The sequence below is a fragment of the Natrix helvetica genome, assembly GCF_964273705.1.
Source record: "Natrix helvetica genome assembly, chromosome: 3".
Taxonomy (NCBI): Eukaryota; Metazoa; Chordata; class Lepidosauria; order Squamata; family Natricidae; genus Natrix; species Natrix helvetica.
This window is the reverse complement of record NC_138549.1, coordinates 127,103,091-127,175,179: the sequence shown is the minus strand read 5'-3', so window position 1 is coordinate 127,175,179 and position 72,089 is coordinate 127,103,091. Positions and strand designations below refer to the sequence as shown.

Below are 72,089 nucleotides of genomic sequence, written 5' to 3'. Positions count from 1 at the left end.
AATAATGGGAGCTCACTCCATTATGCAGTGCTAGGGATTCAATCTGTGAACTGCCAACCTTTCTGGTTTTATGTAGACAATTATAAAACAAAAACAAAATAATACAATTCTACAGTTAAATGAGACATGTTTCCATGTCTGTAGCCTTCATTGCATTGTGAACCATCAAGACTAATGCTTGCTATTAGGGTCAATTTTATAGCTCAATATTATTATCATCACCTGTAAATCAGAAGCTTTTAATGGTTAGGCATGTCCAGCATTAGATGCTTCCTACACAACATTAGAGAAGAAACAATACTGACAAAACACAGATATTTTTGTTGCCTTTTTAAAAAAAAATCATTGAATGTTCTCAATGGCTCAAGTCAACCTCATCTCTTGATGAGATCTCAGACCTGTCATTATAAAACTGAGATCCTAGTTTTCCCAGCTTCTAATTGACATGTGAGGAGACAGTGTTAATTAGCTTAGGCTCCACAGTCCACAATCAGAGCTATAATTAGGATGGGAAATCTCAGAGTAATTTCCCTGCATTTTGAAAGTTAGTAGCTGGTGAACACAAGGGTAGGGAGGTTGTTTCTTTCCCCAAAGGAAGTTTTCAATTCAACATGCTTGCGCATGGCCCCTCTGACTCCACAATCCCTATGGTTGCAACCTGCCACAATCTATTACTTTTACTGAAAAATTTCTACACTGAAATTTCTCTCAGGGGGAAGCAAGTAGAGCCTCTTCTCATTCAGTTTCATGTCTTTCTATAGCTAAACAGGGTGTGTGGGAGTCAGAATTCTCTGACAGAATGAGACTTCTGATTTCAGAAGAATGTAACAGAATAACAGATTTGAAAGAGACCTTGGAGGTATTCAAGTCAAACCCCCTGCTCAGGCAGGAAAGCCTATACAATTTCAGATAAACGGTTATCCAATCTCTTCTTAAAAACCTCCAATATTGGACCAGCCACAACTTCTGGAGGCAAGGCTGATTAATTGTTCTAAAATTTCTCCTTAGTTGTAGGTTAGTTCTCTCCTTCATTAGTTTCAATCCATTGCTTCTTGCCCTGCCTTCAGGTGCCTCTTCTTTGCGGCAGCGCCTTAGATAGTAGAACACTGCTATCTTGTCACCCCTAGCACTTATTTTCATTAAAGTAGACATACCCAGTCCCTGCAATCCTGTGGTGGGATTCACTTACTTTCACTACCGGTTCGCAAATGTGAGAGCGCTCGCATGTTAATTTAGGACTGCATTGGCTTTTTGACAGCTACAGCCGACTGCTGGCTCATATTCAAGTGATTGTCTACTAGGACTCCAAGATCCCTCTCACAGTCACTACTGTTGAATCAGGCACCACCTATTCTATACGTGCATTTAGTTTTTCTTGCCTAAATGTAAAACCGTACTTTTCTCTACGTTGAATTTCATTTTGTTAGATAAGGCTCAGTGTTCAAGTCTGTCAAGATCCTTCTGTCAGCCTGTTACAAATTCATCTTTTGGTGATGCTATCTAACCCATATTTTTCTACCTTAACAAATAGTAGGTTGTGGTCAACTTTATCAAATGCCTTATGAAGTCCAAGTAAATTAGATCCACGGCATTTTGCTGGTCTGCTAATTTTGTCACTTTGTCAAAGAATGCAATAAGATGGCATGATCTGTTTTTGACAAATCCATGTTGGCTTCTGCTTATGATTTTGTTTGCCTCTAGGTGTTTGCAGATTTGTTGCTTGATTATATTTTCTAGGCTCTTTCCAGGTATTGATGTCAGTTGATAGGTCTATAGTTTCCTGGATCCATTTTTCCCCTTGTTTGTACATCAGCCCTTTTCCAGTCATCTGGTAGTTTCCTAGTGCTCAAGGATCTTTGAAATATAGGGTTCAGTGGTTCTGAGATCTCATCTGCCAACTCCATCAGAACCTTAGGGTGTAATCCATCTGGTCCTGGTGATTTGAATTTGTCTAGGGTGGATAGATGTTCTTTCAAGGTGTCACCTATATTTTGTTCACTGTCATATCACCCATCAGTAAATTGCTTGCAAATTGAGGCAGAATATGTTAGCTCAGTATGAACCAAGACAGGAACCAAAAAACAGTCAAAGGGAGCCCCTCCCTTCCCCTGTTAAAAGCTCAACTGAGCAAGTTATCTTCCTGCTCTCAATTAAGAGGTTAGAGTTTGAGTTCTCAGGGCTCTGCTAGCCTCTGGCCTTGATCTAGATTGATGCAACTAGTTTTGATTCATTAACTCTTACCTTAGAATGTTTCCTCCCCCTCCATCAAGTACTCCAAAATGTGTGTGTATAGGAGAGAACAAAGCACAAATGTATAGTTTCTAAAAAGATTTTTAAAATATCTGAAACTAATATGAAAATTAGACAAATTAAACTTTAAGTCTAGAAAAAATGAGTAACTAAGAGAAGGAAAAAAATAAGATTTGCTAACTTTGTATTGCTTGTATAGTACTGGAGTAATAGATAAGCAAGCATTCAGGAATGTAGTGAAAAGATTTAGGGTAGTTTGCTTGCTTGCTTGATTAATTGATTGATTTACTAGATTTAAAAGCCATGTAACTCTAGAATGACTCTAGGCAGTGCATATTTAAAATAAGTGTTTTTTTACTGTTATTTGGTCCAGGCAGGCCAAATATCAACCTGTCACTCAGGACCTTACAAACACCTTATCCCAAGAGCTGGGAGAGCAGCCATGTTTTTAATGACTTGTGGAACCAAATTGAAATAGGTATTAAATTAACCTCTGGAGATATTTTTTTTAATAGCATATATGAATTAATTTTTTAGCAATTCCATATGTGGACCAGAATTATTATTATTTCCATACTTGGAAACGGTTAGACTGGGAGGGGGTAAATTGCTCAAACACATTCAATGAATATATAATTGAGCTGCAATCTGAACCAAGGATTGTTCAGTTTTTAATTCTTTTTAATCACAACATCTGTTTTACCCAAAATTACAAATAGAGTTAAAACGCCAACTATTGAAATCTTCTTAGTTGTAAGACAAATAAGTAGAAGTTTTTATATACACTGTTCTCCTAAGAATAAAGACAAGCAGATCAACAGAAAGGAGGCAAGGAACTAGTGGATGTTTTAAGGATGCAAATCTAACAGTTCTAGAAGGCACAAAAATGGGGAAAAAACAGTAGATGACACTGAATTCATGGAAGTCATACAATGATGGAAAACAACAAAGGTCCTTTGTAATTTACTGGATTGAAGATAAACTGCTAAATAATCTGGGAACAAATCTGTGGTAATATTCCACAGGGATCCCCAACTCCCGGGCCACAGCCCACTACTGGACCTTGATCTCTTCAGAACCAGGCCATGAAAATGTTGGGTGTGCATGCACGTGTGCAACCCCACCTATGTGAGCAGTGGGAAAGCACGGTCATGTGTGCTCCATCTGCGTGAGCATCAGGAATTGTGCACATGTATATGCTTCCCCTCTGCTCACGCAGAATCATCCCCTCTCCTCCCCCCAGCCAGCCACAAAGCCAGAAAGGTTGGGAAATTCTGATATGACAAGTATAATACTGTGTATGCTTATTACAACAATTGTGGAGATACTCTTCTCTCTTACTCCTCCATTAACATTTCCGTCATGCATTCCATTCCTTGGCATGCTTTTGTTCTTCAGTATTCATTCAAACTGTGTTTCCTGGAGCCCCAGGGTTGCATCAGAATCAGCCAGGGATTCTACATGACCATTTACTTTCATGATTTGGTGAAATGATAAGATATTTGTCCCTTTGGCTTGGTTTTAAAAGAAGGGGTTTGTGACAAGATATTACATGAAACATATATTAATGGGTTCCGCTGTCATTTTTCTCATTGAAAAAGGTTTCTTGGCGTTCTCAAGGTTTGAAACCATTGCCCTAGATTCGTGAGGGTGAACCAGTGGTGGGTTTCTGCCGGTTCGCACCGGCTCGGGAGAACTGGTTGGTGAAATTTACCAATCCGGTGAGAGGAGGTTTGACCGGAAGTAACTTCCAGAACGCCTGCCCCGGACCTGTCGCTCGCTCACTCACTCACCCCCACCTGTCCGGAAGCCGCTCCATCGCTCGGTCTCCCCACCCATCCGCACTATCCTAGGCTCGCCCACCGCTCACTGATTGGCTGGTTCACCAATCACCCCGCCCACCTCTAAGAACCCTGTCTAAACCCACTTACCTTTTTTTCCTGCTTGGCTCTCTATTGTTGCCTGCCGACTCCGAGGAGGTAAGTAAGCTGCAACTAAGCACGGGGCAGGGGGGGGAGGCGGCAGGCCATCTGGAGCAGCCTGCCATGGCCCTGCCATATAAGCGAGTCCGGTGGCCTTTTGCGGCCTTGCAAGGATCCCGGGCTTGCTTATAGCACAGGGCCGCCGGGCCACCAGAAAGCATGGGTGCGGGGGTAGGGACAGCAGCAGGAGCTTACATGGCATGGCCAGAATCTTTGAAAAGGTCAGGGACCTCTCAAGGCCTTTCCAAGGTCCCCGGACTTGTCTAAGACGCCTGGCTGCCAGAAAGCATGGGCGCAGGGGTGGGGATGGCGGCGGGAGCTTATGCAGCGCGGGTGGCATCTTTGACAAATTTGAGGACCTCTCAAGGCCTTTGCAAGGTCCCCAGACTTGCCTAAGATGCCTGGCCGCCAGAAAGCATGGGTGCGGGGGTGGGGACGGTGGCGGGAGCTTACACGGTGCAACTGGTCTCCTAGGACCTCCTAGGCACCGGCCGCACCACACAAACTACCTTCCGTCTCCCCATGCTCAGAAAATCAACTCCGGGAAGGTGCTTTGGTGGCGGCAGGCATCCTAAAACCTGCCTGCTAGCTAAGGACTTACCCAGTCTTTCTTTTCTGAGCATGGCTAGACGGGCTGTATTTTGCGCAGTCCATCTCCCCGTGCTCAGAAAAGCAACTCCGGGAAGGTGCTTTGGTGGCAGCAGGCATCCTAAAACCTGCCTGCTAGCAAAGGACTTGCATGGGCTTCCTTTTCTGAGCACAGGGGACATGGATGACAGTTTGTAATGACGTTGTAATGAGAGGTCCTGGGTGCTCTCTGAGCTTGGTGCAGATGTTTCATTACCAAAGTAGATAACATCATCAGTGCTAGAAGGGAGTGGGGTTGGGTGGAAAGGAGGAAAAAGATAGGACAAAAAGGAGAAAGAGAAAGAGAAAGAGGAGGTGGAGGATAGTGGGATCCTTGCTGCTTTCTGAGCTTGGTGGTTTTCTTACAGGCATTTCATTACCAAACTAGGTAACATCATCAGTGCTAGAAGGGAATGGAGTTGTGAGGAAAGGAGGAGGAGGAGACGTAGAAGAACAAAAAGGAAAAAGATAAGGAAGGAGAGGACTGTGGGGTCCTTTAGTGTTCTCTGAACTTGGTGGTTTTCTTGCAGGCATCTCATTACCCAACCAGGTGTCATCATCAGTGCTAGAAAAAATGGGGTATACAGAGAGGAGGAGAAGGAGGGCGACAACTGTGTGGTCCTTGATGCTCTTTGAGTTTGCTTGTTTTCTTGCAGATGTTTCATTATCCAAACCAGGTATTATCATCATCATCAGTGCTAGAAAGAGTGGGATATATTGAGAAGAGGAAGAGGAATGGGGGGAGGGAGACGACAGTGGGGTCCTTGGTGTTCCCTGAGCTTGGTGGTTTTCTTGCAGACATTTCATGACCCAGCTAGGTATCTCACACCAATGACAATAAAACATTTGCAAGCAAACCATCGAGACCACAGGGCATTTATTTCTTCATTTATTAAATTTATATGCCTCCTGCCTCGTGGTCATCACACACGAACTCCTCATCAGGACCTTCCACAATGACCGGCCTCAGAATTACATCTCCACAATCTCAAATTTTATTTATTGTGTATAGAATATTTTTAATGGTTTTATTTTAATTTATTGTGTATAGAATATTTTAATGATTTTATTTTAATTTATTATGTATAGAATATTTTAATGGTTTTATTTTAATTTATTGTGTGTAGAATATCTTTTTTTTAATTATTTTAGGGAATTTTTATTTATTTATTGTTTATAGAATGTTTATTACAAGAAATGTTATTCCTTTTTGCAAATATTTTTTTTTTGTGATGCAATATGTTGCTTTTAAGTGTGCAGGTTGGTGCATGGTTTATGTGTCTCAAGGTGGCTGCTTTTCTATGGGCAGGTCAGTTTGGTGCAAGGCAGCTTTGCCAGATTTTGTGTGTTTCTGTGTGATACCTGGTTGTTTAGGTAATTGTGAGCTGGTTGCTGGTTCTGTGAGCTTCCTGGCACTGTCCTTTATAATTTCCCACAATGCCTTCATGGTTTTTATTCCAGTGGCTTTGTCTTTCCTGTCCTTAGGGGAAAAACCTGGTTTCATCTGCAGTCTTTTGGGGAGAAATTGTTATTTTTTGGTGTTTTCCTGGCACTGTCATAGTTTGTGTGTGGGGGGGTGTAATGTCCCGCAGTTATTTACACATTAATAATGATCAAGTACTAATAATATTTCCTTATACATTTTAGTGACCTTTCCTTACATAATTGGTGTTTTCTTTCATACTTTTAGATTTCTAATTGCTGTTTCTGTTAGTTAGCAATTGATAAAACAAATCCCACGTGAAAAAGTATTCGAAGCCTTCTTGATTTTAATTGTCAATGTATTCATTCCTGCACATTCTAATATTTATTCATTTTCATATCTTTGTTTTTTCCACTGTTGTGCAAACACAATTCCAGCAGCTGTTAACATGTGTAAAATTAAATATGTATTGTATTCCCTTTGAAATACAAGTAGTAAGTAGTAAGCTACTTACCTTCTGTTAGTAGCTCTTTGATTGTTTTGTGTACTTATTTTAATCTTATTTAAGTAGTAAGTGCACAAAATAATAAATTTCCTTTTTTATATCTTCTTTTTGTAGATCATCCATTGGGGCAAAGAATTCAGTGACATCGTCTTGGCCACTCCCATCCGGTCACATGACTGCCAAGCCACTCCCACCCAGTCATATGACTGGCAAGCCACTCCCACTCAGTCACATGGCTGGCAAGCCACTCCCACAAAGCAGACCACACCCACAGAGTAGGTTCCCAAAAAAATTCTGTGCCATTTTCAAGCTAGTTTGTGGGCTGTTTTTGGCCTAAAAATGGCCTGAAAAATGGCCAAAAATGACCAAAAAACAGACATGCGGGCTCTGGCCAACTGGTCTTCAGGTTTCCAGTGCTCTGGCACATGCGAAGACCAACTAGCCAGTGCACATGTGAGTGCCGGAACTCCAGCATACATGCACGCACGTTCCATGGACTTAGAAAACTATGTCTCTGCCTCTTCAAAGTCTGAAGTCAGTCTCCAAGAAATTGTGGGTTTCTTATGAAAGTTCTAGAATACTGAAAACATAGGGGCACTTCCACACCATAACCAAAACAGTTTGAAGGTGATCTGTAAATTGTCTTCATCTCTGACAATTTCAAATTGCTCAAGGAACAAAAACCGCTCTCTTGTCTTGAGCACCTATAAATCCTATAGTAACAGGAATGTCTTCATCCTCATCCCATTAAAGGAAAAGAAAAGAAAAGAATGAAATACTTCATCCCTGCTTATTTTTCTCAATGCTGTTAAGGAGAAATTGCTAACAAAGCAGCTTTTGCAGCTAACAAAGAGCCGCGGTGAGGCGGTGGTTAGAGTGCAGTACTGCAGGCTACTTCTACTGACTGCCGACTGCCAGCAGTTTGGCAGTTCAAATCTCACCAGTCTCAAGGTTGACTCAGCCTTCCATCCTTCCGAGGTTGGTAAAATAAGGACCCAGATTGTTGGGGGCAATAGGCTGACTCTGTAAACTGCTTAGAAAGGGCTGCAAAGCACTGTGAAGTGGTATATAAGTCTAAGTGCTATTGCTATTTCCTTTAGAAAACCCACAGTTCAGAGCAAAAACCTAGTTTCACAACAATGTCAGTTACGCTGAAGCTGAGCTGCTAATAAATTACCACAACTCTCTAACCCCACTGACATTGTGGGAATCAAGAGGTTCAGAGCTGCTTTCAGACGGGCACATAATTATTGCTGGAGGAACCTTTAAACAAATAAATGAGAGCTTATTGAAAAGGGAAATAGATACAAATTTAGGATTTTAAGCCTGATGGTGGAGCTGACTCCTCTAGCCACTTCATCTCTCCAAATAGTTGTTGATTTCATGAAAATAAATCTCATTCCAAGAATGTTGCTTGGCTTGAATAAAATAAACTGTTATTGAGGATATTGAGGTCATAGATGAATAAAATCCAGAAGGAAGCTATCCAGCTGCAGTCCTGACCTTTGAAGTTACTTAGAAATAGACAATTAGCCACTGTTTGCAACTACCAAACTCAGGAAAGTCTCTACTGGATGTCTAGAAATGAATTAAATACAGGATATTAGTCAAACGTGCAGCAAATGTATGCTAACTAGTGAGTTTTCCAATCGTTCACAGAGCAGGGCTGTGCACAGCTCCTTGGGTATAAGCACCCCTGCATTTAGCAGTCCTTATACAACTGTATCCTTGCACTTCATACCGATATTCTGAACTGGGTCCAGAAATGAGCTGAAAGCAAAGTATAGTACTGAAACAATCTAATTAGTTCATTTCTATGAACAAAACTTTTGATCCATTTAGGTTTAACTAAAATTCAAATCCATTTTCAAAAGTAGCCTCATATATAGTGGTTTGCAATCCCAGTACATATGTAATCCATAATATATTAACTTTGGATGGGTTTATAGTCAGGACATAACCTATACTGATAAAAAGCACTCTGAATCACCATGACTACAGTACTTGCTCTTCTAATGCTGGATCCAAGAGTACCATAAATTGCCTGCAATTTTTTCTTTGGCTCATTCATTCAAAAGTACTTGTAAATGAATTCACTAGAATTCATTCCCATACCTGTGAGCTTAAAATGACATCCTTACTATTGGATGTGTTTGCGATGTTCCTTGTACTTTTACAAGTTCACTTTGGTAATATCCTATCTGTCAGGTAAATCCAATTTTCATCATATATTCACTGAGTTAGACAGATTCATTTGAAAAATGACACCGTGCCAGCAGATTGTGGTAGAATCGGCAGAAAGAAATTGGTATGTATACAAGCACAACCCAGTCAGAAAACATGGTACCCTTCATCCATAGTCTGGAAGAATTTAAAGTTAATTAACATTGTTTCTTTTATTTTCTGCTGAAATCTTCCAGATCTGTTTATTCCGGCCATTTCTTTTTTTCATCCAGCTTGTCTGTTTTGGCATATTTGCAATGTTTTGTTTATAAATCATACTTCAAACAGGAACTTAAGTGTAGAAATGATGACATTGTTATTTGCTCTTAATAAGAAAAAGATCACTCTGGACATCTGCAAATGTTCTCCACTTTCTTTGACGGTAACCCTAGGAGAAGAGCAATTATACAACTAAGGTGCAATCTGTCATGAGATGTGGTAGAACAATACTAAGGCCCCCAAATAATGTACATTTTAAAACCCTCATATTTTTTGAAAGGAACTAAGAGAAATAATAATTTTAAAATATATAACACTCATATTTAACAAGGAGAAAATGACAGCAATTCTCATTGCATATTTTAAAGACAGACTCAGTAATAAGGGATATAGTCTAACCACTCAGTTAGCTCCGGTTAGTGTTGCCCAATCTGTACTAGAAGCCCCATGCTGCCAGTCTGCAAAACATATATCTAACACACCATATAGTATATCATTAGGCCTGTAATCATGTTCTTTGTTCTCTTTGCCATTTTCAATTATGATTTATTTTTATTTATTTATTTTTATTTATTTATTTTATTTCATCACGCATGAATTAGATAACAGATATAAGTATAAACATGATTATGAATACATGAAATGAATGCAAATACAAGGGAATATTAGGGCAGAGACGGTAGGCACACCCCTTAAAGACTTATGCACACCCCTTTTCTAGTGAAAAAGAAAACACCAGTCACAGGACATCCTGCTCCACCATCTGACAGCTCATATAGTCTTAAATCTTCTTTGATTTATCCTTAGGTTATGGTTCTGAGGTACTACAGAATAGGGGTTAAGATAATGTCCTGGACATAAATTATGCTGGCTAGCTATTATAATAGAGCACTAGAGTTGATCCATGCATGTTGATCCACTGCTATCTAGCAGTAGGAGAAAGGAAAGGAATCAAGCAGGTAAGTATACCTTCACACAGAAGCGCATCCACATCCTCATTTGTTGTCAACAGCTTGGCATTAGGTTTGGCACCCAGAAAGACATCTCACAGTATATAGAGTTTGGAAGTAGATTTGATGATGCACCAAACCATTTGATGTAACCAATAAAGTTGGGGCCAATATTCTCATTGATGTGTTTTTGTGTCTAAGTGATATTCCTCATGCTATATTTTACATTTCAGGTCAAACTTGATAGATTCTTTCCATTACTGAAAAGAAGGTATGATGCACATGAAAATAGTTGTTGCACTGAGAGTCTTTTACATTGTTCCTCATGATGGATACTCTTATACAAAAGTTTTCTCCAGATCACTCATATGGGACACCAATAAGACAATCTAAGCAACTAGCCTAAGTAGCAATTTAAAAAAAACTTTTAAAATTTACTACTGAATAGAGGTGGGGGGCTTAAAATTAGCTCTCAAAGTTGCAGCCAGTCTGTGATCTCACATTCACATGATCCCAATTCAGGCACTTGGCAATTGTCTTGCAATTACTACAATTATACTGCTGCACAGTCATTTGATTGCTATTTGTGACCTTCCCTCTTGGCTTGCCAGAAGCAAAGTCAATATGGAAGCCCACAGGAGGTTGCCAGTCACTCCTGGTCCTGCCATTTTTTTTCTCCTAGTGAATCCCTGTGTGGCATGGGGATCTTGTACTCCATAGTGCCTACCTGTCCACATTACATAGTATCTGTCAATGGCAATTGCCTGCTCATACATTTAGTGCCTACCCATTCATATTTCACGGTGCCCACTCATGATACCTGCCCACCAGCCTAGTTCCTAGTTCTCACTTGTTGGTCTGCTTGCCTGGGATGAAGTTTCAGTGGCATAAGGAAGGACACCTGTATTTCCACCACTTCCTGCAACAGTGTCATGTGAGGTTCTTATTTAATATGCCATGGGATCCTGGCTTAATGATAGCAACAGATGGAAAGTGCAGCTCCTTCTAAGATCCCTTTGATAAATTAAAAGAACTCAGAAAGCACCAACTCTGCAGGCTCCTATTAGTTGTGCAAATAATAAGAAAGAAAATGGTTGGGAAAGGCAATGTATCTATTGAAGCATCCATTCATCTGTGTGTGTGTGTACCTCAGATCTTTTGAAGTCTACATGACTCCTTTGTTAGACGGGGAAGCTTCATTTATTACTATCTTTGATGAGTACCACTTGATAGCAGAACCTATTTGGAAAGCTAAATAAATGTGCCATCTATGCAATCTATAGCAGAGGATTCATTTCCAAGAAATCTTCAAAACAGTTGGAACCAAAATGGTCTATGCCAGTTTTTACACTTTTGAAACATTTAACTATTACTTTTATAGTAGCTGTGAGGTTCAACAGTTCCTAATTCTCACAGCATTTCTAAAGGAGTTAGTTGACCTGGCTCTCCGAATACAGCCTTTAAAAAAGAGTGTCATTATCTCTGTGATTTATTGCCATTTTATTTTTTTCGATGTTAAATAACTTGAAAGTACATTTGTTTCTATGCTGCCAAAAAACAATGGCCTTGGACTGTGCTGCTGAAATATATTACTTATCCCCAGCTGAATGGAATTTTAAAGAGGTTTTGGAGCAATAGATAAATTTTAATACCACAGAAGGACGAGAGTCCTTGATATTCGAAAGAATTCACTGTAATTATAATGAAATCCCCCACATTTATCTGTGTAACACGGTTCTATTCTGTCACTTTTTTTCCTTCAGTCTTTGTCAAATCCTTGCTTATAACAAAAGAATATTTTCCTTTGATTTACGGTGAACACAGGTTGCTAATTGAAGAGGACACACTGAGTTAATAGCTTGCTTAGAACTGAGAAAGTATATGTTGAACCTGTTAGCCAGTGTTTCTCAATCCTCGCAACTTTAATTAAGATACATGGACTTCAACTCATGCTGGCTGGGGACTTCTGAGAATTGAAGCCCACACATCTTAAAGCTGTCCAGAATGACAACACTTGCTACCTTTTAAACTTTGTCTATTTATTTCCTGATTTTTGAAACTTCCTATTTGTTTTATATTTATGATCTGGCCTTTATTACTTCATAAATAACCCAAGATGGAGAACAGACATAATACTTAGTACTGTTCAAAAGTACATCTGACACAAAATTTAATTCAACTTGGAAACCATGAATTATAACGCTACATTGATATAATTCTTAATTTCTCTTTATGATTGTTATTGTGGACTATTATTGATGTTCATATATTATTTGGATTTTAACAATGGATTTTTAGCTTATACTGTACATTTAGTTACTTAAAACATATCAGTGAAATAATCAAAATTTCTATCTAATTCTATGATGTTTCTAAACTCTGTTTATCAATTTCCTGCTATACGTGAATCCTTTGGCTTCCCCCCTCCCTCTTTTTGTTTTTGTGTCTGTTTTCCTTGCCTTAAAATGCTTAATAAAGAATATCATAGTTAAATAAAGAGGCTGAAGCTGAAGAGAAAACCAAAGCAGGAAGCCTTCCTCTTTCAGCGACCCAAACATATACAGAAAGAGATTAAAACTCCCTTCCAGCTCTGTTCTATTCTATTCTATTCTTTCTACTCCACTCTACTCTACTCCTGCAGATTTCGTTGCCAGTTTATCCAAGTATTTGAAAACAGATGAGTTAAATGTGACAAGGGATAACTCAACAGCCGAGATTTCTGCCCCCAGGAGTACACCTTCATCTAAAGCAGAGCTTTGACATTCCAAAGAGAAGAGATGTCTTCAGGGATTAACATTGCTGGCTATACCTACATTAAATAGTGGAAACTAGTTAGCAATTTTTTTCCTCACTTCATTTTCCTTTCCTCCGGATGGTCCTCCAAAATAAATTTGCATGCTTTAAAAACTGAGGAAGAATCCCCTTCTGAGGCAACCAACAATATTAGAGTTGTTAAATTTTTTATTTCTTTGTTCGTTTTAGATCATTTGAATACTTGCTCACAGCGACTCTAGGCGGCTTTCAGATTTGTAGGTCTGCTTATGCTAAATGGTTGCAAACAGTTATTTCTATTAACAACGAGAGGTACTTTTGCAAAATATTCCTGTCAGTTGAGCTTCTGCTGACAGAAAAATAAGATAATATTTTGAGAATGAAAGAAATTGAGAATTCAAGTCATGTGCACTAGAAGTTTCAAACAGAACGGAGTACAGGAACTGAAACATGAAAGCAGTTCATTGAAATCATGAGCTAAAATAAGTAAGCCCCAGAGAGATAATTATTGTAAATTGGAAAGAATTATTTGAGCTTTCTCAACAAAATAAATATGGCTCAGCTAATGTTCATAAGTCTCCTCTCAGGTACAATTGGATCAAAGAAAACATATTTTGTTTATGTAAATATATGTACAGATCTTTGCATTTTTAGTTTTCTGCTTTGGGGGCAGGCTTGGAAATACGTTTCTAGCCGTGCCAGTCACCATCAATGAGTACAGCCACCAAGTGTGAAGTAACATAGGAAAAATTGATCTTCTGTCTCCTTTGGGTAGGGTTTATATGCATGGTTGGAGAAATTAAATTGCACTTTCTATGGAAGGTCAGCACGATAGTCCAAACCCTGGCTTTTAAAAGTTTCATCATAATTATCACGAAGAGATATCCCTGAGCATACATAATTAAAATGCCTACACTTTATTTTTATTGATACACTCTTGCTTTTCTTTTTCTTTTAAAGTACTACTACTGCTTTTTTTAAAACAAAAAGTGCTAATCCTACCATCATTAAGATTTTTTTATAAGTCATAAGAAGTTCACTCTTCAGTTCTCAAACATCCACTACTATGAATAATAATTGCCAAATACATTTAATTGAGCAGATGTATCTTAGAAAATATTGATGTACTGTATACGTTTTCAACTGGGTTTTGTGATTTAATCTCTTATTGGTTGCAATGTTGTGTTATGTTTCAAGTGAAACACGACAAGTTGTCTAAGCATTTGAATAGATAGTTACCAAATGGGCAGTAAAGTCCATTTGGTATTTTTGTAGTTCGAAAAACAGATCATATTTCTATAACCAGAGAGTATTGGTTTTGTAGCTTGGAATGTGACTAGCAAAAGAGATTAAGACATTGTTTTTATAGTTGCTGGCAACTAGCCTCAGGTAGTTACAAAAATAGAATGTTGCTTTGGGGGAAATAATTCCAGTACTGTATCTTAAGTTTCTACATTCAAACGCTTTCCTGTATTGCCCTACTTAACTAATATTATAAATAAAAGGCAATTCCTCACAAGGCAATAACAGTGTAAAAAAGTTATGCTAATTACCGCTAGCTGATAAAATTCATCTTTCACCAGCTCCATTCCATGTGTGCCAAATTTAGCACTGTCCATGTTTGTATGTAAATTAGCAGATTAATCAAAAAGAAAAGCTCTTTCCAACTTAATGGACATTGACCTTTTTCCTTAGGAATTTCACCACGGTGGAATCAATTTTAATTAAATTGGAAAGATTATGGATATCCATAATGGGAGGTTTAAATCTATTGGCATTGACTCTTCATCACTTAATAATCTACTGGCCCTAAAGGAACAGTGGGAAGCAGACAGTTAAGACTTTACTCAGTGTCTATCTCTCTCTGCTCTTTGTCTATGACACAGCTAATCTAAGGTCACTTCCTTCTGCCTTTCTTCCCTGACATATACACATAGACACATTCTCATTTATTCTTCTCCTAGTGTGATGTCATATTTTGTAGTTATAAAACCTGTTTCACTAATCCTTGTTAAAGTTATATTATTAATCTCAGAAATAGTCACATGCACATACAGAATCCTTCAACCTCCTACAATCGCAAGAATGTCTTTGTGTTTTGGCATAGACCACAGACTTGCCGTGTTCAAGAGTAGTACTGTACCCCATCTCATTCTGTAATCTCAGTACTCTATCTATTAAATTGTTGTATTTAATGTGTTGTGCCCACCAATGGCCTCTGTTTTATCAGTGCCACTCATAAAAGTCAGTGTTTCCTCTGACATTCCCTTAAAATTGCTATTGTGTCCACTAATCTAAAAAGTTAGATTAGACTACTATTAGAAGGATGATAAAATGAACCTTTGGCAGCGTGGTTGGTATTACATTCAATAATGCTATTATAAGAATAGATGTAATTCAGTGCTAGCACTGCATTATATTCATAGGTTGTTTCCAAGATATGTGGTTCCATTTAGGGAAATGTCTGTAAGCATGCACAATCTTTTTTTGGTGCTTCATGAAATTATTTTAAAGGATTTAGCATAGAATATTTCAAATAATCATAGACACTGGAGCGGAAATACTATGCAGTGAAATGTCAGAAGGGCAAAAGAATTACAAAGAACCCAAGGTCAAGACTAGTGAACTGGGAGAAATTATTTTAAAATGATGGGTCTTTGGAGAGACAATTCGCTACAAGCTCCACTGGGGAGGGAGGAGGAATTGATGTAAATGGTAAATTCTGCTGCCAATTTTAACAAATCCCTATTATTATGACTATTGTTATTATTAAATATATACTCTGCTTCTCTTCTTATTTGTGTGCTCATGATGGCTTAGAGCAATAAAAAACCATAAAATGCATCAGTAAAATCAATACAAGAAAAACATTAAAAATACAACAATTAAAACAGTACACAGGTGACCTCTCTGACATACCAGATGGTTGAGCTATGTTCATAGCAATAAAGGTGATCCCCCAGTGGTCAGACTGTAACTCTTTTAGGGTTTTAAAGGACAATGCTGAGCATTTTCCATTCAGGAAGGATCAGATTTTGTCATATTATTTATAGATGCATAATATGCTCCTTCCCACAGTTGTCCCCTGCAAATACAGCTGTGAGGATTGGGGAGTGAAGTAGCATGCCAAAACTGAAAACTGTTATTTCTGGAGCAGCTCCATATCAAAGAGATTTCATCTCTGTTCTCAAACCCCATTTTCTCTTTGCCCACTAGTCCATTTTCAAAATTAAGCAATGTTCAAGGACACAGGTTGTTTCCTTGGAGTTAGATGGCAGGAGGAATCTACAGCTAGGTGTTTTCCATACACTGATAGTGCCCCACTCTTCCCTGGGTCCTTGCCCGAAAACTACAATCCAAATTGAGGTGAATATGGTTGAGGTTCTCTACGGAGAATGATATAAAGGGCTGACAGAGAACTTTTGAATTTTCTGGCTCCATTTTCAGTAGAGGTGTTATATAGAAAGTATTATTGGTGTATTCCATCTGGAGTGGAGTGGAGTGGATGGAGTGGAGTGGAATGGAGTGGAATGGAATGGAATGGAGGGGAGGGGAGGGGAGGGGAGGGGAGGGGAGGGGAAGGAGGGGAGCAGAGCAGAGTGGAGCGGAATGGAACAGAACAGAACAGAAAATGCTTTATTTGGAATGCAGATGTAATAGAAGTAGAGGTGAAAACCTTCTTTGCTGAGCCCCCATTGTGAAATAACATTTCATATGAGCCTTGTTCAAACTCCAAAAGTTCCTCCACTTGAGTTGCAGCATTCTATCTAACTCAGGGTTTATCTCTGCATCCTCCATGTTCAAGCTCCAAGACAATCACTTGTTGGAGAGATGACTTCACAACATACCTTTGCTGCCTGCCCATTGATATATCAGAGAATAGGGTCATCTAGTGGGAAAGTAAAAAGCAAAAGGCAAGAAAACCTCCCATGGAAACATAGAATCTGGTACAGAGGAAAGGAGAATCCTACCTAGTATAATTGGGGGGAGAGGGTGTTAGGGGATTGCTGGGAAAATTTATTTTCTGGAATACCTTCCACAGGGTCACTATTCCAATTGGAAAAATGTCTGTGAGCAGATCAGAGCAGCATCCACGACTGGGAGCCGAAAGAAATAAAGCTGATTTAATGAATCATTCACAACTGTCATTGGGAAGCAATACCTAATTATCCCCTATTTGGAATGGCCATAAGAGCCAGTGAATAGTTGAAAGAGAAGAGGGGAAGATAGTTATTCAACCAGGGGCCCACTGGCCAATAGGCAGCAAGCTCTGAAGAACAGAGAGTACTCCTGTGCCTGGCTCCTTCTTCGTTATTTGCTGTATAGCATGTTGCTGTCCCCAGCAGCAGCACAGGCTACTCAATTCAATTCAAACCTTTATTGTCAGAGTACAACATGTGTACAATGAGATTGGCTGAGCCTCCCTTCATGTGCGCACACACCCCAACATAATGCAACCCTCAGTGAAAAACAGAAAATCCCTCGCCTAGTGAATCCTACTCCTATGTTACAGCAACAATCTTACTGGCTTTCCTCTGGCAGCACAATAGAATGTATGTTGTGGGGGCAAGAGATTTTTAAGGATAAAAGAAAAACACATTAAGGGGGCTGTGTGGATGAGCTCATAGTGTTAACTGCCTAGCCATCTTTTGTGTTGTACAGAATGGCTGCTAACATAGAAATTCTCCAGAAAATCATCCAGATTCATTAGACAACTTGGTTAGACCATCTTGATTAATCATCCACTCCTGCTGAGGTTTGTAGCAATTAGCAGCCTAAAACTGACCAGAGTTATTACAAAGAACACCTTCATCACTCTCAAATCATTGGCTCCAGCCAACCAAATGACCAAACCCAGCATGTGGCCTCTGTGGGGCCAGATACCAATTAAGACAAATCAATGGTTGATCATGGCCAGCATGACATTCGAAGTTACATTTGGTTGGTCAAACCACCCTATGGACACTGAAGAATCCTGGCACTTGGAGGGAGGACTGCAATTTCATATCTTTGTTTCCACTTCAATAACTAGGAGAAAATACAAGTTTGAAGCAGCACATTTCAGCCTGATTCCACCCACCCACCCCCAATTACTTCCAGTTTCATTGTTTCTTCTTGATAGGAAATTCAGGCAGCTTTTGAAAAAAAACTCTTTAAAAGCAAGCTTCCACTAACCTATTAAACAGAAAGAGGATGAAAAAAAATTGCCAAACCTTTTGCAAAGAGAGGGAGAAAAAAAATATTCTTGGATTATTTATAACGCCAAACGCTTTAAGGTCTCTTCACTCTGTCTGCAAACTGCCTGCTGCTTAGAGGCCACTCCAATATTTGATCAGGAGTCTGGGCGGGCACCAAGCTTGGCAAATTGCAACTTGCACACACATGGTTTTTAGTACCCAGGAGGATCACACCGTCAAACACTGAAGCTCTGGAAAAAGGAGTCTCTTGGTATAGGTGAGTTGATTTTTGAACCACTTATTTTGTAAATTAATAAGCAATTCTTGGTATGCTGCACCAGAATAGTCCTGGTTTCTTGTCATGGACTGGTAAAATATTAATCTAGGTGGTCAGCACAGAAATAATATATGAATTGCATATTGAAGGGATGCAAATGTTTTAGGTTAAGAGAGACATTTTCACTTTTGCTAATAATGGTGAGGTTTGTGGGGGGAGACATAATTTACAAAATTCTTGGCAATAAGTAATGACATGAAATAAGCTGCCAATATTGTCACACACACACACACACACACCCCTGCATGCTATCCAGTCTCCTTTCACTGGATGCTCAAGTCACTTTGGCTGCATTGTTACTGTAACAATCTGCCCCAGATTATTGATGCAGTTTATCAAACTATCTCAGGCAATTTCAGTTCAGGTCTATTAACTAAAATGTGTTCCTTTAATCAGTATGATATAAACCCGATAGCTAATATAACTGGATTGTAGAAAGACACCTATAAGCAGAAGGCAATGCAACTTCCACAAATGTAGGATTGGAAGGAGAACTTCTGTGCAAGAGAATCCTGTCAGGAGTCATAAAATAAAGACAAACCTTTTCTTAATATTGTTTTGAGGAAGTGCAGAATATTTTTTTTTTTAAGCCAAGTGAAATGTCACAAAACAGTATGAAAATTTTCAAGTACTTTAATGCTCTTCATCAGGCCAGATAATAAAAAAAACCTGGAGGTGAGAGGGAAAAAAAGATTAATGATAAAGCATTTGCAGGGAACTGCACTTTTTAACTGAAACGTTTAAGGCAATGTGACTCGAAGAATATTAAATTCAGCAACAGGCTCCCTATTGTGAAACAAAAATAGTTGAGGTCACTGAAAGAAAGGAGATGATTCCTAAGAATAACTGCCTTCTGATTGCTAGGTACTAATCTCTAAGTAGTAGTTCTCGCTATACTACACACTCACACTGAAGAGATTCAATAAGAATACAGGTTGCACCAAAGATAATTTTAGGTACAGCTAATACAGTCAAATCAGAGCAACTACACATTTAGGTGTAACCTAAAGCCAATGCTGGTTGATTATTTCCACCTCCCGTCTCATGATGAAATGGCTGGAACATCAATTCACTGATCGCCTCATATTTACCATGTAGCTTGACCAAGAGTTATGACGATTCTGAAGCTTGCATATAATTTTAATATTTGAATTGGCATTAAAAAAAGGTTCCATAAAAGGGATTTGAGTGTTTTTCCTTATGACTAACACAGCAACCTTTATACTTTATTTTTTCAATGTGGACAGTAGTGGCACAAGCCCATTTTCCAAGGAAGGAGAGGAATGTCTTGTGTTTTTTGGGCAAAGTGACACTGGAATGGTATGAGAAGTGGCATTTACTGAAAAGCTGTTTGCACATCAAATTTCTCTACAGCATATAGTCTAAACAGCCTATGCAATTCCTCAGATATAGTTGTAAGAACTTGTTGTATGTGCAAGCAGAGTCTATTCAGTATTAGTAGGAATCAGTGTAAAACAGATGCTTAATAGTTACTAAGCCAAATAAAAAGCAGACGTAACGCATCTGAGTAGCATTTTTGTGAAATTATAATTTTTCTCCAAAGCAATAGTACTTATATACTGCTTTACAGTGCTTTACAGTCTTCTCTAAGCAGTTTACAAAGTCTGCTGCAGAGTTTACAGCATATTGCCTCTAACAATCTGGGTCCTCATTTTACCAACCTCAGAAGGATGGAAGGCCAAGTCAACCTTGAGCCGGTGAGATTCAAACTGCCAAACTGCTGGCAGCCAGCAGCCAGCAGAAGTAGCCTACAGTACTTCATTTTAACCACTGTGCCACCACAGCTCAAAGAATATTATTCCTTTGCTTCAAGGCTAGGCATCTATTGTAATTGTGAGTGTATAGTTGTGAACTCTTTGATGGGCAGTGTACAAATACTGACAATAAATACAATAACTAAATTGACTACAGCTGCATATTTTTTGTGATGCTTATTTGGCTAGAGCCTCTAGCATTTTAGAGATAGCATCACAACTTTCTGCTTCCAATTTGTGGGTCTTGTAAAAAGAAGTTGTACGTATTCTTCTAACTACCACTTCCTACTCTAATTTTTTTAAAGATCAAGTGTGGTATGCCCATTCTTTCTACACATCTATTGGATTATATAGTGGAGGGACAGGCACTCTGTTGCCTTTAAATAGTTTGGATGCCACATCAACAATTCCTTGCCTTTGGTCCTAGGTGGCTGGCACTGCTATATACAAAGCATCACAAATCTATTTCCTCCTCTCTATGCACAATAGGCATTCTTTGATCACCCAGATACATGCTTCCCAAATGATTAAAGGTCCAAATGAAAGGTCCAAATTTCTTGAGCAGCAGATGCAATACTGCCTCCTGTAAGACATCCATTAATTGCCCCTTCCACAGACTTATATATTCCACATTCTTGTCTCATCTAATCAATCTCTTTTAACTAAAAAATAATCAGCCATGAGGGGGCAGAGATTGAAAAGACATACACACTCTATCTATCTATCTATCTATCTATCTATCTATCTATCTATCATCTATCTATCTATCTATCTATCTATCTATCTATCATCTATCTATCTATCCATACATATACATATACATATACATATACATATACATATACATATACATATACATATACATATACATATACATATACGTACGTACGTACGTACGTATGTATGTATTTGTGTTACAACCCCTGGTATGCCCAAATATGGGAGGGAACTCACTACTCCCCCTTTCTGTCTATCGGCTCACTACAGGAGACCATCCAGGCAGAAAACCATATTTTAAACCATATTGTAATACAGCCCAGGTTCGAATCCCAGTAAGGGTATGGCTATCTGATGAGAGCTAAATAGCTTGAAATAGATCTATACTAGTCTCCCTTTATTTATTTATCAGCACAAATACAACACAAATATATATATATATATATATATATATATATATATATAGATAGATAGATAGATAGATAGATAGATAGATAGATAGATAGATAGATAGATAGATAGATATATTTGTATAGATAGATAGATAGATAGATAGATAGATAGATGATAGATAGATAGATAGATAGATAGATATATCAGCACAAATACAACACACACACACACATACATATATATGTGTGTGTGTGTATACACACACACATACACACACATACACACACACATATCATCTATCTATCTATCTATCTATCATCTATCTATCTAACATTTTGGCTATATTCTTAGACCTCAAATGCTGGAAATCACTTCATAAAAGTAGATTAGACAGTACATTGGACATCTTCCTTTGAATCTCCATGTTCTGTGACATCCAGGTCACCACTCAGAAGAACAATTTGATCTCTAGAGCACCTTGCAAATTAGCACAGCCAGTGCCTATAGGTTCCAATGTTCATTTGGAGTAATTTATGTTAAATTCTCCTGCATTATATGAGAAAATTTAAAGTTGGATGTCACACAACGAAGTGTTGGCAGTGAAGAAAATCTTTGCTGACTTATTTTACAATATGCTCCCTCATTCATATTCTGTTGTCTTTGAACTGAATTTTTGCCACCTGTGCTCAAAAATATTTGTTTTGGAATATATTAATTATTCCTCTTGGGAGGATTCTTATCCAAGATTTCCATCTAGAAAAGCTTTTCTAGCCTAACATGAGTGGTTAATAGAAGAGGATTCAATCTCCCATTCTTTAAACAGTAGTGGGAAGCTCAAGGGAAATTGCAACATCTACTTTGTCTACTGTGCAGGATTCAAAAGAAAAAAATTAAAAAGCCATAAATTTCTACTCCTGGCAAGCCACAGAATTATATGTCAACATAAGAACATTAGAAAAATATGGAATCCATTCTGGAAGGCTTTATGGATAACTGCAGCATTAGTCAGAGTTAGGAATATTCTATAGCTTTTTCATACATAAGAATGAAAATCGCTCTTCCTGTGATTACTGTAATATGCATGAAAGGAAACCTGTTGGCTGGGATGGTCATTCACATTACACATGCTTTGTCTCTACTTTGTCACAGGAACATTTTTTTTTACATAAATTGCAGGGCCAATGCCCTCATGCCCCAGTTAATGTATTAAATCATAGATATTGTGCATTCAGAAAGTATTCACTTTTGTCAATTTTATTATGCTGCAGCCTGATTCTACAGTTGCTGAAATTCATTTTTTTTCCTCATTAATCTACAACTCAGTGCTCCATAATACCAAAGTGAAAACAGAATTTTAGGAATGTCTTTAGAAAAATCCAACCACACATTTTATTATACATATGTACTTGCAGTACTGTTCAGTTTCTGCTGTTGGTGGCTCTACTGTTACTACAACACAGCTGTGTTGTGAGCCTTTGTTTAGCTTCTAGGACTTCTGAAGGAATCAGGCCCTTATATTTTTTCAGTAGCTGAGCCTTATCCTTAATTTCTACACCCTTCTGTAGTTTCACAACTGCCTAATTTCTCTTTAAGGTGCCTTGATTTTAGCTACCAAACTTATTTTCCAAGGGGATGGAGAGCTGTAGTGCTGTTCTCCAGGATTACATGGCTGTACTATATACCAATTCATTGGTTTACATTATGGTGATAGTAGGGATTGTCATTCTATTGGCATCTTCTAGCATACTATTTGAAAGTACTTCTCCACAGAGTCTTGATAATTCATCTTGAAAGTTGACTGCAGCTAGTTTATCCATGATCTTATGCTTCATATCAACTGCTGTGCTTTGTGGTGGATGGGGTGGCTGTAATGTTCCAATGTCAGGTATTGACTGCATATCCAATTGTTCTTCCTAGTCTTGTTAGTCTTCCTTGTTCTTGTTAGTCTTGTTAGTCTTCCTTATTCTTGTTAGTCTTGAAAGTTGACTGCAGCTAGTTTATCCATGATTTTATGCTTCATATCAACCAATTGTTCTTCCTAGCCTCCTTCAGTACAGGGTGATGTGTAGTTGGTCTACCTCAAATTGTGACAGCAATTTCCTCTTATACTATGTTGATACATTGGGTAACAAGCTGTTTCTCACTGTGGGTATATGTCTTTTATCTATCCATCATTCTCTCATACATTTCATATCTCCCTTCTCATTAAGTCTACTGTTATAATAGCATTTCAAAAATTACAGGATGTCTTGTTTTGTCTATATATGTTTTGTTCCATAGCTCATTTTTCATGAGATTGTCTTCATTTGTCATGGTTTCCAACATCTGATACAGATGTTGTTAATCAGATTATATCTAAATTGGCATAACTCTCTTAGTTCATGTCACGTTCATATCCAAAGTAGGCAGGTATAGTGTTAAAGACCCCTACTGGTAATCTAGTTGGGATTCATCTCAAGGAACAGTATCTAGCTACTATGCTACCCAGCAGCTAGATAGTACACAAACATTGGATGTGCGCACCAGGGGTGGGTTTCTGCCAGTTCTAACCTCTTCTATAGAAGAGGTTCCACAAATCTACCGTGCCGTTTAGAACCTGTTCCAGCTCCCTCCCCCCGCCCGTCCGCACATCATCAAGATGAAGAGCGAGACGAGCAATTCTGGGAGCTGAAGTCCACAAGTCTTAAACCTGTCAAGTTTGAACACCCCTGGTTTTTTTTAAGGGTTAGGGGTGCAAGGGTCTTGTAACTTGACAGCTTTAAGACTTGCACACTTCAATGCCAGAGTTCCTGAGCCAACATTTTGGTTGCTAAGCAAGAGCGTTGTTAAGTGAGTTTCACCACATTTTACATGGCCGGCAAGCCACTTCCACCCAGTCACATGGCTGGCAAGCCACTCCCACCCAGTCACATGGCCAGCAAGCCACTCCCACAAAGCAGGCCACACCTACAGAAGAGGTTCTAAAAAATTTTGAAACCCACTACTGGTGTGCACACACACACACACACACACACACACACACGCACACACACAATATAAGTATATATGTATCTACTGTGTATATGTATATCTGATTGTGTATATATTTACATACATTGTATTAAATATAAGTTGTATGTTATATGTTGCATATTATATATGTGTGCGCAAATTTATATATGTGCTCGATATGCATATGATTTGCTCTCTTTTTCTTTTTATATGGGCAAGACTGCAGAAAGTTTTACCACAAACTCTCTTGCCCACAGATCAATGACATTTCAGAAATCTGATGTCTGCCCAGCCAAATAAAAGTATTACAATAAGGGACTGTGTTCAATTAACCTTTGATGCCTACATCTCCTCTAGACAATGCCTGAGCACTGTGCTAAATATGTCTATCCACTGAAGCAGCTCCCGCCCTATCACAATAACATATTGGTATTTGTTCTCAGTTTCCCAAACACTGAGAAGTTCCAAGGACACTGTGTAACAGGGTCAGACTTCCTTTGCAAGAAGAGATCATTGGAAATTTATGATACTTGTAATAGTTGAATTTGTTTTCCACATGTTGAATATAGTGGAAGCAAGTAGCACAGCACTTTTTGCAATGCAAAACTCCCTATATTTGAGGATATACAGTAGAAGATCCCTCAAAAGTGACCTCAATTCAGCTTATGGGACAACCACAGTGTCTTCTTCATTCTCTGTCTCAAAATTCTCTTTCAACCCTTTTTCCAATTTCTGAGATGAAATGTTCTGCCAACAAGTTTCTTTGTCATAGTGCCCAGTGGTAGAATGGATTTCCCTGGAACTGGCACCTACATTGTTTTCCTCTGATGATAGCAAAATTCTTTCTGTTTTCTTGAGAATTTTATATATAATTTCAATCTTGCTATGTTTTTCTAGGGAATTTATTGTTTTCTAGTCTTTCATTTAATTCAGTTTCAGTGTTCATATTTTCATTCTTTTATTCATCTTATAGATTTCTCTGAAACTACAGTTGAAAAGATGGAATACACACACACACACACATACACGAGATTGGAATGTGTGTGTGTGTGTGTGTGTGTGTGTGTGTGTGTGTGTGTGTATTTGTGTTACAACCCCTGGTATGCCCAAATATGGTATGCTCAAAATTACCAGGGGTTGTAACACAAATACATACCTATTTCCCTGGCTCAGCTGATAAGAAGGAGAGCCTATGGCTTAGTGGCTAATACATCTGCCTAATATGTAATACAGTCCAGGTTCAAATCCCAGTAAGGGTATGGCTAGCTGATGAGAGCTAAATAGCTTGAAATAGATCTATACTAGTCTCCCTTTATTTATTTATCAGTACAAATACAACATATGTATGTATGTATGTATGTATGTATGTATGTATGTATGTATGTATGTATGTTACGGTGAAAGACCGAAATCTGGTGAATGTCGACATTCACCGGTGAAAGACCGAATATTTCATTACATTGTTTTACATTCAGACCTTCACCGGTGAATGTCGACATTCACATAGTCGCTTGGTGTATGTCCGAAAATACCCTTATCCTCTCGACACCCTTACCCTAATCCCCTTACCCTAATACCTTGGCTCCTCGCTTCCTTTTAAGCGTCTTCTTAAGGATCGCAGGTTTTTTTTAAAAAAACTCCGCGAATAGAAGACGCTTAAAAGGAAGCGAGGAGCCGAGGTATTAGGGTAAGGGGATTAGGGTAAGGGTGTCGAGAGGATAAGGGTATTTTCGGACATACACCAAGCGACTATGTGAATGTCGACATTCACCGGTGAAGGTCCGAATGTAAAACAATGTAATGAAATATTCGGTCTTTCACCGGTGAATGTCGACATTCACCAGATTTCGGTCTTTCACCGTAACGTTATATATATATATATATACACACACACACACACACACACACACACACATACACACACACACACACACACACACACACACACACGTATGCATGCATGCAATAAATAGAGATTGGAATATATATATATATATATATATATATATATATATATATATATAATAAATAATAACGAATGCATTGCTAGTGATCATTAAGGCAAATCATCTAGCTGTTAACTTTTTTTTCTTTTTGAGCAAGAATATTGATAGGATGGTAAGAAGCTGCCCACTTTTATAATGATGGCTGTCAACCTGAATCTAAAGGAAAAAAATTTCATTGTGTCATGTAAAATAGATAACCATCCTAGTCAAATGTAAGGTTAACCAGAATACAGATCTTGTCATCTTTGCTGTTACATCTCAGGAAATGTAGTTCGGTATCAATTAATGATTGTTATTTTTGTACACTGTTTTGCACAATAGTGATTAGATGAAGACATAGTTTCTTATTCAAACAAGGAAGTTCACTTTGAAATAAAATATAATGGGGAAATAATCCAACGATATAATGTGGAATTCATAGAATTTCTGGTATGATGGGATAATAATTTCCATCAACTCCCAGCCAGTACACCAATGATAAGGGAGGCTGAGGGTTAACACAGAACTCCTAACTTTAGTCAACTCAGATGACAGTTTTACAGGTTTTCAGGCATAAGTAATTGCCTAACATGACTTTTTACTCTAGATGTCAGGGAGTTCCTCAAGCCAAGGGAAGAGTAGTTTCTCTAGTTATTAGCACAAAAGAGCTGATATATATTTTAGCTCTAGTGACTACAATTAGGAAGAGGATGGAAGGCTATGAAGGCTCACTTCATTCCTTTAATGCTATTTTTTTCTCACTTGCACATTATTCTTAAAACAATTACGGTATCTTTTCAAATATCCTTGCTATTTTAAGAAGTATTTTTGTTGATGTATACTGGTCCATTAGCTGCTAACTGGTTAATTTAAATTCAATCAGCATATCAAAGATTTATTAATCAGATTTTCCAAGGTGATGTTCTACCAGTGGTGGGTTTATTAGTTATTCCCCAATATTTTGGGTGGGGATAAAGCAAACATTTTGGGGTGTGGGGAATGTAAAGGATTTATTAGATTTTCTAGCTCGGACCCGAGGCAACTGGAAACTCAACACAAAATACTCTCTCTCTCTCTCTCTCTCTCTCTCTCTCTCTCTCTCTCTCTCTCTCTCTCTCTCTCTCTCTCCCCCTTCCCTTCCTCCGATTGGCTGTCAGCTAACTGTTCTTGAGCCCAAAAGGCCAGGGTGAAGAGTATCTCTTCCAAAGGCCCGTGAGGAAGGGCCGGGGATGGAAGAGAATGAGTCCCATTACCCAAGATGAACAGCCAGGTCCCTAACAGCAGAGGCGAGTAGTAGAGGTGGATGACTGGGGGAGAAACCCGGGGGCGAAATAGGCATGGCAAAGGGTAGGAGGAGAACACTCCTAGACCCTCTTGAAGACATTTACGGTAAAAGATGTTGCACATATGCAACATTTTTCAGGGTGAAGACTACTGCTTTTTGTGTGGCATAATGAGGTTGTAATAAAAAAAATAGAAGGAAGACAAACCTGGATGATTGTAATTTTTTAAATTTCATTTTATTTTAAACACAATTCATATCATTACAACTTGTCTGCTTAACAAAGTTAAGGAATCACGGAGACCTGGCTGGGCCACGAGGGAGGTCTCCCTCTCATGGAAATGTGCCCGCCAGGTTACCGCGCATTTCATCAGTCACGGGCACTAGGCAGGGGTGGTGGGGTAGCGGTCATTGTGAGGGAAGGTCTCGAGCCGAGAGAGACCACTGTGCCACAGATAACTGGTTGTGAGTCCCTATGCGTGAAATGGGGCCCAGGGAGACAGCTGGGCCTGCTGATTGTATACCTGGCTCCTCGCTATGCATCAGCAGCCCTGCCCAAGCTCCTCGAGGTGATCGCCGAGATGGCAGTTGAGACCCCCAGGCTGTTGGTCATGGGGGACTTTAACTTGCCATCGGTAGGGGAGACATCCGAGGTAGCTCGGGAGTTCATGGCTTCCATGACAGCCATGGACCTGACCCAGGTAATTCAGGGCCCCACACACGAGGGAGGTCACACACTGGATCTTATCTTTGTCTCTGGCCGGTGGAGGAGTGATCTGGGAGTAGGGGATTTAGTTATTACACCCTTGTCATGGTCAGACCACTCACTTCTCCGGCTCGACTTCCCAGCTGCTACTCCCCATCGCGGGGAGGCGGAACCGGAATGTCCAAGATGGTTCCGCCCCAGACGCCTGATGGAACATGATAGGTTCCAGACGGAGCTTGGGCCATTTCCTGTAGCCCTGACCCGCACCCGGATGGAGGACCTAGTGGCTGCATGGAACAGTGCGGCCACCGGGGCCTTGGACCGGGTTGCGCCTTTGCGGCCTCTCCTGTGGCAGCGAACCACCCAGGCCCCTTGGTTTACCGAGGAGCTGAGGGTGATGAAGCACCGCAAGAGATGCCTAGAGAGCAGATGGAGATCGTCACGCTCTGAATCTGACCGATCACAGGTGAGAGCCCATTTACGGACTTACCTTGTGGCGTTAAGAGTGGCCAAGCGTCAGTATTGTGCCACCCTTATTGCGTCCGCAGATAACCACCCTGCCGCCCTGTTTGGGGTAACCAGCTCCCTCCTTCAACAGAGGCCGCGGGAAGCCCCTTTGCAGGGGAGAGCAGAGGAATTTGGGGAGTATCTGCAGGACAAAATCGCTCAGATTCGAAGCGAGTTGGTCTCTACTAGTGGTCTAGAGGGGAAGTCGGAGGTGGGTCTTGAGGCTCCACTCTGGGAGGAGTTTGACTCTGTTACTTCCGACGATATGGACAGGCTGCGTAGGCGACTGCGAGCCACCACATGTTTACTGGACCCGTGTCCCTCCTGGCTTGTACTGGCATCCTGGGAGGTCACACGAGGCTGGCTCCAGGAGTTAGTTAACGCTTCTTTGAGTGAGGGGTTCTTGCCAGCCGTCCTGAAAGAGGCGGTGGTGAGGCCCCTACTCAAGAAGCCTTCCCTGGACCCAGCTGTGTTAGCCAACTACCGTCCCGTCTCCAACCTTTGCTTTCTGGCGAAGGTTGTAGAGAGTGTGGTGGCACAACAGTTTCCACGCCACCTGGAGGAAACTGATTATCTGGACCCACGCCAGTCCGGTTTCCGGCCCGGCCACAGCATGGAGACGACATTGGTCGCGTTGGTGGATGATCTCTGGAGGGCCAGAGATGGGGGTTGCTCCTCCATCCTGGTCCTACTAGACCTCTCGGCGGCTTTTGATACCATCGACCATGGTATCCTATTGCATCGACTGGAGGGGCTGGGGGTGAGGGGCACCGTTCTGCTGTGGCTACCGGCACCCCGGTTCAACCAGCTGATTCCATCACTGGCCATTGGGGGCGAACATCTGGCCCCCGTGGATCGGGTACGCAATTTGGGCGTCCTCCTAGATGCCCAGCTGTCAATGGACGACCATGTGACAGCCGTGGCAAGCGGGGCGTTTCACCAGGTTTGCCTGGTGCGCCAATTGCATCCCCTATTGGACCGGAACGCCCTTTGCACAGTCACCCATGCGCTTGTGACGTCCCGGCTAGACTACTGTAACGCTCTCTACATGGGGCTCCCCTTGAGATGCACCCGAAGACTGCAGTTGGTTCAGAATACGGCCGCGCGGGCAGTCTCGGGAGTCGCTAGGTACTCCCACGTAACACCTCTCCTGCGCGTGCTGCACTGGCTACCTGTAGCTTTTCGGGTGCGTTTCAAGGTGCTGATTATCATCTTCAAAGCGCTCCATGGCACAGGGCCTAGTTATTTGCGGGATCATATCCTGCCCCACACATCCCTTCAGCCGATTCGCTCACACAGAGAGGGACTCCTCCGGGTGCCGTCCACTAGGCTGTGCCAGCGGGTGATGCCCAGGGGAAGGGCCTTCTCTGTGATGGGCCCGACCCTCTGGAATGACCTTCCCCCTGATATTAGAACAACCACGGACCTCCGCTCCTTCTGTAAGAAGCTCAAAACCCACCTGTTTAATCTAGCCGGCTTGGCCTAATTCCAGCTCTCCCACCTCAGTCTGTATTTTTAAATTTTGGTCTTAGGCTAAGTTTTTAATTTTTATAAATTTGTACAGGGATTTAAAGTTTAATTCGATTTTAACTATATTTATGATTATTTGTAAGGTTTTTAATTTGGTACCTGTACACCGCCCCGAGTCCCTTCGGGGAGAGGGGGCGGTCTAGAAATCAAAATTTAAAAAAAAGTTCCTTTTTTGTACACTAAAAGTTTCAATGCTTGAAATAAGTATTGACCTATACTCTAAATCCCAAGAACCTCATATTATGCACCCCTCTTTTATTGGCCTTCCTAATAATATGAAACAGAAACTCAATCCTTATGGTTTACAGCATCCTATATTGCAATATCCCAAATAGGACCATACATTTGGAATTTATTCTTATAATAATGACATGTGATCTGAAAATGGAGGACACAGACATCAATTTGTGGTCAAACATATCTTCATTGTTCTCCCTGACTTCTGTAGATATAGTAGACCAATTAAGATGGGCCATTTCAGGTGTCTGGGAGATCCAAATTAGTTTTCCATTTTAGTTCCACCTTGCATCTGATTGCCAGGTGGAAAAAGAAGGTGGCCAAGGTGTTGGATGTAATTGTTCCTGAGGAGAACACTACACATCTAAGGAGCATCTTTGTTTCCAAGGAACTCCAGGAAATTATGTGAGTGAAGAGATGTACAATGTAACAATGGTGAAAGAAAGGGCAACTCCTACTTGCTCTTTCAGATATATCTCCTCTGCTGTGAAGAAAAGAATGATGAAGCCTACTCTTAGTTCACTTGCTCCATCCGTAGATTTTCATTCCAGGAGGTCATCTCCTACATCTACAAATAAAGGAATTAGATACTTCTCAAAGTTGGTTTTGACTGGAACAGTTTATTTGAAGTCTCTATGCCAGACATTAAAAATCTAATAATTGTTTTTATTGGTTTCATAAACCTGACTCAATTAGTAAGTATGAAAAGCAAATATGTTTGACTCATAAGTGATCTCAGTCACTTTTATACACATTAGTAGCTGCTAATTAACAAGGAGCTATGGTGGTACAGTGATTAGAATGCAGTATTGGAGGCTAACTCTGCTCACTGCCAGGAGTTCAATCCTGACCAATTCAAGGTTGACTCAGCCTTCCATCCTTCTGAGGTTGGTAAAATGAGGAGCCAATATGCTAACTCTGTAAACTGCTTAGAAAGTGTTGTAAAATACTATGAAGCAGTATATAAGTCTAAATGCTATTGCTATTATGTCTTTGTTTTCCCGAGTTAATATTTCTGATGGTTGTTTTTTCTCTCTTTTTCTTACTGTACTCTTTATAGGTTAAACCAAAGTTTGCGGCACAATGCATTGGGCTTCTGTTTTGATCCTAGTTGGCTTCTGTGGAATATCCTTGAGCCAATATGATGATCAGTACGAGGATATGTTCTGGTTACAGCAATATTTACGCAGCCAATCTTCCTACAGCTACTCACCATATTATGAAGATGACATTCCCCCATATTCTTCTTATTCTTCTCAGCCAGTTGGATCCTATGTCGGAGAGCCTGTGCCTGAACCACCTGTTTCTAGGGAATGCCCCCAAGAATGTGAATGCCCCCCTCATTTCTCTTCTGCCTTGTATTGTGATACTCGCAATCTTAAGTATCTTCCATTTGTGCCTTCTCGGATGAAATATGCCTACTTCCAAAATAACCAAATTGTGGCGATCCAAGAGGGAGCTTTTGACAATGCAACCAACCTCGAGTGGTTAGCACTGCATGGCAATCAAATAACCAGTGAGAAATTAGGCAAGAGGGTCTTTGCCAAGCTCAAGAATCTAGAAAGGCTGTACCTTGACCATAACAACCTGACCAAAATGCCTCACCCCTTGCCGCAATCACTGAAAGAACTTCACCTGGCTTATAATCAGATCTCCAAGATCCCATCCAATGCCCTTGAAGGCTTAGACAACCTCACTGCCGTGTATCTCAGCCACAACCATATCCAAGAAATGGGATCAAATCTCAAGTGGTTAAACTCTCTGATCCTTGCAGATTTGAGCTACAACCAGCTCACAAAAGTCCCTGGTGGGCTTCCAAGCACCCTAGAACAACTCTACTTGGAGCACAATCACATAAATGCAGTCCCTGATGATTACTTCAAGGTCTCCCCTAAATTGCTGTACCTACGAATGTCTCACAACATCCTGACAAATGAAGGTCTCTCCCCAAATGCTTTCAATACAAGCAGCATTCTGGAACTTGACCTCTCTTATAACCAGCTTCAGAAGATCCCACAAGTCAGTACAAGCCTTGAAAATCTTTATCTTCAAGGGAACAAAATAAATGGTGAGCTTTCATGTTCTGAACAGTGAGCTATTATGGGGTGGCATTGAAGCAGAATAGACGGTGGATAAGCTGTTTTGAAATGACAACAGCTAGGTAAAAGGATATCAGCTGCTTTCTTGGCTGCAATGTTCAAAAAATCACTGTACAATTATCCCATCTCTGCCTCCTTAATGGCTTTTCCTTGATAAAATCAAAGATGGAAGAAGTACTAGGAAAACTTCTAGGGAGATTTACAAATGAAAGAGAGACTGGGGGTACGAGACAGAGGTGCAGTTTAATTTTGACATGAGTTAAGACTTGCTATCTTGAAATATGTCTCAGTTGTTCCTTGTTAAGGAAATGAATAGAGAAGGAAGGTTACTCCCAAACTTACAGCTGGGAGAAAGTGGTGCCTGAAGCCTGATGCTTTGTTCCTGAGAACTCACAGAATTCTCACAAAGCAGCCTGAAGAGCAGACAGAGAGAGAAGGAGAGGTTGGCTGCTGGTTATGAACGCAGAGGGGGCATCCAGCAAAGCTGCTGGAAGTCCTTGAAAACTGACGGTTAATTTGACTTTCTCCTCTACTGGAAGTTTTTCTTCCCATATGAAAAAGAGGAAGAAAAAGGGGCAGTTCTCTCATACTTAGTCAGAAAGTACATAAAACAACCAGGAATAGTTTGGGGGCTGGTGTGTGTGTGTTTTAGAATAGAATAGAATTCTTTATTGGCCAAGTGTGATTGGACACACAAGGAATTTGTCTTTGGTGCATATGCTCTCAGTGTACATAAAAGAAAAAAATACATTCATCAAGAATCAAAAGGTACAACACTTAATGATAACCATAGGGTACAAATAAACAATCAAATCATATTAGGAAACAAAATAAATTGTAAGGATATGAGCAACAAAGTTGCAGTCATACAGTCATAAGTGGGAGGAAATGGGTGATAGGCACAGTGAGAAGATTAGTAATAGTGCAGATTAGTAAATAGTTTGACAGTGTTTAGGGAGTTATTTGTTTAGCAGAGTGATGGCATTCTTGTCACACAACTGCTCTTTCTCTCTTTTTCCTTGGGGAGGGGGAAATATTTTCTCTTTGATTAATTCCTGTTTTGGTCAAAGCGCAAAATGACAGTGGTCAATTCCTCTCTTGGTTTTTCAGTTTAGGGAATATTCTATGTTCTCCAAAGTCCACAACAGATAGTTCTCAACTTACAACCATTCATTTAGTGATTATTCACTGCACAGATGATGTTGCCTAATTTAGTAATAGAATGTCTGCAAGAAAACAACGAAGTTCAGGGATTCGTGTGTTTGGTTATTGGTGTGTATTTAGGAAGGTTGCAGTGTCCTTGGGTCATGTGATCACCATTTGCAACATGCCCAGCCAACTTCTGACAAGTGAAATTAATGATGATAATAGTGTGATTCATTTAACAACTGTGGCAAAAAAAAGTTGTTAAATCAGATGCAGTCATATGATGGCTCACTTAACAACTGCATCACTTAGCAATGGAGGTTCTGGTACCAATTATAGTCATAAGTCAAGAACTCCCTCAACATATGGCCATCATGGAGCTTGGTCATTATTGAGAAGGAATGGAAAGTTTCCCTTCCCCCTCGATCGAGGTGTGGATCGCCAGCCCTCCTTGTTAGCATATCTCAGATAAGAAATAAAAACCGATAACATGTTCTAATTAAAACAAACTTTAAGATAAAAATAAAACTAAAACAAATCTATCTAATTGTTACATTTTGGCAAGAGCAATTGTCGCCCACCTTCTTGGCAGACGAACAGAAGATAAAAAGTCTCTGGAATGTGTGATGTATTAAGAAACATGTTAAGAAGCATGCGCAGTAAATCATTGTCAGATAAGAAAAACCTTTCTACAGTATAACTCATAATAGAGGCTCAAGTAGACAAACAAAATAATGTAGTGACAATTATGGTCATATGTCACAACAGACATGAGACCAACCTGAATTTATGACTTTTTGTGGCAGTCATTAAGTGAACATAGCAATAGCTCTTAGACTTATATACCATTTCATAGTGCTTTACAGCCCTCTCTAAGCAGTTTATAGAGTCAGCACATTGCCTGCAACAATCTGGGTCTTCATTTTACCGATCTTGGAAGGATGAAAGGCTGAGTTAATCTTGAGTCAATCAGGATCGAAGTCCTGGCAGTGAGCAGTGAGTTTATTTATTTATTTATTTATTATTCATGCTTCTAGACCGCCCCCTCTCCCAAAAAGGGACTCGGGGCGGTGTACAGTCCATGCCAAATATATCAAAATACAATAAAAATTGAATATGTACAGTTGGAATGGAGGAGGTTAAAAATGGAATTAAAAGAACTGTACAAAGCAATATATATAAATATAGGATTTTGAACCCCTAAAACACACACAATAAGTTAAAAACAATACCCCTAAAATAACCAGTTAATACATTTGCCAGGAGGGACAGTTGTAATTATGCCAGGCCTGCTAATCGGAACAGGTGAGTCTTCAATTTTTGCCGGAAAGAGCGGAGGTCAGTAGTGGTTCTAATGTCGGGGGGGAGGTCATTCCAGAGGGTTGGGCCCATCACAGAGAAGGCCCTACTCCTTGGTGTCGCCCGTTGGCATTGCCTAGTGGACGGCACCAGGAGAAGTCCCTCTCTGTGTGAGTGAATTGGCCGCAGGGATGTATGTGGGAGGATGCGATCCCTGCAATACTGCATTCTAACCACTATGCCACCACGGCTCTCTTGGTTTGTTTAACAAACACCAAAGCAAATGCCGAAGTCATTAAGCAAGCTAACACCATCGTAAAACACGGTCACATGACAGCAGGCTACTGCAAATGACCATAAATGCAGCCACAGTGCTGAGTGCCCGAAGTTCAGTCACATGACTGCAAAAGTAGCCTGACCATTAGAACTTCAAATCCAAGTCATACAATTTCTTTTTTTGGGGAGTCAGTCATAACTTCAAAGGGTTGCTAAGCAACTGATTGTAAGTCAAGGACTACCTGCATATTTAAACAGGTCCTTCATGAGAAGGAGGATGGCTAAGAACAAAGCAATCAAAGAATGGCAGACTTGCTGTGGGCAAGAGGAGCTGTTCTCCATCAGCCAATACCGCCGACACGGGAAAAGGTCACAACCCTCATTTGTGGCTTAATTTTCTCTCAATATTGTCCACCTAGATACATTGTCTAAGATCAAGTTGACGGTTTTGCCTTAAGGAGAACTATAGTTTGACTTTTTAGCACTTAACATTTTATGACATAATTCCAGTCGTTATGGATACTAACATACTCATATTTCAAAAAGAAATTAGTGTAGGTAAAGAATGTTTTTTTAAAAACATTGCTTAGTAGCTAAAAAGGACTGCATTCTTTTACGATAGGTGAATTAAGTAACTCAGAAATGACAGCATAAGTAGAAGCAAGCACATAAGAAAAGGAACTGAAAGTTATTTCCTAATCTTCAAATGATTAATGTACAATGTAAACTCCATTCATTTTTTTCACTAATCAATGGTGGCAAACATTAGAAAGATCATGTTAATAACACATCAGTTATCTTTCTGACATAATTTTCAGTGTTCGTATATGTTGGTTCAACAGGAACCTCCAGGAATGCAAATGAGATTTACACCAGATTATGAATGTATTAAGATTGCTACTTTAAGCATTGGTTTTATATCTACTTGCCTGGGAATAATCCTTACTAAATTCAAATGGGGCTTTAAATATGCATGTACAAAGCTCTGGTAACTATTTTTTTAAAATATTTTGACTGCATTGAAATTCTGATTGGAATTATGTTTTATAGGCTTGATTAAAAAAAAGGATTTTTTTCTAGGTCTGTATAAATGAGATACCTACGACAGGTGAAAAACAATAATTTTGAGTTGGAGAAAATATTTGGTTAAGTTGCATTCCAAGCTTAGTAGCAAATCCACCATAGGCTTTGGATCTCTTGCAACTCTTGAAGAACAGACAGCAGTCTGGCTTGCTTTAATTATTTCTTTATCTCTAACTGAGACTGATGTAAGGTTATTTGCTACTTTGCCTTATAAAGGCATGCCACGTATAGCTTCATCTACTTGACCGCTGACCCAGGAGAGTTCAACCTCTTTTTTCCACTGCCCAGATCTTCTAGACACAGGGGATCATTGCTATTCCCCTGTTGCTAATTTTAACTTCTGTCCCAGCGTTTCCAATATAACCAAAATAGCTATTTCTCCCAAAGCCCTGCAAAGTAGCTCTATTACTTTGCATTGGATCGCTTGGGGAGGGTGTAAGAGAGAGAGGGGGGGAGTTAAAGTCTTCCCTGATCTCTGCTCAGTTTCCGTGTATAGGTTTGAAAGCTTAGGGGGGAGAGAGAGAAGAGAAATCAAGAGAGAGAAAATAAATAGTATATTAACAGATTTAGTGTGAGAATGGAAGTGTATAAAAATGTGTATATCTGTGAATGTGAGATCTGAGTACACAAGACCATATGTTTTACACATAGTGAGAGAGTTAATCCTGGCTTTGTCCACTGGAATGTAGCCCAGTCACACCACATCGTTACCCACTTGTGGTATATTGTTAGGCAGATAAGCCAAAATAAGCCATAAGTTCACACAGAAGGTGAGAAAATCTGAAGCTTGCGTTTGCCAAGTCCGGTTTTATCTAAACAAAGGCGATTGTGGCATATTCTTAGTGTAATCACTTGATAATGCAAGACTTCAAACTAATTATGGACTGTAGAAATCAGTTTAAATAGCAAATGTAGTTTGTAACAAACTGTATTCAGAAGCATTTCTATCCATCAGGAAGGACAAAAGCCTGAAGCCAATGTAAGAATATTCTCATAACATGCAATCATATTTTACAATTACAGATATCTAGCACAAATCATAGCACAGCCACACTGCAATTTTTGCTGGTTTTAGAAAACCACCTTTTAAATACTCAATGAGATAGTCATTAGCTAAATCATAAGTTGATGACATAATTCAGATTCTTCTTCTAAGGACTATAACGTCTAACCAGTGGAACTTCTATCCACAATTTGTGAGATCCTTCATAGGTATTTTGAAGATGGGGGACATTTTACATCAGAGATCTCTCTGAACCAGTTCCTGTCAAAGATCCAAAATGTAGCACAAGATGTTGACAAAATCTTAGATGTATCTTTAGAATTTACCAAGATCTCTCACTAGATTTCCCCACTTTAAAAAAAATGGGTGGGCTTGGGAGCAGAGTAGATATTCTGATGCCAACCTCTGGCTAAGCTTTCATTTCCAGAGTGGCATCAGCTCTAAATTAAAGTCCTTTCCCCCAAATCACTTTAGAGTTATTCCCACATCTTTACTGATTATGAAGTTCAGACAAATTAACTGTGCCCTCCTAATTTTGCTTGGTTCTCACCTGTTGCATTTATCTGTGTAGGTATGTGTAATTTTTATTTAAGATTTTTTTAAAAAAAAGTTGGAAAACTAATACAACCAAGGAAAAAATAAGGAAAAATACCCAGAGAAAGTTAAAAGTGCAAGAAAGGGAAGAACTAAGAGAAAAGTAGAAAAGAAAGAAAAAGGATACAAGCAAGTAGCTTCAATTCATCTTGAAAGCAGTAATAAGTACAATTATAAATTTGCCTCAGTCTATGGTTACAATATGGTTACAATTCTTTCTCTAATGTAGCCTGTCTAATCTTCAATACTGATGTCTTGATGTCTATTTATGTCTTTTCTATGAGTAAAGAAGTTGATTTAGCCATCTTGGCAAGTTCTACCCTCTTTCCAACTATCCCTCCACTATCAGTAGTGCTGAATCTTTCCATCTTACAATAATCTTGCTGCAGTTGTCCTGTAGAAAAGTTCATGACTCCCCCCCCCAACTGTTTTCCATCAATCCCAAAAGAAAAACTTCTGGTCTTAGTTGTATATTAATCTTTAAAATCCTCTGAATCAGTGTGCCTGTTTCATTTATCAAGTTTACTCCTGCCAGGATCTTAAAAAGGTACCATCAAGTCATGGAGAAAGTTTACAAAAGTTACACAAACTTTTCTTCAAATCTCTGACTCTGTGTGTGACAGACAATTAAATTGCTTCTCCCTCTTTATGGACTCCCTCATTTTTCAAGGAGTTCTGTTGTTAACCTTTGACATATTTTTAACATTGTTTCATATGGCCGGTGCTTTTTTTTCTTCCCCAAAGTAAAAGAGGAAAACAGCAGAACAAGAAGACAAAGGAGCAAAATTAGTGTTGCACGTAGACCTGATAGTTGCTGGCTTTTATCTCTCACCCAGAATCTTTTTGTTGTTGTTCTTTTGGCCTCTCAAATGAAAATAGACCATTTTCTTTCACCCATTTCATTTCAACTCATCTGCGGAGTTCAGACTGTAATCTCAGCTAAGGCCCTGAATTGAAAATGTGAAGGCTAGAGACAAAAAAAAATAGTTATTTCAGAAGGATGAAGGCATTTTGAAAACAGCATATACAGTGTTTGTCCTGCTACAAATTCTAGGGTAGGATACTCTTTTAGATTCGGGCAAACAGGTTTTGCAGGCCATTTGTTTCTAAAAACCAGCCAGAACCGTTTGGCCCAAGGCCTGTAATACTGCAAAAACACAGCAGTGTGTAGAAAGTCAGGTTCCAAAAGCTCTCAGCTCTCTTTAAAAAAAAGAATGCCTGCTGCTTCCCATTAAGGGCCTTTTCCCAACTCCTGTATATGATTGGGTGCAGCAGAGCCTTAACAGATGGCATGAGTTACGGCTCTACTTTCACTGCTAGCCCTGTAGCAACATGCAATTCTGCACATACAGTGATGAGTTCTAAAATAACAGCAATTTGATAAAATGGAGTGGAGGACCTGTTCCAGTAGTGTTTTTACACACCCCATTATAGTTTACTATGGAAGCAAAAAAAAAATGCTCTACTTTGTTATGTCATTATATAGCAAATTGAAGTTACATTAGACCCCCCCTAATGTTCCCACCACTGATGATTGCTGCTTTTCCTTACATTTTACCTTTTAAATACGTTCATAGTTCTAAACGTTGCTGCTTTAAAATGCAGCTAATGGTTTTTCTTTTAGAAGCTGTTCAGACATCGTGTAGCCAATGACTACCTAGTGACATTTAAAGAGCAAGTGAAGTTGACAGGCCATGGCATGGGTTTATCTTCACTCAAACCATCATGAGGCCAAGTCTGGTTTGACTATTTGTAGAAAGGGAAAGGCTAAAGATCTGTAAAGCATATGGGTAGTCCTTGACTTACAACAGTTCATTTAGCGACCGTTCAGCGCAGAGGTGGGTTCAGACCAGTGAGGCCAAGTAGGTAGTAACTCGGCATGCCACGCCCCCAAACTGGTTCTCTCCGCAGTGCTGTAGGTGGCGCCATCTTGTGGGGTTTTTTAGTACTACGCATGCGCGTATAGCACGCATCTAGTGCACGCAGCGCATCCCTGAGTGAACCAGCAGTAGCAGCAGCCAGAACCCACCCCTGGTTGAGAGTTACAACAGCCCTGGAAAAAGTGACTTATGATTATTTCTCACAATTAGAACTTTGCAGCATCTCCATGGTCAGAGAACCAAAATTCAGGTCTACGACAACTGGTTCATATTTATGACAGCTGCTTATTCTTAGATTTAGATTTTTAGATTTTTAGACCGCCCCTCTCCCAGAAAGGGACTCGGGGCTGGTCATGTGATCACCTTGTATGACCTTCTGACCAGCAAAGTCAATGGGGAAGCCAGATTCACTGAACAACTGGGTTGCTAACTTAACAACCGCAGTGATTCACTGAACAACAGTGGCAAGAAATGCCGTAAAATGGTGCAAACTTAACCAATGTCTCGCTTATCAACGGAAATTTTGCTCAGTTGTGGTCATAAGTGGAGGACTACTTGTATTTCATTCTTTCTCATCATTACCATCAACAACAATATTTTTTTTTACATGAGTCAAATTTGAATGTAAAAAGAGTGTAGCAGAATTAACCTACAGACTGATTGATTTGGGATTGGGGATTACAGAATAGTAGTGTTGGGAGGGACCTTGGAGGTAATCTAGACCAAGCCCCTGCTCAAACAGAAAACCCTATATAATTTCAGACAAATGGCTTTCCAATCTCTTCTTTAAAAGACAAGCCATTCCACTAATTAATTGTTCTGTCAGGAAATTTCTTAGTTCTAGGTTGGATCTCTCTTTGATAAGTTTCCATCTGTTGTTTCTTCAGATTCTTTGCAGAATCGATTGGCTCTCTCTTTCTTTGCCGCAGCCCCTTAGATATTGGAAGTCTGTTACCATGTCATCCTTAGTCCTTCTCTTCATCGGACTAGACCAGTGTTGGAGAACCTTTTCGGCACCAAGTGCCGAAACGAGAGAGTGTATGCATGCACACGTGCACGGGGGAGTGCTGGAAACCGGAAGAGTAGCTCCCTGGTGCACATGCGTGGGAGCATTGGAAACTGGAAGAGCAGTTCCATGGCATGCATGTGCACCGGGGAGCTCCATAATCTCCATAGTCACATCATCCAAATTCAAACGCTTGGCAACTGACTCATATTTATGACGGTTGTAGTGTTCCTGGGCCATGAGGTTACCCTTTGTGACCTTCTAACAAGCACAGTCAATGGGGAAACCAGTTTCGCTTAACAACAATGTTACCAATTTAACAACTGTAGTTTTTCAGTTAACAACTGTGGTAAGAAAGGTCATAAAATGGAGCAAAACTCACCTCACACCTATCTCGTTTAGCAAATTTAGTAAATTTGGGGCTCAGTTGTGGTCATAAGTTGAGGACTACTACCTGTATCCAGTTCCTGCAATCTGTGAATTCTAGTCCCACCTTAGGTGTGAACACAGGGGGGGGGGGTGACCTTGGGCCAGTCACTCTCTCAGCCTTTAGAAAGAGGCAGTGGCAAATCACTTCTGAAATCTTAGCAAGGTAACTGCAAGGACTTGTCTACCCAATTACCAGGATCCAAGATTGATGAAGAGTAGAATCTATTTCAAATAACTAGGCCTTGGATTCCCTCTGGCTGCTTAAAAGGAGCAATGCAACTTATTCCCTCCAACATATATCTGTCTATCAATCTGCTTTGGAAGCCTTCAGAATTTCACTGTAAGAACAATCACTTCTGAGCTTCTGAGTTACTTTTATTCTTCAAAGCCTCTGAGATCTTTGGGCAACACGATACATATATCTCCCAATTACCTACAACGTTTTTAACTCAATAGTCATCAAGATTAGGTCTGTGACGGCAAACCTATGGCACACGTGAAGCCATATCTGCCGGCATGTAAGTGGTCACTCCAGCACACATGTGCACGCTGGCCAGCTGATTTTCTGGAGGGCTGGGGGAGGCAGCTTTCACCCTCTCCAAGCTTCAGGAAAGCCTCCGGAGCCTGGGGAGGGCAAAAAACAGGCCCAACACGCCAACCAGAAGTTCAGAAAGGATCCGTTTCCAGCTTCCGGAGAGCCATTTTCGCTCTCCCCAGGCTTCCGGAAAGCCTCGGAAAGCTGGGGAGGGCAGAAAATGGGCCAACTAGAAGTTCGGAAGCCTGGAGATGCCATTTTCCGCCCTCCCCAGGCGCCAGAGGCTTTCCTGAAGCCTGGGGAAGGTGAAACTATCCCCCCCCATGCAGGGGGTCATGGGCACATGTGTGTGGGGATTGTATGCATATGCACAGGTGGGAGGGGCACATTGCATTGTGGGTGTGGGGCACATGCGCACTATCATGCAAGCATGCACAATTTTGACGCGCTTTTACAAAAAGGTTCCCCATCCCTGGCATAGGTTATTGATAGATTAAATCCACAAAGAGATTCCTGCCCAAATAATTTAAAAACTAAAATCCAATCCAAAAGAAAATAGAAGAAGATAATAAACTATTTAAAACTCTGAGGGGTTTTTTTCATGGAAGTAGTCTAACAAAACACTGCTCCCATAATATATCATCTGAAGTTTCTCAATAAATTATTTATTTCTCCCCACAACCCAAGATAATCTCTATAAACAAAATGGCTTTTCAGAGACAGCTCCAAAGCCTGAATGATGCCTATTTCAATTTTCAGGTCTTAAAGTAAAGCTTGCTGGTTTTCTTTTTTTTTTTCCCTTGGTTTATTTAAATACAGTTTTAAACTGTTTCTGACCCATTGTGGTGATACTTTCTTTCAACTTTGGTTTTCAATGGATTCCTTGTCATTTTAATATTCTTTTCTTAATTATTTTTCATTAGCCTTTTAGAGTGCTTCTTAGAACACAACCTATTACTGGTTTGACAAGTGATAAAAGAAGATCTTCGAATAATATCAGTGTTTTTAAATCTCGGCAACTTTAAGATATCTGGACTTCAACTCCCCATATTCCCCAGCTAGTCTATACTGTGGCCATGAAAACACGGCTAAATCCAGGTAGTCACAAGGACTCAATCTGATTCAAAAAAGATTTTGACTTTTATATAATATGAAATTGGATTTAATGACCTACTGGTCTTTTTAAACTCTATGTTCAGTAGTGGGTTTCAAAAAAATTTAGAACCTCTTCTGTAGGTGTGACCTGCTTTGTGGGAGTGGCTTGCTGGCCATGTGACTGGGTAGGCGTTGCCAACTTGTAAAATGTGGTGAAACTCACTTAACAACGCTCTTGCTTAGCAACCAAAATGTTGGCTCAGAAACTCTGGCATTTGAAGCACACAAGTCTTAAAGCTGTCAAGTTACAAGACCCTTGCACCCCTAACCCTTTAGGAAAAAAAACCCCATGGGTATTCAAACTTGGCAGCTTTAGACTTGTGGACTTCAACTCCCAGAATTCCTCCTCTCGCTCTTCATCTTGATGATGTGTGGACAGGCAGGGGGAGGGAGATGGAACTGGTTCTAAACAGCACTGTAGATTTGTGGAACCTCTTCTATAGAAGAGGTTAGAACTGGCAGGAACCCACCCCTGTCTATGTTCATGATAAAAGCCTCCAATTAAATGTAACAATGATGTTTATATATATTACAGACATATATTCATGAATTATGTGCTGCTTTAGTCACCTAAGAATAAGAATGGATTTGAATAGGTACATTGGTACCATTCAAGGAAAAAGGCACAGGTGGGCTTTCATGATGAAAATAGTAAAAGAAAATTATCCTAGTTTCAATTTTTTTGAATTTATAATGGCATATTATACAATTTTTTTTTCAATGATATGTATGGAAATGTTTTAAATGTTAATCTCCTAGTAGCCTCCAACTTTGCAACTAGGAATGCACTGCTTAGCCCAATAAAATCTGGATCAGAAATGTTATTATTACGTAAAAAATTGAGTTACCATATTTGGGCTGAAAATGTCAACCTTAGGATGGCAGCAAAGATATACACTAGCTTCTTTTCTGCCATCTGATGGCCATGCAGATGTGTGCAGCCTAGATCTTGTACCAATAGTTAAAGGCCAAGCGTAGCTCATTTTATACTTGTTGCTTCTTCAATCTCTACCCAATACATAGGGAGACTAGTAGCCTTACCTTACACCACAGTCCATAATACCCTTGTTGCCTTGCAGACCTACTAGACCTCAAGGTTTAAAATATCCAAGAGAATGTCCAAAATCCATACTGATTTAGGGAATTTTGGGGCTTAATCCAACAGTTCTGGAAGGCATTAGGAGAGGAATGCTGAATGTCTTTAAAGTAACTGAAGCTCCCTTTGAACCAGCTAATCCTTGAAGTTACATAAGGGATCCAAGCTAATGAGATTTGTCTCTGTTGATAAGAATGTGACAGATAATTCTTCAGCTACATAAAGGAAAACTGTAAATGAGACATAATTCTTTCTTTTTGTCCCCAGAATTCACCATCAAGAGTTTTTGCAGCTTTGTAGACATCATGAATTTTTCCAAGCTACAAGTCTTGAGACTGGATGGGAATGAGATCCGTCGCAATCATATGCCTTCAGATGCCCCACTATGCCTGCGGTGGGCCAATGTCATAGACATTTAGCTACTACACTTGCTTCTTTCCTTAGACCGTCTCCATCATATGAACAAGGCCAAATACTTCCTGCAATCCTACAGCACAATGAGGAGTCTTCCTCGCTTTTTTTTTTTTTTTACTGCTTCATTTGACTGAGCTTCTGCAGTGGTATAATGTAGGAAGAATGGGTAACCTGGACGCAGAGGTGTTGTTTATAATAGTCAATTCAGTAACAACACATAGGCCAACCAAATCTTTGCTTACCTCTTTCCCACTTTCTCTCTACCATGGTCTCCATTTTTCAGCAATCACTTACCCAGTTTCCAGGACATGCTGTTGGGTGGTGCTCATTCTCTTTAATGAGCAGTACAGAAGTATTATTCTTTACAAGTGCTTCATGTGTGTAGCATTAGAAAGTCAATGCCAGCTAGGATACCTCTGGGATTTAGTTTTCCATGTAGGGGGACTGCAATGAAAAAGTACTGTAGCTTGTGTGTAGTGGCGGTGGACGAGACTACATCCAAACAAAATGAAAACAGATTAAAGGGTTGGCCACCCAGCAAGGAACAATTAGAAAGATTAGTTCAGGAAACAGAAAAAAAGCAACGGAGAAAACAGTAACAAGTTAGTTGACAGCATAACTCCCAAGGTATTAGTTGCCAACCAAGTAGCATCATTTTGTTTATTCTTCTTTCTTGTCCATTAGTTTTAACATACACAATACAACAACACATGTTACCAGGGAGGAATCAAAACTCCAACAAGCTCAGAAACAATAAGAATTGCATATTGAGCTAATCATGATGCTATACATCAAATGTCACCATTATGTTTCCAAACCCAATAGAGGCTTTCTATTTATAATAGTCATAATTCAGCCCCCTGAAAGACCCAAATATAGTTTTGCACTTAAATAGTTTCAGCAAGACCCTTTCTCTCCACCTTTTTTTTCCATTTCTGCTTTGTTCTAATGCTCCTATTTAATCTCCTAATGTTCTGCAATCAGTGCTGTTGTGGCAGAAGGACTTTAAGTAATATTTCCGCCTCTGATTTGGAGACCATTGCACTTTGAGAGATTAAAAGGAGTAACAGAGCCTTCAAACCTAACATTTTCTCACAGTTTGAGGGCAGCCTTACATGAATAGAAAAGCTTTATTCATATCACATCCTGGAGGGGTGGGAAGAAAGAGTATCCTTTTCATTTTCAGGAAAAAAGAACATTTTACTATGTAAACTTCTGATGGCATCAAGCCCCATTTGAGGCTTCCTACACACTGCATATTATTAACTTTTTCCAGCCACCAGGTTTCTCGCCACCTCCTCTTTCTTCTGTTATAGCGCAATGCAATGCATTACTCAATGCTTTCACTGTGCATATTTCATATTCCTTTCCATGTGCTGCTTGAGTGTATATAAACAATGCTACTGTTTGGAGGCATGTTTCTAGATAGTAATAAAATGCAACGAGAACCATAAGCATTAAAATGGTTGGTAAGACTCTGTATCATTCAAGCAAGATATTTAGTCAGCATATAATAAAGAACTGAGGGTTTTAGGCTTGTACTACTCTGTATGTTCCCATTTCAGCCCAATAATCCAATAAAAGGTGCATCCTAAATCCTTGTTATAATAGCATTGCTTTCTTGGTTCCTGTAAGTCTAATTACATTTGCTGTAATTTGTTTGCTTGACTACAGAACTGCCTGTGTTAAATTTCATGCATGTCTTAGTACCAGCCACTGCCATAAGAATCTATGGTGCTTTTGGCTATCATCCACCGAGTTATTTCATTTCCATAAAATTCATGGAGGGAAAAACAAGAACAAGGAAAAAGTAGGTCTTGGGAGATTCTGAGATGCTCAAAATACCGTCAAAACCTTTTTGTATTTGTAAAATGCATGCTGATAATATTTTTTTAAATGTAGATGCATGAACTGTAGGTACCATTATTGTTCAATAAAATCCTTTTTATAATTGCATGGAATAACTTGAAAACTACCAATCGTTGAGAGGAAGTCTGAAACATCTGGTGTTAATGAGTAATTTATCAGGAATTAAATCCACCATGGAAACATTTCACGCTGCACTTTGAAAGGAAGGTGCCTGCATGGCTATTTAAGGGCTCAGATATGTTGATTTAGTGAATGGGTTCAGCAAATTAAACCAAGGTTTTATAAGCCATGATTTGCTAGGTTCACATATTATAAGTGTAAGAAATGGCTAGGTTCACACAATATGTTCAGACACAGACACAAACACAAAAACTCTATTATGTTTGGTTCAGAGATAAGCAACTTTTCTAAGCAGACACCATCATCACACAATTTTGCATGGTACTTGCAAGCACCAAATGATCTAAAATAAAAATAGGAGCTGGAATGTTGTAAGAGTTCTTATATGAGAACACAGGTACTATTGTGATTATTGGGAGATTTTGGGAATGTTAATTTTTCTCCATGTTTTGGTATGCAGTGGACTTTCCATTCGGGTATAATAGATCCCAAAAATGCTTCAGTTCTAATCTGATGTATTTGTTTAGCAATTTAATACAATAGCAGAGTTGGAAGGGAACTTGGAGGTCTTCTAGTCCAACCCCCTGCCTAGGCAGGAAACCCTATACCGTTTCAGACAAATGGCTATCCAACATCTTCTTAAAGACTTCCAGTGTTGGGGCATTCACAACTTCTGGAGGCAAGCTGTTCCACTGATTAATTGTTCCAACTGTCAGGAAATTTCCCCTCAGTTCTAAGTTGCTTCTCTCCTTGATTAGTTTCCACCCATTGCTTCTTGTTCTACCCTCAGGTGCCTTGGAGAATAGTTTGACAATTTCATTCTTTCCAGTTAGTTGGGAATTAATGATCACTAAGCCTAAGTAAGAGAAATGTTCTCATTTGTAGGAAAGGCTTCCTTCAGTAATATGTTCTGGGGAAAGCACTGGTTCTCCTTCTCACGCTTTAGCATTAATATTTGACTGCCAAACTGGATGGTTCAAGGCAGATAGATCTTATAGGGGGTCAGTGTAACCATTATAAAACTGGTTAAAAAAAACAGTCTTTCCTTTGAAAGGTGACCTCCATTGGATTTCCAGGTAAGACTGTCAGATATGTGCTGCAAAAATTTGAACATTTATGAGATGGCAGCAATGAGCTAAAATGCTCAGTATCTCTTCCATCTAGCGTTTGTTTGGGTTGTTGTTGTTGTTTTAGTTTCTGCAACCCAAGTCTGGTAGACCTGTGTTTTTCAATCTCGCCAACTAAAACGTTGGCTAGGGGATTCTGGGAGTTGAAGTTCGCAGATCTTAAAGTTGGCGAAGACCAGAAATGCTGTGGCACAATAGACCCTGCATATGAAATTGTTCAGCAGTAGAAACAGTGATAGAAACAGTGATCTAACTTTGCCCTCTGGTGGCTAAACTATGGGATTTTTTACAACATACACCTTTTCTTCCACCAAATAATGTTTCATCTTTAAATGCTAATGTTTCACCATAATTGCAAACAAGTGCAGCTACCTTTTAGATCAGTGATTCTCAACCTGTGGGTCAGGACCCCTTTGGGGGTCGAGCGACCCTTTCACAGGGGTCACCTAAGACCATCGGCAAAACACATATTTTCAAAAAAATACGGAAAACATAAAATAATTTTATAGTTGGGGGGTCACCACAACATGAGGAACTGTATTAAAGGGTCGTGGCATTTGGAAGGTTGAGACACACTGTTTTAGATTATACTTGTGCTGAGTTGATGACAATACTGTATTGCCAAAGATGAATATTTGCTGGGAGGAACTGTCTTATCTACACTGCAGTAAGAATTACAGTGTACATCAGGGGTGTCCAAACTTGGGAACTTTAAGACTTGTGGACTTCAACTCCCAGAATTCCCCAGCTGGGGAATTCTGGGAGTTGAAGTCCACAAGTCTTAAAGTTCCCAAGTTTGGACACCCCTGGTGTACATGAAACGTGCACAAAAGAGCAAGACTATTGCTGGCTTCTAGTTACGATGGTGGTATGTTTTTCTACCCATAGCAGAATTACAAATTTGAGAGTGAAATTGCAGATAGTCCTTGACTTACAACAGTTCATTTTGGTGAATGTTCGAAGTTACAATGACATTGACAAAAGTAACTTATGACCAGTTTTCACACTTACGACTCTTGCAGCATCTCCATGGTCACTCGATCAAAATTCAGGTGCTTGGCAACTGGGATGTATTTATGATGGTTACGGTGTCTCAGGCTCATTTAATCACCTTTTGTGACCTTCTGACAAGCCAAGTGAATAGGGAAGCAGATTCACTTAGCAACCATGTTACTACCTTTTAAACTGCAGTGATTTGCTTAACAACTGTGGTAAGAAAGGGCGTAAAATGGGGCAAAACTCATTTAACAAACAAAAACGACATAAATTTTGGACTTACCTGTGATCGTTAGTCAGGGACTACTGTACTATTACGTTGTTGGGGGGTGGAGTTTGCAAATTTCCCATTGATTTCAATTTCCTATTGCAGGAGTAAAATTCTGGAACAGATGGCCTGTATTTTGATCCAGCTCAGCTCTTCTGAGATCCCAAAGCAAAGGGCAGGGGCATCAAAATCTCATGTTCAGCATAATTTACTTTCATGTCTCCTAGATAATCCAGCACACACTAATTCTATTCATGTAGGCACGGGTGTCAAACTCACAGCATCACGTTTCCATCACATGATGTATCGCGATGTTTTTCCCCTTTGCAGAGCTGGGGTGGGCATGGCCTGTGTGTGACGCATCCAGCTCACGGAACGCCAGTTTGACATCCCTGATGTAGGGTCTTTCACTGCAGTCCCAGAAGGCCTGATTCTGCTCCTTTTCTGGTGCAGACATTATTCATTGATAAGGTTTCGTAATCCAGCATTAGAACTCTATCCATAGCAGAGCTTCTGGTGAGGATTATTGGTGGACTTGATGTCTCTGAAGAAGCAGTGACGGCTGACAGCACTGATTGGTGGGCAGGTGCTGGCTGACAAAACGTGTCTGGATGAATGAGAGATTGTGAGATAGTCCATTTGTACTCTGAGCAGCTGCTTCTCATGAGTAAACTACAGGAATAGAAGGTTTTGTGGTTGATTCATAAATCAAACAGCAGGGAGTCACAGAATCCCATCTAAACCCACAGCCATAATGAAGCTTATATGCACAATAAGTTCAGCCAACTTATTTTTTTTTAATTCTTAATTTCTTAACCATGTTTCATTTCATCAGTCTACAGATAAACAGATTTTCTTTGTGGCAAGATACTATTCCTCTTGGTGAGTGCAACTTTTTTTTTTCTGGATTACAAGACTTTGAAGATTTAAAGCAGCGATGGCGAACCTTTTTTGGCTCGCGTGCCACAAGTGGGGGGAGCGCAGGGGGGTCGTGTGCGGGCGTGCCACACCCACAATGCAATGCGCGACCCCCCCAGTGTGCATGCGCGCACAACGCACGAACCCCCCCATTTTTACATGCTTTTTTTCGCCCTCCCCAGGCTCCAGAGGCTTTATAGGAGCCTGGGGAGGGCAAAAATACCCCCCCCTGCCCCTCCGGAGGCCCTCCGGAGGCTTCAGGGACCATCCGAGGCTTCGCTGAAGCCTTTGGAGTGCTTAAAACCACCCTCTGAGCAAATCGGAAGTGACTTCCAGGTTGCTCGGAGGGTCATTTTAAGCGCTCTGAGGGCTTCAGGGAAGCCTCCAGACGGTTCCTGAAGCCTCGGGGGGGCGGGGGGCTCTTTTTGCCCTCCCCAGGCTCCTATAAAGCCTCTGGAGCCTGGGGAAGGAGAAAAATAGCTTTTAAAAAGGTGAACTCAGCGCCTGGCGTGCCCTGACAAATGGCTCCGCGTGCCACTTGTGGCATGCGTGCCATAGGTTCGCCATCACTGATTTAAAGACTAAAAAACTTTTGACAAAAAAGAGGTGATTTAACAAAGTTTAAAGTGGATTAAAAAAACAGTTATATTTTTATTTGTGCTATTTTTACTTTTGGTGACAGTGCTTTTGCATAAGCTTGAATTAAGCTAGACAAATAGACCAGACTTTTCTGGAAATGCTTTCTGTTTATTATTAAAGAATGCAAGTGATTGGCAGATTTAATATATCAAAAGATAAAGGTAATATCAGCCAGACTGTGATGCTTTGTTGCTATGTGGATTGTGATGTAGATTGAAAGACACAGAAAGAGAAAAGTGAGGGGGGAAATCACCAGACTTTGTTTTTATACATGATCACTACAACCAGACTAGTATTATTGTCTGCACAAAAGTGACATGGTTTGGTACTACCCACAATGTTGGAATGGCTGGTGAAGAGGATGGAACTTGCAGAAATGGCTAAATTTATTTCCTTGATTAAAGAAAAGACAGTAGACAGTATCTGTACTGATCCCCTGTAGACATTTTGCATGAAACAGAAAATAATGAACTTATGATTTATGATTTTAAAAAATAGAAAAAGAGGGATTTTTTGTACCAATAGAGGTAATTTTGCAATATACTGTACTTAAAATTGATGTGGAGAAAATGGAAGCTATTTCTATTACTTTTCATTGTTTCTTATGCTTTGCTTGCTTTTTCTCTGCTTTCCCCCCTTTTTTCTATTATTTACTTTGCATTAGTTCGTGTTAATTTTTATCTCTTTTAAAATATTTAATAAACGTTATATGAAATAAGGGGGAGGGATTATCCAGAGCTATACAAATTAAATATACCATACATTTCAATCACACCACCCAGCATATTCTAGCCATTTTGAAACTGGAGTTTTCCAGATAGGCTAGATCATAGTTCCCATCATCTCCTTTTAACATTCAAAGAATCATGAGCAGTATGTCACATCTCCATCTTCAGTTCAAAACCTCTTTATTTCTGCCACAAGATGTCAATGTTGTCACTCAAATGCAATGGCTTGGTAGGGTCGATGTTAACAAATTCTAGTATCACAGCTGATTTTTCCTTATGCAGCAAAAGCAAAATAATTTAGAGGTGAAGAAAGATGCATGGCGTTTATGTGCCTAGTCTATTTCACAAACAGAAAAATACCAGGAATAATTGAGTAGGCGAGGAAGCTTTTCTTATGAAGGAAATGCTCTTTTTTCCCCTCGATGCTTTATTAATATTGGCTATGCCAAAAGACATTACATGAAAGAAGGTCTAGGAATAGAGATTTTTTTATGGAGCAATGATAATTATTTCCTAAAATAATATATATTAGGCAGAATACACTGCAGAAGTCTATGATTATGTAACCAAGGCATGGGCAAGTAAGACTGGATCTAGATCCCGTAAATGAAATTGTGCAAACACACTCCTTGTCACCTGAGGATTCTCAAAGACTGATGAAAAGAAGTATTCATAAACTAAGGGCATGCTCTTCCAGCAAAGGTCAGTCCCACTTAGAGAAGATTAGATTCCACTTTCCTATTGGCCAATAGCCAGTAAGAATCATCAGCAGCCAAAAAAGCTTATACAATCCTTGGTTGTATAAAACAGAGGCATAGAATTAAAATCACATGGATTTCTAATACTGCTTTATAAACCTTACTAAGGCCATACCTGGAATACTGCGTACAGTTTTGGTCACCACGTTACAAAAAAGATGTTGAGACTTTGGAAAAAGGGCAGAGAAGAGCAACTAAGATGATTAAAGGCCTGGAGACTAAAACATATGAGGAACGGTTGCAGGATTTGGGTTTGCCTAGTCTAGAGAAAAGAAGGATTAGGAGGGACATAATAGCCATATTCCAGTATTTAAGGGGCTGCCATAAAGAAGAGGGGGTCAACTTATTTTCCAAAGCACCAGAGCGCAGGACAAGAAACAATGGATGGAAACTAATCAAGGAGAGAAGCAACCTGGAATTAAGAAGAAACTTCCTAACAGTGAGAACAATTAAAAGCTTGCCTTCGGAAGTTGTAGGTGCTTTATCAATGGCGACTGGACACTGGACATACACCTGTCTGAAATGGTATAGGGTCTTCTGCTTGAGCAGGAGGTTGGACTAGACCTCCAAGGACTCTTCTAGCTCTATTCTGACATCTAAATCCTGTTTGTATTAGAAAAAAAAATAAGAAAATGAGATTCAGAGGCATTCAAGAAGGAAAGAGACAGCCATGAATTTTTTTCCCATGTGTATTTTTTTCACATTCCAAGTGCCATCAGAATACAAACACCAAGATAAATGAATTCTAAATTGAGAAATTGTGGATGGGATAGAGATTAAACAGCTTCTCCTTGCTATATTTCCTATATCAACTGTCTCAATGGCATTCATTTTTTCACTCACATTAAAGATTATATGATTGTATGTTATTTGTAGCTGGGCCTCCATTGCCACATTAACTTTTGTAAAGTTTGTGCAGTCTCAATCTTCTGATCAGCAGCAACTGTTATTTTTGCCTATATGGTTGGGTATTTTTTTTTCCTGAATGCAAAATAAAAAATTTCCCTATGATATTTTAACAATTGGTTGGCTCTGTTAACTGGGAATTGTAGATGCTCTGTTCCTAACACAGGTGGAATATCAATTTGAGGAAGCTTGCCTAGTGGATCTAATAAAAAGCCAGCTAGCCAATTCACTGCTATCTTCACAAATTAGGTTTAAATTGGCTTTATTCTATACAAGGATAAGAACATCTGGAGGTATAGGAAACTGCCCCAAACAAGTTGGATGCCAGCAGGTACATTATCAAATTCATTGTTCATGTTATTAGAGTGTAATAATTTTGTGGTTTCTTTAATTATGGTTTTGCATGTTATAGTCATTCGAGTAAAGCATGAACCAAAGGAGTTTTGACTTATGTTTGTATACAAGCCCATAGTGGTTTAGTCAATAAACCATGACTAAACAAAACATTGATTCATGTGTATGAACTGCATGAGGGATATATGGATCACATGCTAGGCCATGGCCATGCTAGGACCTTGCTTATATGTTACTATCTACAAGAAGTGCACTGCCATATATCTTTTTATCCCCTTTAGCTTTAGCAGCATTTGGAACAGTAATAAAGGAGTTGTAGGGAAACAAATCTCACCTTTACTGGTATTTCAAAGTTGCATAAAGTTTCTCTCCCCCTTCCTAATCACTGCTAGTAAGAGACCATAATGTTTGGCTACTTGCTCTTTTCAATTACTTAGTGTCAGTGTATCTGGCTTGCATTCAACTGAGTAGGCTGGAAAATATGCTGTTGTGGGAGAGCCTGTGTGTCACAGACTACTTGTGCTTCAAGTAAGATTGCAGATTCTTAGAGCTGCCGGTGCCTTCCTCTCTTTCCCTGTGCTGGGAAACCCAATATGCTCCAGCCTTTGTTCCTTGGACAGAACCTTACCTTAGAGTGCCAAGATCCCTTACAAAACTCACATATTTTACATCAGCAAAAGAACATAGGCAGCATCCCGGCACAAAAATGTACATGATTCTAGTAGAGGACTCCTCCTCTTCTGAGTCACTCTCTAGCCCTAAGGCCTTCACTTTTGGCTTAAATACAAGAACAGAAGCAAACGGATGAATAATATTTTTGGGTTGGGGGGGAGAGGAGTGCTACTGTGGTCCACCCATCTTTTTCAAAAGGCTGGCTTCAGAAAGTTCGGAGCAGTTGTAGGAAGTAATGCAGGCATGAAATGCTCTAATCTTCGCTACTGGTTTGGAACCGGGAGTGCTCGCTCGCACGGGGCTTCTGGGCATTCACAGAACATCTGTGATGATGTCTGGGCAGGTGGGCGGAGCCTCCTGCCCCTACCACTACCAGTTCAGCCAAACCAGGGCAAACTGGCAGAATAGTGCTCTATCCTCGACCCACGACTGGTCTGCCTGCCTGACAGCTAGCAACAGCCAAGTCGCGCCTGATTGGCTAAGACGCGGCTTGGTTGAGCGCGGGCTGCTCAGGCTGTTTCTATTGGCTGCCCTGCTTGACAGCTCCGTATAAATAGCTGTCAAGCAGGGAAGGTGCTGGTTCTCTCCTGTATATAGTTTTGACTGTGCCTCACATCTGAGGAGATTTAATAAACCGCATTAAATCTCCTCAGACGTGTCTAGCCTCGTTCCTTCACCTAATCTTCAACACTGGCGACGAAGGTGGGATACTGAGGCCGAGGACACCCATCTTGGAGCGTAGCAACAAGGCGAGGACAAATTCCTCACAGCAAAGGTTTTTTTTTCTTTCTCTTTCCCACGCATATCGCTGCCATGGTGTCTATGCCGCCTTTCGCTCCATTTGGAACTGCCGGCGAATCTTGGGCCGGGTTCCTGGAGCAGTTCAAATGTTTTTTAATAGCTAACGGGAACCGCAACCTACCTATGGACCAGAAGTGCAGCTTCTTCCTAAGTTGCTGTGGCCCAGCGATGTTCAATTCCGCCAGGGCTCTCGCTGCACCTCTACCTGTCCACACGCTAGACTGGGACACATTCATATCTAAATTGAAGAACCACTATGCACCGACACCTTCCCGGATCGCTCGGTGCTATGCGTTCTGCCAGTGTGTCCAGAAGGCTGAAGAAACAGTTAGCCAGTTTCTCCAGTCTCTGAGGACTGCCGCAATACAATGCGAGTTCATCGATCTGGATGACTCGCTGGTTGAACAATTTGTATGCGGCGTCAAGGACCCCCATCTAAAGAGGCGCCTTTTGGCACGGACAGAGATAACCCTCCAGCAAGCAGTTGAAGAGGCCAGGGTGGCAGAACTCTCTGAACAATCTACAGCGGAGATGTTCCAAAGGCAGCCACCTTCACCGCCCGGCCACACCTATTTGATAGATGAACTGGTGCTGCTGGACGACCTGGAAGACGAGGACCGAGCGGACAGACTGGGGTCCACACCTAGGCGCCGGACGCAGCAACCTTCCAGCCAAGCCTCGGCCGCCTGCCTCAGCTGCGGAGGTAACCACGGCCGTGCTGTCTGCCCGTTCAAGGCCTCAGTGTGCCGCCGTTGCCATAAGAAGGGACACCTGGCCCAAGTCTGCGGGGCTGCCCTACCATTGCAGTAGGGCCCTGAGGTCCACGGCCAGACGCCCAGCCAGCCAGCGCAGCCTGCTGTTCATCAACCTCTCCACCAACAGCACCACTGAGACAACTGCTTCGCTGTGGAGCCGGACCTCCCTGCCACCCCTGCAGTGTCGGTCAACCGCGCATCCGCAGGTGCAAAGAAGATACAAGTCTCCGTTTTACTCGAGGGGTCTCCCTGCCTCATGGAGGTCGACTCCGGGTCTTCCCGCACCCTCCTCTCTTGGGTGAACTTTTCCCGCCTTTGCCCCAGCATTATGCGGGGCCAGTTAGCACCTCCGGACACGACCTTACGTGACTACCAGGGGATTATCTTTTTATTTATTTTATTTTATTTATTTATTTGATTTGTTAGCCGCTCCCTCTCCACAAGGGACTCGGGGCGGTGTACAATAAATAAAAGCACATATATATATTACATATATACAATGATTATCATTCCCACCCTGGGTTGCTACACACTGCGGGTGGACTATGGGGGGTTTAGTGGATACCTGTCAGTCCTGGTTGTAGAGAACCCCCTGCCAGCCCTGCTGGGCCTGGATTGGTTCCCCGCCTTGGGCCTGTCACTGCAAGGGGTGCATCATACAGATGACAAACGCCCTGACATTGAGGACATCCTGGCCGCTTACACCGACGTCTTCGATGAGGAGCTTGGGAGGTATAAGGATACCCCAATTTCTCTTAACCTTGACCCCCAGGTTGCCCCAATCAGGCTGAAGGCCCGCAGGGTGACTTTTGCCTTGAGGGCGAAGGCTGATGAGGAATTGGACAAATTGTTGGCACAGGGCGTGCTAGAGCCCATCGACCATTCTAGATGGGAGACCCCAATTGTGGTCCCTGTCAAGGCCGACGGGTCTGTTCACATCTGCGCCAACTATAAGTCGACCATCAACCTTGCCCTCCAGGCAAACCCCTATCCAGTCCCTGTGGTGCAGCACCTGCTCCATTCTCTGGGGCAGAGCTGCATTTTCGCTAAACTGAACATGGCACAGGCCTACCAACAGCTCCTGGTGGATGAGGATGCGGCAGCTGCCCAAACCATTGTCACCCACCGAGGGGATTTCTGCTGCCACTGCCTTCAATTCAGCATCTCCGTTGCCCCGGGGATCTTCCAGAGACTCATGGAGCGACTGCTCCATGGGCTCCCTGGCGTCATCCCCTATTTCGATGATGTCCTGATCACTGCAAACAGCCGCTCAGGACTCATTGAAATCCTGTGGAAGGTCCTCGACCATTTAGGGGCACAGGCTTAAAATTAAAATGCAGCAAATGTTCTTTTGCTGTGCAAAAGGTGGATTTCCTGGATTTCTCCATAGATACCCAGGGCATCCACCCCACTCCCTCCCAGGTGTCTGCCATAAGGAACACACCGACGCCTGCCTCCAAGGCGGAGCTTCAGGTGTTCCTTGGACTCTTGAATTTTTACACGCCATTTTTGCCTCACAAGGCGTCACTAGCCGAGCCGCTGCATCAGTTGCTCGACCCATCCGCGGCCTGGCACTGGGGAAGCCGCAAAGTGCATGCGTTCGTGGCTGTCAAAGCCATGCTTACATCATCGGCAGTCCTAGTTCAGTATAATGACAGGCTGCCTCTGATGCTAGCATGTGATGCCTCCCCCGTGGGCTTGGGGGCTGTCCTGAGCCATGTTCTCCCAAATGGCTCAGAAGCTCCCATAGCTTTTTACTCCCGGACACTTTCTCTGGCGGAAAGGAACTACAGCCAGATTGACAAGGAGGTTCTGGCTGCTGTGTCCAGGGTTAAAAAGTTCCACAATTATCTCTATGGATGGCATTTTACACTGTTCACTGACCACAAGCCTCTCCTTGGGCTTCTGGCCGGTGACCGTCCAACCCCACCTATTCTGTCCCTGCATATGACCCGCTGGATGGAGTTCCTACTCCTACACTCTGCTCTATCGGCCTGGGAAGCAGCGGGGGCATGCTGATGCCCTCAGCCGTTGCCTCCTACCTAGTTCTGACACACCAGCTGTCCCTTGTCTCTCCGTCCTCGCTATTGCTGACCTGGACCTGCCACTGTCAGCTAGCGATGTGGCTGCCCTTTCCAGGGCTGACCCTGTCCTCTCACAGGTCATGGCATGGGTCATGAGAGGCTGGCCGGAGGGGAGGGTTCCCGACGACTTCCACCCCTTCAAAACCCAGCAGCTGGAGTTGTCCCTCCACAGTGGGTGCCTCCTGTGGGGTGACAGGGTGATTATCCCATCAGCCCTTTGCCACCAGGTGCTGTCTCGCCTCCATGAGGGCCACCCAGGCATAGTGCGCATGAAAGCGCTCGCCTGCAGCTATGTCTGGTGGCCACGTTTGGATGACGAGATAGCGTCATGGGCGGTGCTCTCCCTGCCAGCAGTCCTGGCCTGCACCCCCAGCGGTGACCCCTAGGGAATAGGAGCTGCCCAGGGGTCCTTGGTCCCGTCTACACCTGGATTTTGCAGGGCCCTACCATGGCCAGTCGTTCCTGGTGTTCATGGACACGTACTCTCGCTGGGTGGAGCTCGTCCTGATGGCTTCCACCATGGCAGAGTCCACTGTCCAGGCCTTGCGGTGCCTTTTCGCCACCCATGGCCTGACGGACATTGTCGTATCTGACAATGGGCTGCAGTTCGCGTCCACAGCCTTTCAGGAATTCCTGGCTGCCCAGGGCATTGCCATGCCCCAGTTGCCCCATACCATCCTGCCAGCAATGGCCGGGTGGAGCGCGCTGTCTGCTCGGCCAAAGAGGCCTTGGGAAGGATGGCTGGGGGCTATTGGCCTGCAAGGGTGGCTGCTTACCTTCTAGGTCAGCATTCCACCCCTTGCCCCTCTCTGGAAAAATCCCGGCGGAGCTGCTGATGGGCCGGCGCCTACGGACCACTCTAGATAGATTGCACCCACTCTATTCTGGGGAACAGCCTGGCAACCTGGGGCCCCCTCCCTGTAGCTTCTGGGTTGGGGAACTTGTCTGGGCCAGGTCATACTCGGGGGATCCAAGGTGGGTGCCTGCCACTGTCACCTCCATAACTGGTCCCTGTTCTTACAGGGTCCACCTACCCGATGGCAATGAATGGCGGCGCCATGTGGATCAATTATGGCACCGCCTACCACCAGAGACCACCTCTCAATCCGATCCACCAAGGCCGGCCGCATCCGTTCCATCTTCGACCCCCGACATGCTGTTGCCAGTGGCCGTGCTTCCTAGCGAGGCCCTTCCCCTCCTGGACCACACAGCACCGGATGCCATTTTCAGGCCCCCCCTCGAAGGGGCAGGCTTTTCCAGGCACGCCCCTCCTGGTTTCCCCTATCTGCAGGCCTTCCCCGAGTCAGGCCTCTCCTCCGCAACTGCCCACCGGCAGCCATTTGCCTACTATGGCCACGCCCCCTCATCCTGTCCTACCTGTATTGCAGGCTCCGCCTTCTGGACCGGGTCCCAATGACATTAGCCAGAGCTACACTCCCGTCGGGGAGGAGCTTCCACGGGCACATCCTCCTCCGCCGGCGACTTACCCTACTCTGAGGCGTTCTGGGCAGATCCAGCGTCGCCCCACCTATCTTCGTGATTACACTTGCGCGATTTCCACGCGTGTCCTCGCTGGGGGGGAAGAAGTGTTCTATCCTCGACCTACGACCGGTCTGCCTGCCTGACAGCTAGCAACAGCCAAGTCGCGCCTGATTGGCTAAGACGCGGCTTGGCTGAGTGCGCGCTGCTCAGGCTGTTTCCATTGGCTGCCCTGCTTGACAGCTTCGTATAAGTAGCTGTCAAGCAGGGAAGGTGTTGATTCTCTCCTGTATATAGTTTTGACTGTGCCTGTTGCAATAAACCACGTTAAATCTCCTCAGACATGTCTAGCTTCGTTCCTTCGCCTAATCTTCAACAAATACCAACTCTGTAGCAATGTAGTGTAGCAATGACTTGTATTATCAATGAAAGATGAAAGAAATGAAAAGAAGGACTAGGGGAGACATGATAGCAGTGTTCCAGTATCTCAGGGGCTGCTGCAAAGAAGAGGGAGTCAAGCTATTCTCAAAAGCACCTGAGGGCAGGACAAGAAGCAATACGTGGAAAGTAATCAAGGAGAGAAGCAACTTAGAACTGAGGAGAAATTTCCTGACAGAACAATTAATCAGTGAAACAACCTAGCCTCCAAAAGTTGTGAGTGCTCCAACACTGGACGTTTTTAAGAAGATGTTAGATAACCATTTGTCTGAAGTGGTGTAGGGTTTCCAGCCTAAGCAAGGGGTTGGACTAGAAGACCCCCAAGGTCCCCTCCAACTCTGTTATTCTATCATTCTATCAAGAGATCTTAGAATTTCACACTCTAGATCAGTGGTTCTCAACCTGTGGGTTGGGACCCCTTTGGGGGTCTAACAACCCTTTTACAGGGGTCTCCTAAGACCATCGGAAAACACATATTTTCGATGGTCTTAGGAACCGAGACACCAATTTTATGGTTGGGGGTCACCACAACATGAGAAACTGTATTAAAGGGTCGCGGCATTGGGAAGGTTGAGAACCATTGCTCTAGATCTTTGAGTAAGAAGAATTTCAGCTCTGAGTGTTATTTCCTTAGCATGAACTCACCGTGGGCTTATTTTGATTTTCTGAGATGCAATTTATTTATTACCTGTTGAGATAGTTACATTAATATCTCAACAAATACCAACCCACCAACCTATAAGATTTTCACTAAATAAAACCACTTATCTCTCAATCCTAGACTTACTCCAGTGCAGGCTGTTCCCTGGTTTCCTACTCATACAAAACAGTGCCCTGGCCTCTCCCTTCTGTTGAATCATGATGATTTCTCTCTGCCCATCATTTATTAAATTCTTTTTTTTTAAACAAAGTTTTATTGGTTTTTTGGTATTTTGCAAAAGGAAAAGGTATGGGGAAAGTTACAAATTGTGGCAGCCGCAAACTGCGGTAGGTATACACCCACTCCAGACTCATGGTGTACATTTGCATAGCATTCAAATATTACATAATAACATATAGTCAGTGTGGTAAATTCAAAAATAATTTCAATCAATTTGTATCATATGGATTTTCTTACTTATTTATGTGATCTGAGCTTTCTTGATGTCGCCCCATCTCCCCCCGGTGGCAGTGCCCCGGCCCCTCCCGTGTCTTGTGTATCTACTGGGATGTCTTCTGGTTTTTCTAGGAGTAATTTATTTTTTTTCCATAAAGGCCTGCGCCTCTATGGGTGTGTTAATTCTGACCCTTGTCTCCTCCCAGAATATTAACATACCTTCAGGCAGCAACCAACGAAACCACACCCCCTGTATTAAAGGGTCGCGGCATTGGGAAGGTTGAGAACCATTGCTCTAGATCTTTGAGTAAGAAGAATTTCAGCTCTGAGTGTTATTTCCTTAGCATGAATTCACTGTGGGCTTATTGTGATTTTCTGAGATGCAATTTGTTTATTACCTGTTGAGATAGTTACATTAATATCTCAACAAATACCAACCCACCAACCTATAAGAGTTTCACTAAATAAAACCACTTATCTCTCAATCCTAGACTTACTCCAGTGCAGGCTGTTCCCTGGTTTCCTACTCATACAAAACAGTGCCCTGGCCTCTCCCTTCTGTTGAATCATGATGATTTCTCTCTGCCCATCATTTACTAAATTCTGAGTAAATTCTGCCACCTTATCTTCTGCTGATAGACCTCATCTCAATACTATGGACTGTCAACTATCTTATGACAAAGCCCTAAAAGCATTGCTTCAGGGCAACCCACATTGACAGCCCTTTTCTCAGAACGAGATAAGAATCATGGAACTAGAAAATATGCCAATGGGGCACGGATGGCAACCTATCAAATATTGCTCAAAGGGATCTAAACCAAACTCAACTGCTCTTTTTTTTTTTTTTGCAAAATTTAACATCAATATAGTCCTTGAGGTGTGGTCAACAATGAAATTATTTTGATCTACACAGAACATGACCATCACAATGAGCAAACCATTCTGGATATATATTTATTCCTGGGAACAATTCAAATGCTAATTATTACTCATAATACTCTGGCTTAGGTTAAGTCACCTTAGAGCAGGAGTGCCAAACTTGCATCGTCACATGATGTATCGAGACTTTTTCCCCCTTCGCTAAATCAGATGTGGGCGTGGCCAATGTGTGACACATCTGGGCCGCGAGTTTGACAGTCCTGCCTTAGAGGATATCTCATCTTTTGGAATCTTTCTCTTTCTTAAGAACTGGTGCTAAAGCATTCATATGCATACTAAGACTTTTTGAATACTGTATGACTAATAGTAACATGCAAAATGTGTATTTCTGCAACAGTGGCTAAATGATATTATCTCCTGTGAAAAGAATATTCTTTGGTTTATTGGAGTTTCATCTACTTTTTTAAAAAAAAGAATTACCTTTTGGAAAGCTTTTATTCTTTGAAAGTTTTGGCTAAGTAGTATTTTTCAATTTACTTCATTTTTAACCATATATTTTATATGTATGTGTATTATGATCAGGATTGGAATTTCTTAGCCATTATCAAGAACTTTATTAGAAGAAGAAAGTATAGTAATTCTCGGGAATCTTTTTTTGGTGTCAAGTTTCTGTTTTGATATCAGGAAAATGTACTGAAAACAATCACTGTTCAAACTGAGATATAAACTGTATTTTACAGAATATTAATTTTTATAACCATAAAGTAGAAGCAGCACATATCAATCCTGAGGAACACAAATGCACACACAACAAAATGTGGTGTACAAATGTTGTTTATATTGTATATTTCATGTAGACTAATAGATCTGTATGTTCAACTAGCTTCTATGTCTTTTACATCCCAAAACTCAGGCAATGCATAGACACGAGAGCCTGCTGTAAAGATCGGAGAATGAGTAGTAGATTGTACAGCAACCATTTTCAGGATTGTAAGTAGGAAATCCATGTATTTTACTTTCCTTTTTCAGGAAAGAGTCACAAACCATTATGTAAATTATACAATTACAACTATAGAAAGAACAGCAAATTATCACACCCATTATTAAACAAATCTGTAATTCTTAAAATAATCTTAAAATAAATCTGCCTTCTCACAGTTTTTTAACCCATGATGAAGGAAGAGATCTTTGGGAGTAGAGGGAATAATTTTAAACTAACTTTTCCCAGCACCCCTCAAGAAATTATGTGAAACCTGGTTGGAGTGTACCCATCTTAACCTGAATAAGTTTATTATACTAACTAAGACACAGTCTCATATCCAAGCTCAAGATGCAGAAAACCCAGTCAGTCCTTTCTCTAGGTGCACCCCTTATGAAAAAATCTAAGATCAGAAAATTCAAATGTATGTGGAAATAATCTAATCCAATGCCACTCAGTGTGGGATCTAGCTTCTGACAACCTCCAGCAGAGAATTCAATCCTTCATGTGACAGCATGTTCCACAGGTTGATGACCTATGCACTCAGGAAGTTCTCTTGATATCTAGCCAGAATCTATTTTCTTGTAATTTTAACCAGCTGCTTCTTGCTTTGCACTTTGCAGCAACAGAAATACGTTTTAGCCCCTCTTCAATGTGACAAGATAGTTGAAGTATACTATCATACCTCTCCTCCTCCTTTTCTGTAGGCAAAAAACATATTTTAGCTAGTCCTTATATGGCTTGATTTTGAAACTGCTCGCCATCTTGATAGCCCTTCTGTTGAGTCACTTACTCTAATTTGCCATTTTCTCTCTGAACTATGATGCCCTGAACTGGGATAAACCCAGTTTTTCAAATGGGCCTGACTGGAGAAAATGTTTCTTATGATCTGGCCCCTATATTCCCATTATGGCACCCAGTGATAATGTTTGCTTTTTTAGCAGCAGGATTCGAGTCAGCTCATGTTTTACTTGGAACCAAAAAGACACCTGAATCTCTTTCACAAAGGGTACTGCCAAGTTAGGTCAGCCTAGCCATCCTTGCCAGCTTTCTATCACCTGCAAACTTGGTAAATATATCCCTCATCCAAGTCATTGATATGCCAGACACATCTCTCAATACTTCCCTCATTAATGAGTGCTCTTTGGATACAGTCTCTCAGCCAATTGTGAATCCAACCCACAGTAGTTATCATCTAACCCAGGGGTGTCCAAACTTGGGAACTTTTAAGACTTATGGACTTCAACTCCCAGAATTCCCCAGCCAGCTGGCTGGGGAATTCTGGGAGTTGAAGTCCATAAGTCTTGAAGTTCCCAAGTTTGGACACCCCTGATCTAACCCATACTAAACCAGTTTATTAAGGAGAATGTCATAAGCTGTCCTGCTGAAGGCTTTACTGAGGTCCAGATGCACTATGTTTAAGATATTCCCATGATATATTAACCTAATTGCTCTGTCAAAGAAGTATATATGGGCAGCTGGGACAATTTTTTTGTCCAAAATTTGTTCTGGTTTTTGTTAGTTAGCGCATGGGTATTGAACTGCTTACAAACGTATTGTTTAATACTGTGTTTGAGTTTATTTAGAGAAAAGCCCTCTGGATTTACATACTTCTTTAAACTGCCTTGAGAAAAGCAATCTATTCCCAACAACATTAATTGTATCTTCTTGGGACTTTAGCCTTCCAAACTAATTTCTCCATTTTTAGTGATCCATACCCACTAACATTCCAATGCTATTGTGTGAGTTTGTTTCATCTGAAAAGCAAACAAACAAAAATAATTGGAACAAGACTTAGTTACTGGGATAAAATATGTACTTTTAATTCAGAAAATTCTTAAAATAATTGGAACAAGACTAAGTTACTGGGATAAAATATGTACTTTTAATTCAGAAAATTCTTAAAATAATTGAATCCATAAGATTTTCTTTTTGGTTTGATGGGTAAGTAGTTGGAGAAAAAAAAACCATGAGGTTTTGTTTTTATATATGATAATGGCAGCAAAACCTTTGTATGGACAAAGACTTAAAGGTTTCCTCAATTGAATAATGGATGGTGAAATTAATGGAACTGACCAAGAAGATGACATTAACTACTTTGATTAAAGAATAGGCCCTTATCTAGCTTTGTTTCTATTTGGAAATAGCTTTTTGCTGGAAACCGTATTTTTTTTTAATTAATTGTGGAATTATAATGATTAGAATTTTTTCTTATTATAGAAATATTGTTAGCATTCAGTTTTAGATCAAAAATTAATATATTTTATATTTGCAACTGTATTAAAGAAAGTTGGGAGTTATCTTTTTTCTATTTCTTTTTTCCTTATTCCTTTGAATCTTCCCCTTCCCTTCTCAATTCCTTTTTTTTCTTGTTTTTTATGTTAGCCTCTGCAGAAATTTAGTAAAGTATGTTTTTTTTAAAAAAATTGATTGGAATGGAAGTAAATGCTTGATCCCAGGCTGGTTGGAGCTCTACTCATCAAGGCTCAATCCAGCTGCATCAGCAGAGTTTAGAAGGGTGGGAAAGCAAGGAGGGAAAGAACCTTTCATGCGTAGCTCAATGAAACAAGATCAGGCCTTAGGAAAAGTGGGGCAGAGGTGGGAAAATATGCCTCGACAAGAAGCAGCTGCCAACACCCCTCCCAAACCTGCCCATCAGTCTGAATCTGAAAGGCCCCTTTCCCCTTCCATAGCCCCGGAGGAAGAAAAGAAAGAAATCGCGCTTCTCCATTTTAACCCTGTGAAGTGCTGAAGCCCCAATTGGCCCACTGGCTTCTGCCAACCGACCAATCATATAACTGTTGCCAAGATGATGCAGCTGAGTTGACTTGGTGTTTGCTGGGAGCGGCAAGGGGGAAAAGCCCCAATTTTTTCCCCTTTCCTGTTTCTGTTGCAGGCAGTCTCTGGAGAGAGGAGGCGCCTGATGCAACAGGCGACCCTGCAGGGTTAGGTTGGGCAAGTCCCCATCCATCAACAGCTTGTCAGCCCAGCAGCTTTGTTTCCACCCTGCGGGGGTGGAGTGCAAGATCTGTGGATTCTTCCGCAAACACAAGCTCAGTAATACATCTCCGCTCCCTGCAGCAACTGAGAAGTTATGTTCCTTCTTCAAGAGGTGCTGTGCATTTTGTGCTTTAACATTTACGTCTTTGTCCAGGCCTCTGATCAGACACTTGCACTACCATACAATCCAAACCACAGGAAAAACACGAATGAAGCCCAAGAAACTTAAGCCTCTTGGTCTGGAGTTTTGCAATCTGACTCGGGAACCCAATTTACACCCCCATCATAGCTTTAGTACAGAGATTGGAATTAAACTCTGATTCTTCCAATTCCTATATGCTTCACATAATCTCCTTTTGTGGTACTCAGGAACATTTTTTAATCATCAAGCATACGTAATATTCCTCCTGTTCTTTTTGTAAGACAAACAAGTCAAGAAATATTTTTAGACTTTGTTAATAAGAATTTCCATGTCTCCTTAGTTTCTATTCATTCCTTCTCCCCTTTGTTGAAGTGACCATCTGTCAGGCCTGCGCCATGCATCATAAACATCAAGAGAGGTGCTTTATTTGACTGTGAAAAAGAAAGGTAGGTGATCTCTTCCTTGGCTCCAAAAGGGACCTTCGAAAGATAAAATGTAAGCACTGGCATCACCCTGCAAACAAACCTTTTCTGCGCTGGCTTTCCTGGGTGATGATACTTGATGGGGGTCAAGATTCTGGCAGGCTGTGGTTCATTTATACCCTTTAACATTGGCAATTTTTCACTCTGACACCTGGGGAAAGAGGAAAGTCATTCTGAGTCCTCCCTTGGCTTGAATTTGTTTCCTTGCTGCCTACCAGGCCGGCTGCATGTGACGAGTGAAAAGACACCAACTCAGCCCTGCTGGCTGGAAGAGTGTATATGTGGCCCCTGTGGTTACCCTTGGAAACGGTGCTTCAGCTAACATCTGCCATGCCTGTTCTTTTAGGAAGAGGGGGGAGGGGAGGGGGGACAGATCTGCCTTTCTGCCCGTTCTTTTTCCAATACTTGAAAGCAGAGGTGTGAAAAAGCCCAGTATTTCAGGCTTTTGCCATAAATAGCTGGTCCTGTTCAACGTATCTAGGGGTTGCTTGATATTGCTGAACTGAAGAAAGCTTCACACGCCACTTCTCCAAAGCACCAAGAGCAATGTAACACATGAATGGTTAATTTGATAATACAGATTTCCCACACCTCTCATTCAAATATAGAGTCCACATCGGTTAGAATAGACCTTTCCAAAGGAAAACAGATTCGTTTCTGCATTCCATCCTAGATAAACAATCATATGCATTCAACCAATAAAAACAGTTCTCAGTAAAGGGCTGGATGACTACTTTCATGTTTATTTTGAACAATCTTCTCTTACATTAAATAAAAGAAAGGAGGAAGTCACACCAACTTTTTGCTCTCTTTATATTTCTGTAAGAATATACAGAGCATGATAATAATATTATGACATAGATTAATATATCGATGTGCAAAACTGATGGACCCAAAATCCCACCTCAAAGTTTCAATAGTTTTTCTTTTTTTTAAAAAAAAAAGTTTCAATAGTTTTTCTTTTTGCACATTAACAATTGAAACTTTGTAGAAAAACTTAAGGATCTCTACAGGCAAAGGTTTATGGAAAGGTACCGTTTGCCCATACATCCTAAAGATCTATGTTGTTTTCCTGAATAAAACACACGACTGAATCACTCCTTTTAAAAAACAAAAACAAAACGAAAAACCCTGTCTCAGTTCCCAGGAAGAGCTGTGCCTTTTCTAGGCAATAAAACAGAAACCAAAATGTGGAGGACGTCAGGTTTTGAATAAAAAAAAAAGTCCCTGATCTTTCCTGGGTATATTCTGAGTTGGGGAAAAACAGGAGCCTGTTTCCCAGTCTTGTAATTCTCCTGAATGTTAAATATCCCCAGAAAATTGGAGTGAGATGAGATTGCATTGACTCCCATATGTTAACTTTATGAGAGGAAAGAGTTGGGAAATAGATCCTTAATTGCTGAGGAGGATAATTCCTACAAAAATAACCTCTGAGGGTTCATTGAGGGTGTCTGGCAGCTCCTGAGAGAGAGAGAGAGAGAGAGAGAGAGAGAGAGAGAGCACTTTGATCTCAACTCCTCTGCCAGCTAGCACCCAGATACTTCAAACTGCCTTCAGGGCACAGGGTGATGTAGTTTCAAGAGTCACTAAGGCAGGCAGAACTAAAACAGGAGACAGAGAAGAGAGCTTGTGTTTGGAGATTAGTGCAAGGATTACAACGATATCTGCTGAGCCAGGATTCTGAACCTTAATACCCAAAGCACTCTGAGAAGGGGAAAAAAGAGGAGAGGTAGAATCAGTGAGGCCCCAGGGCTAAAAAAAACATATCCAATCTTTCTAATTGATAGCTGATTCAGTCTGTGCCTGCCTTCTATACCTCCCTGTTCAGTGGATTTATATTACCTCTTTTGCCTTCTAAAGATTCCACCTCTTCAAGGTACCTCAGGTTATTCAGATGGGGTGAAGATGGATGGGAGATGATACAAATCATAAGTTATTAATTTCCTATCTGGACACCTCTTGCGTGGGAAGGGAAAGAAAGGGGAGGGGCTTCCTATTAATGTTATACTGCAGAGAGAATCAACAGAACAAGAAGGAGATACTGTAATTGCAGTATTAGTCTTTGCTTGATCCAAGCAATTTTCGCATGTTCTTGTAGCTGAGTGATTATAGCAGCTATTTCCCCTTTCAGTCAATAGAAATCTTCATTTCAGCAGTTTGCAAAGTGAAAAGGAGCCACTTGAGTAGTTACAATTCGTATTTAATCAGTGACTAGCAAGGAGATAGTTGCTTAATTCAAGCACTTTTTACTTATTCCTGCAGCAAGGATTATAGTGACTATTTCTCCTTTCAGTCAGTAATTATATATATTTATGCCATGTTCAGAAGTTTACAAAATAACAAGAACTTCATGATAGTTGCACATTATTTTTAATCAATTCAGGCTTATGTAACCAGAATGCAAAACAAAAAACATTTTTTTTGAAAAATTACTCATAAAAACCAGACAGCAAGATAAATATGCATTTCAAAAGAAGTAAGAAGAGAAGATTTTTCACTACAGGATACACTATACAATACAAGAGTTGTTGACATAATCCATAATTATGTTTCTATATCAATATACTTCTGTATTTTACACCAGCAAACAGAAACTAAAAATTACCATGCCAAAAGAAAATGAAGTTTGTAACTCTTTGAAAATTAGAACTTTCCAGGTATCTTTTTTAAAAAAACCAATTTTTTTTAGTTTTCAAAGCCCAGACTAAATGGAAAAATTTTCCTATGATTTGCTCTAATATAAATTGCATGCATGTATTAAACTGGATTGATTCTAGGGAAGGGAAAGAGATATTAATCTTTTGCCCTGCTTTTTGCCGCTTCATAAAAAGAAGAAAACTCTTGTTGGGCCCAATTGGAGGTTTCTTCTCATTGCAGAGAGCAGATACGAGTTAGATAAGTCCATTCAAGACTTCCATTACCTCAGTCTAGTTTAGCTACCTTCCATTTTGTTAAACGTCTATGGAGATTCTCTCAGTCATCCAGATCATGGTTGTCCCAAAGGTGCTTTTTCAGGAGGCAATTTTTTTAAAAACAGAGTCAGCATGCATAGCCATTTTGGACCTTGAATCCATGAGGTAGTCATCTTCTTGTGAAGGATTTTGTTGGAAACATTCAGCCTAGATCATTAAATTCTTTTTTTGCTTCCATATGAGCATCTTTGTTTATGATTTCTGTTAAAATATTCACTACTTTCTGGAACAATAACCATGAAATAAATCTAGTTAGCTATTACTTACATGCCAAATTAGCTCACTGGGGGGGGGGGGAGCTCTAGGCATCATGGTTAAAAAAAATGGATAGACACATAAAAATGCAAGGACATTGAATGGATTCCACACTTGGGAGTTGATTAATATAATCTAGAAATAATAATTATTTTCATTATGCATTATTTTTGTGGCTGCAATGTTGTATCATTTCCTGAGGGACTGCCAAGCCCCATTAATGGTACTTAACTCCAACAACATATGTCAATGTAAAAACTGTTAGGTCAAAGTCAGGAATAAGTCATTTTACAATAAAAGGTAAAATTAAAGAATATAGTTTTATAGAGGGAAGAAGCATGACGAAAAATCTGTGCATGAAAGCAATCTAAGTCTTACCATTTTTTTAAAAAAATGAAAACGTGTTTAGGCTGTAAGAAAATCATTTTCAAAAACCAGGATGAAAATGGGGGATGGGGAGAGAATGTAATGGTATGTGGGAATGACCTTGAAAGACAGGAGGAAGAGCCATAGATTGGACAAGTGTTATATAAAAATATCAAAGCCCACAGAAAGAAGGAAGGCATAGGAAGCATGTCAGAAGGAATTATCTCTAATTTTCCAGAGAGTAAAAGGAATGGAGGGAAGAAATTCTTTCAGTCTTGCTAGATTCTATTATATCTGTGATGGAGAACCTATGGCATGCATGCCCAAAGTGCACACAGAGCCATGTCACCTGGCACGTGTGGCATCGGCCGTTCCTCTTCTGGGTTTCTGCCGTGCATACACATGCAACAATCAGCTAATCTTTGTGCTCGCGGCAGTGCTGGAAACTGGAAGATTTGGTCTTCTGTTTTCCGGCATGAGCATGCGTGCCGGCTAACTCAGTGCCTAAAAGGTTCACCATCACTGTATTAAATACATCTTATAATAAAGGTAGAGCTAGAGTCCTTATTGTGGTGCTTGTCTGTACTACCTTGTAGGGGGTTAACAGAGAGGCAGAGGCAGTGGTGGGATTCAAATAATTTAACAACCGGTTCTCTCCCGTAATGATTTCTTCCAACAACCAGTTCACCAAACTGCTCAGAAAGTTAACAACCAGTTCTCCCAAAGTGGTGCAAACTGGCTGAATCCCACCACTTGGCAATTGCACCAACTGATTTGGTAATTGCACCAACTGATTTACCCTTCAGCAAAACCTAAATCTATTCCCAGAGAACACTGTTCACAAAATCTAGAAACACACACTTCAATCACACACATAGTACGCTGCTGATCATTTAATTCAAATCTTTAAGAAGAGATTGGATAACCATTTGTGTGAAGTGTTGTATTGTTTCCTGCCCAAGCAGGGGCTTGGACTAGAAGATCTCCAAGGTTCCTTTCAACTCTGTTATTCTATTCTATAAAGTTGTTCTTAGCTAGGAGATCAAAGGATCAGGCATGCTAAAATGGCTCTGTTGTAATGATAATCTCCCCTCTATCAAATATCTGCCAAGAGCTAAATGATCTATGAATGACTCAGAGAAGAAGGATATTTGGCTGGAATATGTTAACACTGCAATACTTCATATTCTGTTAAGTATTATGTCCTAATTTTAAGAGTATACACTTATTTATTTTATTTATCCTGCCTTTAGTATTTTTATTACTACTATAACTCAAGGCAGTGAACATATCTATTACTCCTGCCTCCCGTTGAAGAAAAAATTAACTGAATTCTGTGTGATTTGCTACTGAATAAGAACAAATATTTAAAGACAATCTCCAAACAACAATGAGATCACCACATTGGTGATCTCTTCTGGGTACGGTATGGTACCGCCATACCAGTAGTAGCTGGGAGCAGCTGGGAGCATACCGGTACGGTGGCTCGTTTGGCCCACCTGCCCGCTCACGTTCTATACCTGTTTTTAAAGCAACCAGCCAATTGCGCATGTGCAGCACAGCATGCGGCGCCTGCGTGAGCCCCAACAAGCAGCTGGGTGTTGCAGGGGCGGTGGTTTGCGCATGCATGCACAGCGTGCATGCATGAACAGGACGTACAGCCCCGTGAGCAGCGTACCGGTAGCAACGGTAGGAGCAACCCACCACTGGATCAGGTAGTCGTTTGCCAGAGTTACACTGGATCAGGTAGTCGTTTGCCAGAGTTACAAGATCACAAAAGGATTTCATCATTTCAGAGACTCCACTATTCCAACTGGAACTGAAATTCCATATGTATATTTGTATACATACAGTATTTTAGGTTTTTTGACAAACACGCAGATTGGGGGCAATACCCAAGAAGAACAGTCTCTGTCATTCTTCCTACTCCACAGATTCATATTGGATATGATTACTGGTTGGCTCAGGTCAGCATCTCAAATGGAAATGTAACAATTAGCATTTGAATTACACCTGGAAGAAAACTAAGGACAACTAATGGAACTCTTGCAGTAGAGAAATCACATGGAAAGCCTAGAAGTTCCTTGACACCACATGACCTACTGCATTGTGGGTCAATTGAAGTTTCCAGGTAATCTTCAAGGACAGCCCCATATAAAGTACATTGCAACAGTTCAAACAAGAGGTGCTTAAGGCATGAATAACTATGACCAATGCCTCCTAGTCTAGGAAAAACTATAACTGGCACAGATGAAGGCATGGCAAGATCACAGTTAGTCACAGTTGCCAAATTCTTTTCAAATAGATACGTGAAACTATTGGAAAAAGTCATCTGGAATTTTAACATTTGGTTTCATACCTAAGGGCTAGTTCTACTGTATCTGTTAATTATTGCCAAGGAAA

General features: G+C 40.9%; 1 protein-coding gene across 1 annotated transcript; it reads left to right on the top strand.

Moving 5' to 3' along the window:
* Positions 1–18,255: 18,255 nt before the first annotated feature.
* On the top strand, positions 18,256–46,553 carry FMOD (fibromodulin). The gene is made up of 3 exons (XM_081949628.1): positions 18,256–18,405; positions 31,649–32,656; positions 44,457–46,553. The coding sequence occupies exons 2-3, from the start codon at positions 31,672–31,674 to the stop codon at positions 44,606–44,608; spliced, it is 1,137 nt and encodes a 378-aa protein (XP_081805754.1). The 5' UTR covers positions 18,256–18,405; positions 31,649–31,671; the 3' UTR covers positions 44,609–46,553.
* The last annotated feature ends 25,536 nt before the right edge of the window (positions 46,554–72,089 follow it).

Bases quoted from the DNA above. Each gene is read 5' to 3' on its own strand.
- FMOD (XM_081949628.1), top strand. From the start codon at position 31,672: ATGCATTGGGCTTCTGTTTTGATCCTAGTTGGCTTCTGTGGAATATCC. The intron at 32,657-44,456 runs GTGAGCTTTCAT...TTTTGTCCCCAG, and splicing joins TCAAGGGAACAAAATAAATG to AATTCACCATCAAGAGTTTT.